Source organism: Cupressus sempervirens, chromosome 3 (genome assembly GCF_028749045.1).
Source record: "Cupressus sempervirens isolate cs-2001-9-10 chromosome 3, ASM2874904v1, whole genome shotgun sequence".
NCBI lineage: Eukaryota > Viridiplantae > Streptophyta > Pinopsida > Cupressales > Cupressaceae > Cupressus > Cupressus sempervirens.
The window spans coordinates 774,458,054-774,530,142 of NC_143120.1; the positions used below are offsets into that span (position 1 = coordinate 774,458,054).

Consider the following 72,089-nt stretch of genomic DNA (forward strand, 5'->3'; position numbering starts at 1 on the left):
CTCTGATCTAATATTTGTTTAACCTCTTCAATCTACTTATGAGGATAATCATCTGGTGCAACAAATTCATCATTTGACTCGTGATACTTATACAAATCAACAATATTGAATATAGGAGATATATCCATGTCATTAGGTAACTCAGCTTCATAAGCATTACCACTATCAAACCTCCTCAAGATCTTCCAAGGTCCATAGTTCTTCATTTTCACCTTACTATATGTACCAATAGGAAATTAACCTTCACCTCATCTCCAACATCCAAAACATGATGTCTTTAAGACTTTTCTTCATTCTCCTTATACTTCTGATTACTTTGTTCCAACCTCAACTTCACTTCATCATGCAAAGACCTCATAAAATCAACACCTACTTCCCATTCAGAGTCAGTTTCATACAAATCCTTTATCTCATCAAAGCCAATAAATTCAATCTTCATCCTAGTCAATAAAGAATATCTTCCTCTTAATACATCTTCAACTCAGTTAGGTACTTCACTTTTATGCTTTGTCACAAATGTGAAACTCTACAAGTACTTAAACCACTTCATATGTCTCTGATTCAACTTATGTTCACTTCCCAAATACTATAAAGCTTTATGGTTACTATACAATACAAAATCTTTACGAATCAAATATTGTCTCCACTTCTTCAAGGCTTGAACCATAGTATAGAACTCTTGATCATACACATATTACTTCTTTTTAGTATCATTCAATTTTTCAATAAAGAAAGCAACATGTTTACCTTCTTGACTCAACATAGCTCCTATAGTTCTACCACTTGCATCACATTCAACTTGAAATACCTTATTGAAATTAGGAAATGTCAATATAGGTAACTTGACGATCTTTTCTTTCAAAGTTTCAAAACTCTTATCAACTCCACCTATCCACTTGAAATCCTTTTTATCACCTCTTCATCATCTCAATCATAGCATTCCAAAAAAAACTGAAATTCCTTATAAACTTTCTGTAGAAACTATCCAAACTATGAAATGATCTTACCTCTCCCACATTATAAAGTGTAGGCTATTTTGACATGGCTTTAACCTTATCAAGATATATTCTCAAACCATTAGTTGAAATTACAAATCCCAAATACATAATCTCTTCTTGCACGAATGAACATTCCTTCAAATTAGTCACCAACTTCTCTTTTAGCCCCTGCAACACTTACCCAATAATTTCGAGATGTTCTTCCTTAGCCAACTAAATATTAAAATATAATCCAACTACACAATAACAAACTTACCAAGGATTTTTTTTAAAACCTTATTTATCAATCTCATGAAAGTACTTGGTGCATTAGTCAAACCAAAAGGCATTACCAACCATTTATATAAACCATCTTTTTTCTTGAAAGAAGCCTTCCACTAATTACCTTCTCTAATTCTAGTTTGATGATAACCACTCTTCAAATCAATCTTGGTAAAGTATTTTTATTCACTCAAATAATCCATTATGTCCTCCATCATTGGCATAGAAAACCTATATTTTACTATTATTTTATTAATTTGATCTTGAATTGGTACACCTTCTCCATTCTCCATTTTTTTTAGGTGCTAATAAAATAGGCATGAAACATATGCTCAAGATTTCTTTGATCAAACATTTCTTTAGCAACTCCTACACTTGTCTGTTAAGTTCTTCATTCTATATAGGTGTTAATCTATATGGATCTTTATTCATAAAGCTAGCTCTAGGAATTAGATCTATACAATGCCTTATACTTCTTATTGGTGGTAAACCATCAGGGATAAATTGTACAATGATCTCCTTGTATTCATTGAGAAATTTTTCAATTTCTATTGGCACTCAACCAACACTACCAACTTTTGTTGTAACTCAACCTCTACTATTTTCTATCACTCACCCATTACTATTTTTTGTCACTCAACTATTGCTTTAATAACTTGACCCTCTAGGAATTACATCAAAATAGACTTGGTTATGTGTTGTCCTTAAATTGTTTCCTATTAACTATAATAACTTTAACAATAGTACATTCTACCCCATATGGAACTTCAAACAAAGACAATAATTTTTTCTTCACTCCATTCATCCAAAAAGTATATTGATTCAATCTACCATCATGCAAAACATGTCTATGATACTACCAAGGTCTACCCAATAGAATATGATAACAATTTATTGGCATAATATCACACAAAACTTCATCAAATTAGTTTCCAATCTTGAATTTGACAACACATTGCACAGTTACCAATAACTTATGCTCATCCTTGATCAATGAAACATAATATGGTGTAGGGTATCTCAAACTCCACAAATACAACTTTATAACTATGTCCTCTGATACTGAATTTGTTGAACTACCTCTATCAACGAATACTTTGCAATATTTTCCTGCCATCTTACATTTAGTTTTGAAAAGAATTCTCCTTGGGATAGGTTCTTCATCAACCCTTTCACTATATAAAGTTCTCTTGAGCACCAAGTTTTCTCTAGCCTCATGGCCACTTGGTGAACTCTTGAGATCCCCTTGAATCACATCATTTCATCTATTATTACCTTCATTCCTCCTAGAATTTTTACATTCAAATGTTTGATGTCCTTCTTCACCATTTAAAGAAATAACCACTAAATCCTTCTCTTCTATAAGCACCTCAATTAAAATTATCTCTTCCTTGATAATAACTACCACCTTTCCACTCAGTCTTTCCTTTCTCATTACTATTCCATTCAGATTTGCCTTTATCCAATACTATATTATTAGATCTTCCACTTTCTCCATAAGATCTACTCCACCTCTATGAAATCTACCACCTCTACCTCTATGTCTTTGTTCATTCTTCTTTGTCAAGATCTCCTCACCTTTCAAGGCATATTGATATGCTTCACCACACTATACAATTTCACAAAACTTATTTAATCTTGAATTACATATCTCAATCCATTTAGGTACCTAGAAACTTTCTCAACCTCATCATCCAAATGTCTAGATCCGATGTCCAATATATAGAATTCATCAATGTACTCCTTCACAGTAATGCCCTTTTCTCTTAGATTTTGCATCTTCTTCAACAAATTAACTTGGTAATTAGCAGTAAGGAACTTCTTTTTCACCTAAGTGTTCACCATTTTCAACTAGGTTATGATCTTTTCTTTTCCTCTTCTCTTTTAAGTAGTTTGCAAATGCTCCCACTACAGTGAGGTATGACCTTTCAACCTAGTGAGTGCAATTGTTACCTTCCTATTATTAGGAGTTCTTTCAAACTCAAAGAACATTTCCATATTAAAGATCTAATCCAACACAAAATTTCTATCCAACTTTCCATCATAAGGACCAACTTCCATACCAAGCTTTGAATGTGCCCTAGAAAAAACTCTCAATAGTCTTTCCTTATCTTGATCTTTCTCAATTTCTAGATTATGGTTTGGTGTCATTGCTTCATCATCACTCACATCATTAAAATGTTCTCCTCTCATATGGTGATAAGGCTAAATATTGCCTCTATTTCATGATAGTTTTAAAACACTTTTTTAATACTCTATTTCATTTTCATCAAGACATTTGTGGACCTATGTTTACCTAAACCAATGATTAACCTATGGGTAGATAGTATGTCATCTTTTGCTAATATCATATATATGATACAGTATTTCATATAATTATCAAAATGTGTGTTCTCATATTTGAATTTAATTTGAAAATGCCTATTTGCAATTATCTCTATATTATAACTAACCTGTTATCAATGAAGCTGAAAGATGATTGGAAGAATTCAAAGATGAGTGCCAATAACTTTCAAGGAGAAAAGAATGCTGAGGTGTATCCATGGTGGAGGAAAGTCATAATGATTCCAAAGGATATGGCAGCAAGTATGGAGGATCTATGAAGACTTACTACATTCTCTGCATTTATTTCTATGGTGAGAGGATGTTTATACTTTATTATTATTCCCGCCTTAAGCTATTATCTCTTCTTCTCGCCTTTAGTTATTATTTTCCTTCTTTCTCTCTTGTGGATTTATAGCTAGGTTATTTACTTTTCTGTTTGGGAATATATGTCAATCTCCTATATATAGGAATTAGACCAAGTGTTTTAGTTTAGTTGGAAGAAAAGAGTTTATGAGAATAGACTATTAACTTTTACAGTAAGTTGTGTTTTTACAGTTCTATGTGTTATGTAATGAATTTTTTTAATGTAATGAAATAGTTTTTGGCTTCTATCCTATGTTAGTAGTTTAGTTGAAGTTGACCAAGGGGGGCCCACTTGGAAGGTGGATTGGATTAGGATAGTATAGATTTATTTCCAAGCATTTTTAGTATTGTAAGTAGAAGTTGTAAGTTTCTTCCTGTAGCATCACACTTCATGAATGTTCCTGCAGCATATGTGAGGACAATTATAGTGGATGAACTGAGTTGGAATATTTGTTAGCCTTTCATTGTATTTCTAGTAGTCATAGAGTTAAGTGTGTTAGTTTCCCATAACAATATGTAAGTTATTTTCCTTTCATTTTACTTTCCTGCAACATAAGCTTTGTGACTCATTAAGAGACCTAGTGCATATACTATGCCAACCATTTCAAGTATACGTCCCTAGGTTGAAAAGATTAAATGCACCTCATAGTGGGAAAAATAGTCCTTAGTTTGAATATATTATTCCTAAGTATGGCCCAAAATATGACTATGATACACCTATTGTGAGGTGGACCATTTTTGGTGTTGTTGTTGGGGATGGTGTCAAGCTAGGAGAATTCTTGTCAGAGTTCTTAGATAAAGTTTTTAAAAAAATAAATTAGTTTTGAAGCTTCTTTCACTAGTGTGAAGAGTTTAATTGCATGCATCGAAGAGGAAGATGACGAGATGAATATAGAAGATTTCTTCTATAGGAGTCTATTAATTTGAACAAAGAAATTGAAGAAGAAGAAGTTGAGTTGCCTTTTGAAGATGCAAGCCTTGTTTTTCCCACAACATCATCATCAAGAGTTGAACTAATAGATATAAGTGGTCTTCAACCTTTTACTGAAGTTTTGGCCAATTTTCTTGATAACACTACCCTGAATCCACCAGTTGTTAATCATCTAGTACCCAATGTCCCTTTTCAGTAGCAACCTCATAACCTAATACCTCCAATAATGGAACAACCTACTTTTCCATTTCCTCTCTCAAGACTTATAAATACTAATAATCTCAAGAATATACCTGTAGCTGCTCTTCCAAAGTTCTATGGCCTTGCAACTAAAGACCTTGATACTTTCTTATTTGAGTTTGACATACTTTGTCATAGTTTTTATTACAACACTGATGCCCATAGGCTTAAATTGTTTCCAAGAACATTGAAAGAATCAACTCTAAGATGGTTCATGGGCTTAGGAGCCAATGTAGAAAGAAGTTGGGATGAAATGCAAACTCTATTTTTGGATAAGTACAAAGAGTATTACAAAGCATCTGGTTCAAGAGGAGATGATTTCCTTAGGATATCTCAGAAGGAGGAAGAAACATAGGAAGACTATGTTTCACATTTCTTATATACACTACAAAAGAACCCTTAGCATGTGTTGTCCAAGGATTCACAAAAGCTACTCTTTCTAAGAGGTGTGAATGATAACTATCTAGAAGCACTAGACTTGATGGCTAGTGCTGATGTATATCAAGCTTCCTAGGAAGGCCTCAAGAAGATCTGTCATAACTATTCAAGGCCAACCATGAAGAAAGGCCAAGGAGGTCATTCCATAGTCATTAAAGGAATCAATCAAGGTATTTCAAAGCTTGAGATATCTAACCTAGTGTTAGATTTTAAACAAGACATCATCAATGATGTCACTACACATCTTAACACATTGACTGCAAAGAAGAAGTTTGTAGAAGCTAAGCTACAACTAGTTAAATATTGTTGTCATTGCTGAAAGAAAAAGAAGGATTGCCAATGTAAACTGGTTGCAAGCATGGAGAACCATCATCTTTCAACTAAGTACATCAAGATAGATGGAGATGATGAGCAAGTATTCTTTTTTTCTCAATGTCGACCTTGGGCCCTATTAGAGTAAATAATTAATTAATTGTTAATTATTTATTCTATTACTTAAGCTTACTTAGGTAAATGCATTTATTTAATATTTTGTATTTAATGTGTGTAGTGGTTAGTTGTTGACAACACGAGAGTTTGTTCCCTTCTAGCATGTTCCACCTTTTGTGGATATGTGCTGAGTTGTCATCCTTATCTTCTACCACCTTCCAACTTGTTCTACAAGCTTCCATGAGCTCTTTATATTCGGGCTCCCTCATTGTATTATCACACACATCACTTTTCATTGTATATTGTAAATACATTTTCAATGTGTTTCAATATCTTATGGTCTCTCATGTCCATTTAGAGTTTTTTACCCTTACTCCATGCTCTTCCTCTCCTTGGCTTCTCTTTGATAGGTTTTCGCATGCAGGTGATCTTGGGCATCTTCAGAGTTGGCTTTCATCAACTCCAACATGGTATTAGAGCCTTCCTGCTGCTGCTTCGTTGAAAGATTTTTGAAGCCGTGATTTGAAGTCACAAACCCTTGTGCATTTTTTCTTCAAATCAAGGTATTAGAAAATTTTTGAATCACATTGGGGCCAAACGAACATCACCATTGGATTCGAAAGGCCGTTTGCAGTCACGATTCATATAAAACTTTTCAATTTTGGAGACAGAGCTCCGAGAGGCAATTTTTTTTTGTTCAGAGGGCTTTCCGTACAAATCGTACGGATGCATGGTACTTTAAAAATTAAAAAAAAGGGTGCAAAGTGTGCCGCTGCAACATTTCCCAGCGGCCACCATGGTGCCGCCCGTGCTTCACCTGCACCTCCCCAGTCACTGGTGGCTCTACTGCTGCAACACCCCACTCTGGTTGCGTGCCTCCTTTGTCACAGGCGATGACACCACCATTCATAGCCCCCATTGGTGTCTACTCTCTGCACTCTACCTCTAGTTTTCCTCAGCTCTGCCGACGTTTTCCCACCGATGCACCACCCTTGCTCCTCTGGTCTCTGCTCATCCAATTCAATAGCCGACATCAACGACACCTCTACAACAGTTTATACAGTCAACAAGTCCAAGCTGCATGACACATGGCATGGTTGCCACATGGCACATTGCCACGTGGACCCTGCCACGTCAGCCATCCTCCAGGTGGCATCCATGTGGCACTGCCACCTGGCCTCTTTTTTTGCAGTAACAACCACGTGGCCATCAACTTTTTTGTAGTAATTTTCTGACATCAGCATGACATCAGCATGATGTCATCAGACCTTCTTGCACATCTCCTTCAGGGTCATTTTGGACCTACCTTTGGTTTTTTGGCCATAACTTGAGCATACAGAGGTATTTTTTTGATCCGAAAGAAGTGCCAAAGAGCTAGTTTCGAGACAGAGACATTGGTGCAGCTATTTTTAGGTTTTGATTCTTTTTTTTTTCCTATTTTTTAGTCAAAGTCCAAAGTTGTTTTTTTTACTTTGGCAAGCATATCTCTTTAGGTATTTCTAAAAAGCTGGTTTTGTGTACTTTTCAGAAATGTAGTCATTTTTTTAAAGTTTTTGGCCCATACTCTTTCTATCATAGTTTTGGCATTTTTGCTATATGGTGGATATCTTGAGTGTTTTAGGCCCAAGGATCATTTTCCTAGCATGGTTTCCTTTGTTTTCAGCTGTACTTTCTTTTGTATCAGCTTGTTTTCAATTTTGATCATTGTAGCTATCATTTTGAAGCACTTGTATGTATCAAATTGAGATAAAGTACCACTTTTGCATTTCGGGGGTCATGAACATTGTTTTGAGTCAGTTGTACTTGCACTATTTTCATTAAGCACCATGGGGGGGATAGTTGTTTACTATTTTAGGCCTTCTTTTGTCAAGTGAGTGTCCCTTCCATGATATTAGCCCCATGTAGAGTCAGTTTGACCGTGTCTTTATAGGTGTCTGTACCTCTTTCCCTCTCTCTTCGTTCTTGGTTTGTCTATAGGAGACTTTGGCCCACCTTCTCAATTGCCTGTCATCACACCCCGTCTTCATTAGGAGGGGTTATGTTGTTGTTCTAATGCATTCATGGTTCAATGGTTCGATAGTATGAACTATGTAGTCAGTGGTTGATCCTATATACAAGGTGATTGCAATGGCTTGCTACCTATGCATTTTGGTGAGATGGATCATCTACCATATAGACATGCTTGGTTCGTGCCTTTTTCTTCCATGGAGGTTCTTCAGATCAACAGTTTGGTAGATTTGTGGCTTCTTCATGCTTTAGTGATGCTTCTTCATGTTCACTCCTTGTTCCTGTTTTAGGGGACATTTCCCTAGTTGGTGGCTTCTTCAGTTCTTCACTAGGTTTTTACCTCTTTTTGGGGGAGGGTTTTTCCCACGTGGTTTTCTCTCTTTCCCCATTTTATAGAGGTTGCATTTTCTTGCATTGTACTTGGGTACCTAACATGGTCTTGTTGTTGAAACCCATTTTGCATTTCATCTTAGTTTTGTGAGCTTAAGGCATTTCCCTAAGTTGCACTTAAGGGGGGGTGTTAGAGTAAATAATTACTTAATTGTTAATTATTTATTCTATTACTTAAGCTTACTTAGGTAAATGCATTTATTTAATATTTTGTATTTAATGTGTGTAGTGGTTAGTTGTTGACAACACGAGAGTTTGTTCCCTTCTAGGGTGTTCCACCTTTTGTGGATATGTACTAAGTTGTCATCTTTATCTTCTACCACCTTCCAGCTTGTTCTACAAGCTTCCATGAGCTCTTTATATTCAGGCTCCCTCATTGTATTATCACACACTTCACTTTTCATTGTATATTGTAAATACATTTTCATTGTGTTTCAATATCTTGTGGTCTCTCATGTCCATTTAGGGTTTTTTACCCTTGCTCCATGCTCTTCCTCTCCTTGGCTTCTCTTTGACAGGTTTTCGCATGCAAGTGATCTTGGGCATCTTCGGAGTTGGCTTTCATCAACTCCAATAGGCACAACATCAAGATATGCCTCATTGACCCTTTGCAAAATTCAAATTCATATGGTAATCAATGGAAAAATCATAATTCCTAAGGTCCTCCACAATATTAACCTAATTGGAACAATGCTGGGCAAAAAAACCCACAACAATCCCAATGGCCTTAGAATTCCCAACCACCCTAGCCTAACCAATAGAGTAACCAATGGTAGAACCAACATAACTACTAGCAAACTAGTAGAACCAATGGCGACCACTCCAAGGGAATTGGCAGTCTACGAACCAATGGAGGGGATCTCAACAGTGGCCTAACCAAAATACTAGTACTCCACAATTACCACCTCCAGTTCAACAACCTGCTCTAATGCCACCACCTACAAATCTTGGACCTCAAAAGTAGACACAGTTACCTACACAACCTTAGCCAAACCCAAATAGCCAACAACCACAATAGCCCATGTATAGTGCTAATGCTTAGCAGTATCCTCCTTATGCTTTGGGTGTTGCAGACATACATTTGAGATCTAGGACAACTTTACCAACACCTAAACTACCTCTTATAACTAAAATACTAGACCCTCCTACAACATCAGAACCCTTAGTTACTGAAACAGTTGACCCAACCAATGTTACCATGTCAACCCAAGCTCAACCAGTAGTGGAACCTCCTTTTCCAAAAAAGTTTATGCAAAGTAAACCTATACAAGTAGAGGAACAATCTTTTGATATTGTTGATTAGTTGAAGAACATACATGTCCAAATACCCCTATTTCAAGCCATTAAAGATGTTCTAGTCTATGGAAAAGCCATTAGAGATGCTTGCCTAAAGAAGCCTGTAAGGAAGAAAAAGGACCCCACCACAGTCCATGTCGTGGGACAATTAGTTGACATCAAGTTAGGTAAATTGATCACACCAAAATATTCTGATCTAGGAAGTCCAATAGTGAATGTCAGTATAAATGGTCAGTTTGTTAAAAATTCTTTAATAGATCTTGGAGCTGCTATAAATGTCATGACCAAGGATACTATGAAGAAGTTGAAAATAGAAGGACTAAGGGCTACCCCAACAAATCTGTAACTTGTAGATAGCTCTACTGTCACCCCTGATGGGATGATAGAAAACATAGTTGTAACCTTAGATTCTCTAGAATATCCTATAGATTTCATGATTTTATCCCCCAAAGTTAATCTATCTGGTTACCCTGTCATCCTAGGTCAACCATGGTTAGCCACAACTAATGCAAATATAAGTTGTAGATCACGAAATATGACCATATCAAATGGCCAAGCAATAAAGAAATTTGATTTATATCCTCTAGCACAACCATTACTAGATTTGAGCACATTTGTTTGGCCAGAGCTAGGGGATGAAGAAGAAGAGTTAAATTCTATAGTACAGCTCATGATGTTGCATAGACAATCTTTTCTAAAACCGTAAGAGGAAGATTCAGTACTTTAGAGTATCCTTACTAATAGTTGTGTAGTAGAAAAAGATGTATTTGAAAATTTTGTGTTGGAATTAATCACATATGAAGAATGTGATAAGAATTGTACTTTTCTCAAAGAATTCGACATTCTTCATCCACTCTTACTGTGTGAATTAGAAGCAAGTCCAATCTCTAAAGCTTCTATGACTAGACTCCACCACTACTGTTGAACTGACTAAAGGTCATAATCTCCAGGTTAATCCCAAATTAACACCCACACAGATGGAACAATTAAAAGAGTTGCTTCAAAGGCATGAAAAGGCCTTTGCATGGGACTATAGTGATATGAAAGGGTTGATTCCTACACTGTGCACCCATAGTATATACATCAATAAAGGTTGTCTACCACCCCATCAACACCAGAAAAGGATAAATCCAAGCCTTAGAGAGATAGTGATTCATGCTTACTTTTTTTCCCTTTAAACTTGACTTTTATGTACAACCTTACAACCCTACATAACAGAAATTTGTGATAGAGAAAATCACTTATGAGCACATTTGAAATGGATCTGCGACTTTCGATTTGTTCTATTCACAAAAATTCATCATATGCTTCCCTTAATTTTGAAGACTTATGACATGTTTTCCAGGTAGCTCTTAAAAGCAAAATCCCTCTCACTTTGTTCTTAGAATTTCTTTTACGTTTTTATTTTCTCTACCCGTACTCTACTTTCTTTAGTAAGTAAACAAAGAGAAATGCTCTCTCACATTTTCCAATGTAGTTGTCTCTAAAATGAGCTAAATACTTCTCTATTACATTTCTTTCTAATATTTAAATGTAATGTGGAAAACTTTTCTGTCCATACTACCCTAATTATTCTGCTTGACAGAAATTGTTCTTTCATTTAATAATATGGATTTTCCTTCTACAAATTTTATTCTATTTTCTTTTGATATTCTAAGATTATGTGAAAAACTATTCAATGCCTGGCATTGTATAATTTGTGCACGTATTTAATAATCATTATTATAAAAAATTTAATTTTTCATTTAAAAAATTTGAAGTGTTCTTTTATATATATATATATATATATATAAAGTTCTAGCATTAATCTAATAGGGAGAGTAAAGCCAATCGGTCAAATTTTCAATCTTAAATTTCCTTTTTAATTCAAAACTCTTCCTAGATCAAATTCTAATTTGTAAAATTACAAAATGAGGGTTCTATGAAATTTTAATCTTTACGTATACAAAAGAAATTAACATGCATACCAAAAAATTCAAATTACAATAATGAAATATTCATCACAAAGAAATCTAGATAAACAGTTCATAGTCACGAAGAAGACAGGAATAATTAAAGAATGTAATCTAATGTGTGAATTAAAACACAAGAATCTACCTAGATTCTGATGCAAAATCACAAACACCCAAAACAAATTGTGAGAGAAATTTCTTCTCTCAAAACCTTCACTCTTCAAAAATTCCTTCTTTCAAAATTAGCCGTCCCTAAAAATGAACCCTTAATTGTTGATAAAGAGTTCTCTCCTAAATTCGGGGCACTAATTTTGCGATCACTTGAGAGGACTCCTTGCTCACTAGTCTTTAACTCTTTTTTGTCTTTCTTTTAATGTTTTAATGCACCTTTAATGCAATATAAAATATCTTAATTAAATTCACTTGACTTCTCTTTTTAAATAATTTATTAAATTTTATTCTCATGCATACTTTATGCAATCTTAAAATTCTTTAATAAATTAATATCTTTTCCATGCTTTAATTTATTTTCAAAACATTAATTGATAAAATATTTATTAGCTTAAGTAATAATAATATTTAGCATTTATTTAAAAATGGACTCCTAAATAATTTATTATTAAATTAAATAAATATTATCACGCTCAAAAATTAAACTTATACTTTTATCTTTAAATTTAATTCTTTTTATTTAATTAATTTCTAAATTAATTAAATGTAATTAAATATCATAACAATTTTCTATTAAATTAAATCATTAATTTAATCATTTAATTTGACTTAATTAATAGAAAAATCACCAAAGACTTATAGGACGAAATACAAAAACTCATCATAGAAAAACACATACAAGATCAAACTAAAGGGTTATAATCATGAACTTACTCATACAACGCATTCAAAAGGTAATCAACTCAGATACTTGTCCTAATTTTCTAGGAGAAATAGTTTAAAGGTTAGGATTTGGACTTAAGAATTTATCTCCCCTGTCTTACCATTGAGATAATATGATAGGGTACACTCATCCTAGCAATTCAGGGAAGTTGATATCTAATACCTGCAATCTGTAAAAAATCTATGTATGTACAAACACATATATACTAAGCTAAATAGGCAATGGCAGGAAGTGGTGCATAGTATAGATCTCGAGTAGCAGGTGACTATGACTTCCTTCCTTTACCACATCAGAAATGTCATATATAAAGAAAATAAACACACACACCATACACATGCAGTATGCGGTAAGTATCTATAAGAAAACACATGATAATCCATCTAACTAATCATCATCAATAATTGAAATTACTATAATAATCATTATACATACATAAAGCATAGAGCACCAAGTAAATCTCATCATAAAATCAATTGAATATGAAACAATATCTGATAATCTCAAAACTAATGCTACTAATCATCAAGCATAAAACAAGCCTAAAAGAGTTTGGCAATAATAACAAAAATGTAAACTAGGGGCAGGCACTACAAGCAATGTCTTGTTGATTTCTAGATTGGACAGTATAATGATCAAGTGTTGTGTGATATTGTGGACATGAACAATTGTGATGTGCTTCTTGGTAGACCTTGGCACTATGATTGCAGGGTTGTGCATGACTATGTCAATAATGTGTTTATTGTTGAGAAAGGTAGCAGGAAGTTTTCCTTGATTCCTTTGTAGGATGAAGAGCTCAATAGGAGGAACCTTAGTATTTGCAGCCGAGTTAAGTTGGCAGATTTTGAGAAGGTTAGAGATTAGTGTGAAAAATAGACTTGTAGCACACCTAAGATGGATTTGAAGAAGCATAAGAAGAACAAGGGAAAGAGTTTACAAGTTGAAAATTTGGAGGATATGTATGTGAAGAACTAGTTTGGGTTTTGTGTTGAATCCCAAAAGATGTTCATCTAGTTACTATAACACCTTTTCGAACCTGGGGTATTTGATGCAAGAGCATCCTAGGATTTCTTGCAATCTTGTATGTTGGAGCCAAGTGCCAGTGGTTTCCAATTTTTTGTTGCTACTAAACTAGTTAGTGTATGTTGAGTTATCATAGCTTTAGTGGATGTCGAGTTATTATAGCTCCTAGTGGATGCTGAGTTATTGTAGCTCCTAGTGGATGTCAAGTTACTGTACCACCTAGTGGGTGTCGAGTGTTCTTGTATGTGCCAAGAGCCAATATTGGTCTTGGTTCTATTCGTGTCAAATTGTCTGCGAAGTCAACTTTTGGCATTTAATTTATGTATGGGTATTTAATTTAGTGTTGTAGCCAACTTGTTGCTCGACCTATATTTAATGTAAGGGATTTAATTTAGTTTGTAATGAGCTAGGTCAACTTGTGGCTTAGTTGGGTATAAATAAGGGGTTTTGTGGAGTCTTAGGTAGTGGAACTTGTTCATTCCAACTTGGAGAAGGGGATGAAGTGTAGATGCAAATTTTGAAGAGCTAGGGTTGCGAGTTAGAAACCAAAGGATTTCTTGGTCGACCTAAGGATACAAGCACAAATTCTTCTTAGTGTTCTTATCTAGTTGTATATTTGGACTAGTTGAGATTGGGTTTGTAAGTTGGATCTTGTAGAACTAATTTTGTAATTGCTATTTGTATTTGGCCCTAACCTAGAAGGCCTTATAGCTGGGCATATTGGATGTAATTAGTTATCTATGAATAAATAATATTGAATTGGTATAAGTTCTTGCATTATTGTTGTATTTTCACAGTGTGGCTGTGACTAAGGGTTTGGACATCTCCTTTGGGGATTCTCCTACCTTGCACTATGTTAGTAATACTGATCGAGTTCTCTCTAATGGCCAAGATCTTGCTTTTGTCAAGTCCTATAGTTGTCGAGATCCCCCATGTACCAAGTGATCTCACTGATTTGTTGGTTCTTCATTTTTCCTTTGACTAAGTTTGCATGTGTCAGTTCTTAGCGAGAGTAGACTCATTCATTTATTTCAAGCTTTGAATTTAATGTAAGGATCATTCATTGGGATGTGTACAGACCGTTATGAGGTCAACCACTATTGTAAAAATCTAGAATATTTTGTAACTCATTTGGGCAAGTATAAGTGGCGAGTCTAGTTTAGGTTAAAGAGAGGGAGATCAAGGAGAAGGTTTGTAGAAGTTAGCAAGAACGATTTTGGATATTTGATCATAGTCCTATCATGTTGGGCGTGTTTTAATGTATATCTGATCTTGTATTGGTCATAATCTAGAAGGCCTCATAACTAGGCATATTTTCTAATAGTATGATAAATCAATAAAGTTATTGTTATTTTTTCTCTCCTTGGTATTGTTCTCTGTTATTTACTTCCATTTGTGTCCACTCAGCAAGGTGTCTGGATAGTTGGGTGTGCCTTTGGCCCTAATTTTCCAACCATCCTTATGCCAGATTCAAACTCTGGACTATAAAGGGATTCTTTATAGGTGTAAAAAGTGCTTTAAAATAGGTCAGTAGCTCAATGTGGTCTATAGAAATCTTAGAGTAAGAAGTTTTCCTCTTGGTGGAAGGGTGCTTTATTTGAAAATTGAATTATTTATAAGAAAAACACAAGTTTCTAATAAGGTTAATAGGCCTGCCCCTAAACTTGATTCTATCATTCCTAATTCTGAACCTATCAAGGCTACAGAAGCTACTCCTAGTATTACTGCTACTGGAGTCTCTACTAGTATTTTTGTTGGCCACCCTGCTACCTTGTATTTTGGTGGAATTGGCTCTGCTCTTGTAGTAGTTTTTGGTCATTCTGGACTCAAGATTTTGAATTTTGGCTCTACCCAATCCTCTAGTTATTCTAGAATAATGGCTCTATTGTTGGTTATGCTGCTAAAGGTTCTACTACTAGATATGTTGTTGGTTTTTTTGATATAGGCTCTACTACTACACACTCTTTTACTAGCTCTACTTCTGTTGTTGAAGATTGTATTGTTATTCTGATTGAATTTGGATCTATTGTTCATTTTCATGCTATTGCTACAGTTGGATTTGTTATTGATGCTATTAGAGTTGTTACTAGGTCTACCACTATTGCTAGTAGTTCTATTATTGGCACTATCATTGTTGTTGGCTCTAAGATAGCTAGTTCTACATCTATTGCCTTGGTCACTCAAGACTTGGTTTTCAAATATTGGCAAGATAAGGCCTCTATGGATGATGGGTGAACTCATGTTATTGGAAAACATAAGAAAATGTCGCCTCTTCTATTTGATATCAATTTGTGCTCCCAAAAAAAAAGAGGGAAAAGGAAAAGACTAATATTTTAATGCAATTCTCTTAGGGTGTGGGAGAGAATGTGATTCATTTGTTTTATTTTTCTTGCTTCTAAATTTTATGGCATTTCAGGTTCTTCAAATCCTGTTGTTTGTGGGAGATTTGTTTTGGTTGGCTTCCCCTTTTTGCTATTGTCCTTCCTTGTCTTGGTTTTGTTTCTTTTGGTAGAACTTATTAAATATCTTGCGATGTAGATTTCAAGTCCCTTTGTATAAAACCTTCTATGTTATGGATTTAAGACTCCCTTCAAAATCTATTTTTCTAATAAAAAAATAGAAAAATAAGAAAAATTTCACATTATTTGATACTTTAATTGAATGAGAAAAATTAACTATACCTACCATATCTTCCCCGGCTGAATTTGAATGAGAAAAATTAACTATACCCACCCTATCTTCCCCTACGCTAATCAAAATATGAAATGAGTGTGATGTTGTGTAAATCAAACGAGACCTAAGGAAACGCCCGGGAGTGAACATGCCTAGAGAGATCAAAGTAAAACATCCAATGAAAGGAGTCGGTATTTATTAATGTTGACTGGCTTTGTTTCTAAGCAAGCAGCCCATGTAATGTCTTAAATGTGATGTCGATGTGCTTATCCTCGTCCTTTGACTACCCAACTTTTTATGCGATGCCAATCAGTCATTTCTTAGCTACCCTATATGTCCCCACACTTTCCCTCCTATACTCCACTTCAGCTCAGAGTGGTCCACAGGAGAATTCAATTATGCAATATGAGACTGGTCAGGGAAGGACATGCGTACAAAGTAGTTGTCCATGTACAATGTAGACGCAGAAAGAGCAATGGATGCCTCGTCTGATATTTTTATTACCTTGGCTTTTTGATCATTCATTTTCGTCTTCACAACTTAGACCTTGTGGAGAGCCATGAGTTGAACGAAAAGCTGAGACCCAGTCCTTCAGCACCTGCGATATGCGGACAAATCCGGTATTTTGCGTTGCCTCTGATTCTCATTCATTTCATAATTAAGCTTTCTACTTCGCTTCTTTTAGATGCTTTCACGTTTATATCAGGATGAGTTAAAACTGGCAGAGATTTCAGCTCTACAATATGTGGTTGCTTAAAATACCAATGTGCTTATGTTTATATTGCAGCTGACAGATCCACTTTCTTTCCCTTTCTCTCTTTCGTTTTCTCTTACAGGAAAGCGTTTTAACCTACTGCAATTTATTTTCTAGCTTTCAGAAGAAATAAAGCGCTTGCTCTGGATTTAATTTTTTTTATGTATAGCAAATTGATTTGTATAATTTTGTTTTATTGAATAAAAAGCTAGGTAAAGTCTATACATTTAGTCTTATTTTAGGGCATTCTCATTTTTTGTTGCTACAATAGGAATAAAAAATTTGGAATACCTTTTCTATTTTCTTCGTTCATCAATTAGAATAGGGAATAGGAATACATATTCCCATTCTGCCTCTAAAATGACCTTATACCCATTCCAAAAACTAGCTGTTATTGGAATAGCCATTCCTATTCCCAGTATGCATTCCTATTCTCCATTCCTATGCATGCAACCAAAAGGGTTAAGTGTAATTGTTTAAAAAGGTGTAAAAATTTATTGAAACCATACAAGACTAACAACAGAAGATACAAAGAGCTCTAATGAGCTTTATCTTGAGCCACAAGTTGGTCCAGCTCATGGAATAAGTCAGGAGAGAGAATCTTCTGTTCAACAATATTCCAAACCTGCATATTCTTGGAAGCCCATTTGGCTAAGCAGTCGGCCACACCGCCCTTACAACATTGTTCCACGGAAACCAAGATAGCCAGAGCATCTATGAAATTATTTGTATGATAACTCTAAATGAAATCGCCAGTGACAATTGATATATTTTATATTCATAAGTGGGAGATAATTTCCACAGCAAGTCAAATTGTGATATTGCTATCAGGGGGATTTAACTCTGTGATTTTGACTCAAACTCATTGACCCATGTTTCATGAGTAGTGATTCAACATGAATCCATCTCTCATAAGAATAAATAGAACACTTAACATTCATTGGATCTAAATGATGCTCACAGAATGAACTTCCCCTGAAATTGCCCATCCCAATACTACTTTATATTTATTTTGTCAGTCCCGCTGTTGAGATAATAGACTGGGTTATTTTGTTAGATGAAGAGTTTTCAGCAGATTATTCAATCTCTTATCAAAAGACGTGTTGGTTACCAACTCTTATATTTAACATAAATGTTCTGCGGGCTACAAACTATCATGAATGTGTTATCTCCCATCAGTGGTTCGTGAGTTGGCTGAGAAGAGAATGCTCTCGTAGAGGATCGTGATAATGGGATATTCCCAAAATGGCCTTACGAATGATCTTTTCAAATTCTTAGAATTAACAAAATACTCTCAAACCCTACCAACCAAGTTACATGGGAGTTACAGACCAGTAGCCTCCGGGGGTCTAATGATATCGTTACAGATTTTTTAATTAATATTTTTAAAATGTCTGCAAAATGATAACATGTGTACTAATAGCTGATAATTTTGTAATCTAAGACTTCTACTGAGATAGTGTTTTCATTTTTTATGAGCCTGATGTCAAAACTTTTTATATTATTATAAAATTATATAAGCCCTGTGGCTGTTTGGTTAAAAAAATAAATTTAAAAAAAACACTTCTAGCAAGAGCTACATAAATGTAAAAGCATCTAAATCTTAGGCTTAAGCTCTTTATTCACCTAACAGGCTGAGTCTCTTTCCCGAAATAAAATTTATTGGAAGATTCTTGTAATAAATTACTAATAATGTACAAAAATAAAAATAAAAACTGAATATTATTGAATTCAAATTTACTTTGTACACTCTACATCATTTATATTTTGGTTTGATAGATTCTTAAAATAATCACACTATTAAAAAGTGTAAGTTAAATAATAAGATGATGAAATTTGGTTGTAGAAATATTGGTACAATTTTAAGTTTTTTAATTATTTATTTTTAACATATATAATGAAAATCAATAATATTAGAAATAATAGAAATAAATGTGTATTATGTTTATTTCTAAATAGATCAAATTTAACATAGAGAAAATTAAATAATTAGTTTAACTTTATGCTATTATAAAAATTTGTATCATAAAAAAAATAGTAATTACTAGATTAAGAGCGAGATTTTGCCTTATATGTGTGTGTGTGTGTACACACACACATATATAATTCATTTATAAATATAATTTAGCTTGGATTTATAAACCCTAATATTTGACAAAATTTTAGATTCACACTTGTGTAGAATAGATTAACTCAATAATAGTATGGTGGTAAGCTTCAAGTAATTGTTGTTGACTCAATTTTCATTACAATTCTTCAAAAGAATGAATAAGGCATTTGAGAAAGCTCAAATGAATCATGTTTATTTTGTGACATTTCATATTAGATTCACACTCATGTGGAGAATAGATTAATTCAAGAATAGTAAGGTGGTACTTTTCAAGTAACTCATATTGAAACAAATGATTAAGGCAATTGTAAAAGCTCATAGGAATTTTGTCTTTGTTGTGCCTATGTATGTAAAAGGATGTTTAATTGTGCATAGAGATCACATGTTGAATTTTATGTTCCCTAACTTTATATATCATTGCATGTGGGATTTACACTGGTCTGAAATATATTAATTTTAGATTAATATATTCATTATATTACAATTATCTACATGTCTATATTTTAATAAGGTATTAATATGCATGTTTCTTAATTTTTATCAATAATCATTTTATTAAGTAAAAAAGATTTACTTTTACTCTAAATATAGTTTGAATTTATCTACTTTATTGTTAAATTAATAGCTTTTTAAAAAGAATTATATGTATTCAATGATTTGGTTTGTTTAAGAATTTTATTAAAATTAAAATTTATTACTTAGTCAAAAAAAATGAGAGGAAATAACTAAACTATATTTGAACTTTATGAAAGTCAAAGATTTAATTATAGATATATTTTTACCATCAATTTTATTTTATCATACTTTGTTTTATATATATATATATATATATATATATATATATATTAGTTGATGCAACTTAATCAAACATTATAATTTTTAGGTAATAGTTCAAAGAATAATATTAAATATAAAAGAAAAAAAATTTATGATTTTAAAATATCATTAGAATAAGAATAGGACAAAATCAGCCTCATTTCTTATGATGTCCGAGTCCCTCAGCAAATTTGATGGCTAATGAGTTCTTTGTGAAGCATTAAACTTTATATAACTTTAGATATTATCTGATTGGGAGGGATGGTAGTGCTTTTGAAAACTTTATATAACTTTATATATTATCTGAGCTTATTTGATTACTTCAATTAGATTTCCTTGAAACCATTAATTGCAGTTGCTCTTCATATATATTATCTAAGCTTATTTGATTACTTCAATTAGATTTCCTTGAGAGCATTAGTTGCAATTGCTCTTCATATATATTATCTAAGCTTATTTGATTACTTCAATTAGATTTCTTTGAGAGCATTAATTGCAGTTGCTCTTCATTAATTTTTAGTAATGGGTAATGGGCTGAAGGGTAGATTAATTATTATTATTTGTAGGCTCTTACCTTCAATTGCACATTTACTTATTTTCAATTCCATAGCCAATTTTCCCAAAAGCAGTTTTGGCACATAAATTTGTTTTTACACAGTAACTAAATGTCATCATACAATAACAAAATATCATCATAGTTTTGCTACATTTTTAGCAAGACTTTCAGGAAAAACACCAAAGTTATTTTGCGAGGAATATCATCTAAGATGATTTATACTAAGGCAACATTATTTAATTAGATCAACCTCTATTTTCTCTTATCTTAGGAAACTCCATTTTGTAGTGAAACTGATGAACCATCTACATGGATGTTAGTTCTATTTGTCTATCAATGTGAATGAGATTAACAATATTCCAGATGCTGCTATCCTTCTTACAAATTGCACTATCGACTAAATTTTTTTTTTTTTAAAAACACAATGAATTTTTTTGAAATTTTTACCATTTGATATCAAAAACAACAAAATTTTTGAAAAAATATTGCTATATTTTCTTGAATCTAAAAAAGACTCTGTTTGATTTTTTTTATCTTTAGTACATTTTATCTAGAGATTAACTAGTGCCAACAATATAGGATCTGAGCAACTTTCTTCACTTAAAGCTCCACAAATCTTAGGGGTATATTTCCAACTTACAGATTTGCTCATCGGAAAAACTCATATAGAATATAGACCTTATGATGGTGGATGGTTCGCAGATGTCGAACTTATGGGTATTTATTTTCACTATCCTAGTTGCATAAAAAAATCTTAGAGAAAGATCAAATTTAACCTACCCCTATTGAATTCAGAAGATGAAAAATGTACAAAAACTTATTCTATGTATTTCACTCTTTTTTTGAAACATGTCCATGAAGAAATATTATTTATAAATATCTCAAAATACAAACTCAAACGTGCTGCATATATCACACTTTTATGACTCTACATACATAATATGAAACGATTTCATGCCAAGCACAATGACTGCTTGAAAATTAAACTATAACAAATTTTATTTATTGACAATATTTTGTTTTAATACTTTATAAATATCAATCATCTTTCAACTATACTGGATGGCATAAACAACATACACCAAGACTTCATTCTTATGGTAAAAGTATTAAATAGTCAAAATGTGCCCACTTATGAGCATATTCACCCTTCCCACTTTTAACATTCAAATTTAATTGATTTTTTTTGGCATGCATATTTTGTGGTTTGAATTTCAATTTTGCAAATATTCTAATAGTTCCGTCTACTGCAATATTTTAATCTTTTAGAGACACCATTCTTGTGTATCTATCATTTGTAGTATTTCTATAATTAAAAATAACCGAAGACGCATGCTGCATGAAAAGTCCCAAAAGCAACTCTGGTAAATAATGATTGTATGAGACATTCTTTAATCACCAAAGTTACATTTGGGAGACGTTACGCATACCCGATATTAAAATATGAGGAATAGCCAACAACAAAATTTATGGAGAACAAGGTGAAGGTTACTAAAGGACTTGGAGATATTGTGGATAAGTGATGTTGTCTTGATATAGCTCTTAAAAACGAGGTGACTTTACTGAATATTTTAATTAGCTTTATTTTATTTTATTTTATTTTCATTTAAAAAAAGATTAGATGCATACATCTGTGATGTTGTCTTGATATAGCTCTTGAAAACAAAGTGACTTTACTGAATATTTTAATTAGCTTTATTTTATTTTATTTTCATTTTCAAAAAGATTAGATGCATATATCTATTTTTAGTGAATAACTTTATTCTGATTATTAATTGTTTTTCTTAAGGCTGTGAATGTGTTATATTCAGGTCTTTGTATTTCATTGTGAGAGTAACAAGATATGTATTCTTTTATTTTATCTATTTTTATTTTTTATTTTCTTTAGGATTGAGTTTATTGTGTGACTATCAGTATGAGGTTTCATCTTTAATCTATAATGGACATCACTTGTTTCAAGTTTTTATAATTGAAAACACTTTGCCAATTTAAGAATATAATGGCATTGATTATCAATATTGGGTGAAATGAAGACCTTTTTGACAGCAAAAAAACATTTTGGATATTGCTGAACAATGGTATGAGGTGGGAGATAATTGGGGATGATATTCAAGCTAAAAGAAGAAGAATTAAGAAGGAATCTGAAAAGAAAAATATTATGCTCACTAAGGTAATGATCGAATTAAGGTTGTGAATCTACAAATCTTGAAGGAGTTTGAGACTTTAAAAATGAATGAAATTGAGATTGTGAGAGAGATTTGTGTAGGAGTCAAGGAAGTGGTTAGTACAATGGTCATTTTAGGTGAAAGTGTGAGCAACAAACTTGTGATATAGAAAGTGTTGAAATCTTTAACTCTAAGAGGGAACAATGAATTCATAAAGAGATAAGATTTTTCTAGATGATTAAATCTCTTATATCACATGAATGATCGCTCTACCAAAAACTCTAACACCACTAGAGGCCAAGGAAGGGGTCGAAATTGGAATTATTCAAGAGGAAACATAGAGGGATAGGTAGAGGCATATCTAAATTTGATAAAAGGAACATTTAGTTAGATTGTTGCAAGAGGTATGGATTTTTTTGATGAATAGACCTTTTCCATTAATTAAAATTTAAAGATAGATATTCACAAAAAAAGGGGTTGGGGGATACAAGATCGCCTCACGAGTTTAAATGGCATAGGGCTAGAGAAACAACTATTCATCAAAAATCATATAAAGCAATAAACAGAAAGCCCTTATGCTACAAGTGCAATGCTAGCCAAAGGAGGTTCTTTATTATTGAAATTCCAAAAATCCTAAGGGTTAGTGGTTGGCTTAGGGGGAGCCCAACCATTAGCATCAATATATTTATCTCCCTCTAACCTAGACAGAAAGATGGCTAAGTCTAGTCAAGGGAAAGCCCACTTGGGGTCATGAGGAGCAGATGACCAACTTGCGTCAGGGGTAGTAGGAGGAGCCATAGGGATGAGCTTGAACCCAACCTCCATGGAGGTGAGGCCGAGTGACGAAAACCACCAAAACTACTACTGGGACTAGGGTGTGTGCAAATGGTGAGAAAATCAACTCCAGCCTCTCCAGTGACCATTAGGAGTCACTGGATAAAGCATCCAAAGGCACACAAGCAATCATGCAAGGGGCATTTCCCTAATGAGCTAATAACTCCTACAGGTGAGCCACCTCTAGCATGACCTTTTTAGTTTGTACTTGAATCTACAACATGCCATTATTATAGGTACATGCTTTAGAGTACATAGCAACATGAATATCTTAAAAGTTGTGAAAGAATAAAACAACATTGTTGTCCTTCCATATAGAAAACAAAATTGCCATTTTGAAAGCATGCCAAATTTGGGCATATCTAAAAGGAAGTCTAGGTGAATCTCCCATAACAAGCATGTGCCAAGTAAAAGCCTCTAGATGCAAAGGCTTGAAGAAATCATGAATGTAGAGCCAATAATTCTATGCTCTCCTGCAAAACCAAAAAATATGCAGGAAGCTTTCGGGCTGACCATAAAAAGGGCATCTCTAGATGCTGAAGCTAAGGGCCCAAAGAGAAACCCTGGAAAAGGAGACACCAAGAAAAGTGAGGAATCTTGAGCTTCATAATGGTATGCCATATAGTACCAAATTTAAGGACCCAAGTCTTATGAGAGAAATTAAAATGTCAATGCTAATTGAGAGTATCAACCATTAGAAGATGGGGTACCAGCAATTGATACCCCAACTTGGGTTTGTAGCTAGTCATAGGACTGGTAAGATACCACTTGCAATTCTTCCACCATGGGCAAGATGAATGAATGCCAAGCTTGCATAACAAATTAGGAGGCACTATAGAAACTAGAAGATCTATTATCTGTCGATTTGGATGGATAAGCTTGAACTACACTTGTAGGTCCTTCCATGACTTAAGGCTCATAGTGACTTGGCAGAACAAATCTTTGGGACTCTTTTTATCCCTTTGAAATAAGCACAGAGCACTAGCTCCTTGAATCTTAGCTAAGGGAACACCTTGAATAGAAAACAAGGGAGACCACCAAAAGTTTTGTTGGTTCATTGGGAGCCCATCTCTAAATCCATTACCAGCAAACAAAGTTCCCTAAATCTAAACAAGCTTAGGAGTCACAAGAAGTGTTTGAAAGCCAATCTGCTTCTAGGTCAACGGCTAATTGGAAAACCTAAAGAAATAAAATGCTATAACAAAATTTTCCAGGCCTCATTGCCATTGAGCACTGGAATGACCCATTTGGCACATAGAGAAATCCCCTTTTTACAGGTGGAAAGAAGCCCAAGCACACTAAAGTCTTTAGGAAGACAAAAAAACTCCCAAGAAACTCTATGAAAGTTGTGATGCATAGCATCAGAGGCCTAGAGAAAGTCCTGGAAGAGATGCTTGAGCTTGAGGTAAGAGGTTTTGGAATGGGCCCAATGGGAAGAATAGTAAATATGCATAGCAACAAGCACTTTAGAACAGATTTGAAATTTCTTGCAAGGGAGATGGGCTTGGTGATCCAATACTCTATCTTGTTCTCAATTTGTGCGAGAACAACATTCCAAAAATCCATGGGGGAGGATTGAAAATCAAAAGGAATGCCCAAGAATTAAAAAATTTCTCCATGCCAATTTTCACCCATACTACTACAACCACTAAGGCATTGACAAGAAGGATTGTTTGTAACAAAGGGTTTTGTGTCATTGAATAGCCAACTGAGAGGCAAGGAAAAAAGTATTCAACCATGGCAAGGTATTAACAATGTTATCCTCATCTTCCAAATAGACTAAGGAAGGAATCATCTGCAAAATGACTATTAAAAAGTTGCGTGGTGGATTTTGGAACCATGCACCAAACCCTAGGAGATGGTTTTGGCAAGAAGATAACCAAAACCTTCAACTGCCAACACATGGAGAGAAGGTGCAAGAGGGAAGCCTTGACAAATAGATTAGTAGAGCCTAAAAGCTTTAGACTGTCACCCATTAATGGTGATGCAAGCAGTGGTATCACCAAAAAGCATTTGCATTGACTGTAGAAAGACTAGACCGAAACCCAGAGCTTGGAGCATAGCCAAAATGAAGGGCCATTTAATCTGGTCATAAGCTTTGGAAAATCAATCTTGAGAAATAGTGCCCATTGCTTGGATTTCTGCATCCATTCCATAGCTTCCTAAACAACAATAATGTTGTCCAAGATATATCTAGACTTGATAAAACCAATTTGTTCAGGATGAACAATTTGAGGGAGACAATACTAAATTTTAAGAGAGAGGAGTTTGGCAATGATATTGTAGGAGACATTCAATAAAGTGGTGGTTCTCCAGTTGTAGATTTCCTCAAGATCACCAACTTTAGGTATGAATTTAATATTACCCTTGTTAATGATGTTTCCTAGAGATTTAGAATTGTAAGTTCATGATACACCTTATGCAAATTAGGGCTGATATCATCCCAAATGATCTTATAAAATTCACATAGGAAGCCATCTCAACTAGGAGCCTTGTCATTGGCCATGGAAAGAACAACTTCCTTCAAGTCCGCAAGCATAAGCTTTTTCTCACAGAAGGCATGTTGCTTAGGAGCAAGCCTATTGGGAGTAATTAAAAGGTAGGTTCACAAGGCTTGGTCATGCATTATAGTGGACCCCTGAGCCATGAAGACTTGCACATCATGTCACACAAAGGTTTGAAGAATTCTAGGTAGATCATAAAGAACATGTTTCTCTTCTTTGATGTGTTTGATGACCACCATAGAATGGCATGACCACACTACATTAAAAAATTCTTTCGAAGCCTAATCGTGAACCTCCAACCGATGGAGATGAGCTTTGATCTAAGCTCCCTGAGCCACATAATTTTCTACAACTTATTTTTGATGCCAAAGATTGGCAAGCCAAACTTGGAGATCCGTATCAAATGGATTCATGGTGAGGACATAAGAGGCTATACACAAATATTTAGTTGTGGCTTCATAAGATCTTCTATGGTACATAGCCAATTGTCTACCATAAATGCAAAGAAATCTCATAGTACAAAGAATATTATCATTCCATCGTTGAATCCATTCACCTTGGGTGTGAGGCCTAGGCTCAAGATTCTAGACTTGAAGAATGTTAGCAATAGTCAGAGGATGGGATAGAAAGGAAGTATTGAGATAAAAATAGGTTTTGCAAGGATAGGGTTGAGCTAATTGCTAGGTGATAGAAAAGAGAATGGGGGAATGATCATATAAAGTCACATCTGGAAAAGGAATGACAGGTAGGGAATACTTGTGTGAAAAAGGAAAAAAGGACTATGTAGAAATCATAGCCCTATCAAGTCTCTTTAAGACTCTGCTAGACGGAGCTCAAAAATTGGACCAAGCATACCAAACCCCAACAGGTTGTCAACAACTAGCATTGGGATCAAAAAGACCTAGCTTTTTTGGCATGTAAAACTAGGCTCCCCTTTTGCCAGGTGCCCACTGAAAAGGAAAAAGTCCTTCCTTGTCAGTGGCCAGCTCAACCATGTCGAAATCCCCACAAAAAACCAAGGTCATCGGTGGCAAATGATCCACCAACCAATGCCATAGGTGTGAATGTTCAACAACATTTTTAAGGGAATAAATGTTAACAATACCAAAATAATGATTCTAAAAAGACAACAAAATCCAAACCATCCTATGCAAAGATTTAGAGCCATGCAAAATAACAGAAGAAAGTAAATGAGGTGAGAGAAAAGTAACAACACCACCTCATTCAACCTCATGCTGGAAACCAAAATAGGAATTGTGTATCCAAATCACATGACAAGCTGAGGTGAGAAGAAACCCAACAATTTTAACTTGTGAAAAAAAAAAAGCATATCTAGATTATCAAGCCAACACTTGGTGTCACTAACATAATATTTTTTAGGGAGGTTTGTTAACCCCTACACATTCCATGAGAGGCAATTCATTGAAAACCAGCTTGCATGTCATCCTCCTCCCCATGATAGGATAAGTTGTTGTGCAAAAAATGTGGGACCATCAAATGAGGAGTTATCAAGAGATATGACTCTCTAAATCTTCTCCCTATTGTCATGAAACTCATCATGGCCATTTGGGTGAAAGACTGATGGAGGCTTTTCTATGTAATTATCAATGTCACTTATAGTGCTCAAGTCCATAAAGGAAAAGGATTGGGGGTATGCATGCTCAGTGTCCCCTAAACTTCAGGGTTTGAAATAGTAGGCAATGGAGCAATGGGACTGTAGACTCAGCTAGTATCATACTTGAGCTAGGTTTATTATTATCCATAGGCAAAGAGGTTGCCTTGGCCATAGCTGAACCCTTACCTTTTGTCATCACCATAGTCCATTCATCTTTCTGGGTGGTCGTACCTAGCTTGTTTTGTAGAATAGGTGGCAGTTGCGGTCCAATAGAGGACAATCCCTAATCTTGTGCACAACAAATTGGCACTAACAAAAAGTATTCAAAAGGTTTAGGTAAAGCACCTTGTAACGGAAGAAGATACTAGCAATCTGGATATCCATAGCCTTTGAGGTCACTAGATAGGTTGACCTCAAAACATACCCTAGGCTAGGGCCAAGTGTTGAAAAACTTGTCTAGTTCAAGGCAAACAACCTTGCTGACGATTTGCACAGTTGTTGACAAGAAGGACCAGCATGGGATAGGTAGTCTAGTGAACTCCACCCAAATAAACACCTTAAGCATGTTATGATTAGAAATAGAAAAATTGTGTGGCCAACATTGAAAAACCAAGAGGGAGGACCTAACAGTCTAGGGACCTTGAACAAACACACGTTCATCTTAGCCCGGGGTGCCAAAGTGAAAAAGGGAAAAACTTTTGGTAAGGATTTGAACACTTTCAAGGAGAATACCTTGAGGTGTCCAAACCTTGGAAACCCATTCCCACAACATGCTTTCAGAAGGAGTGTGACCTAGAAACTACCCAATTAGGGTTTGTTGTTCTAACCAAGTGCATGTACTATCAAACTCCTTGATATTCAAAACAATATCATGATAGAAATTACCTCATGGAACACCTTGGGAATGAACTTGTGTGGTCATTTTTTTAATGGCACCATTCTCTCCAACAACAAAAATTCGAACACCAACATCAACTATTGAGCCAAAGAAGGCTGATGCCATTATAAATGAAAACTATTACCATAGTAAATGCAGTATGACAAGTAGAAAACAAGAAAGGGCTCAAACAGAAGCTATACAAACCCTAGCAGAGCACATTTCCCATATAATCCTCCTTTTCATCTTTCATGTATGGATATTTTGAGAAACAATGTAGATTGAAATTAGGCAGTAATAATAACACCAATTGTGCTCAATAGAATGAAGATCCTTCCTCAACTTAATTGTACAATTTATGAAGTGTTGGGTAGTTATGTGAGAAGAATTATAGACCGACCTATTTGAAAATATGAAATGCACTATAGTGATTTCATTTGTTCCTATAATGAAGAATAGAATGTTCCCTAATAATTTTTGTTGAAATAGCCATTAGCTTGTAAATATGGCTTATGCGGATAAAATAAAGTTGTGGCATCTTGGGTATGGTCATTTGAATTTAATAGTTTGAAGCATATTACATCAATTCTTTTTTCTTGGATTGCCTAAGGTTTAAGAGCATAAAAGTGTTTGTGATAGATGTGCAAAGGGAAGTATGAAAGGGAATCATTTGCAAAGGGAAATTCATGGAGAGGTGATCACCAACTTTAGCTTATTCATTTAGATATATGTAGTCTTATGCAAACAATTTTTTTGTGTATGTCATCATATTTTTTCAGATTTATTGTGATAACTTACAAATTTGCTGGATGTATCTTATGAAGATTGTTAATGAAACCCTTGATACTTTTAAGAGGATTAAAGACCATGTTTGTCATGACCCCCTTGTCATGACTCCAATTTTGTAAGTGGACCATGACTGGTGTGTATAATTTGAGTCCAACTCTAGGTGGATATGGTGTTTGACTTAGACTTTCATTAATATTGTGTTCTACTATGCAACCATGTTTTTGTCTTCATGAGTCTCTTAAAGTTAGACAACTTAATCGATGTGATCTTGACTTTTGTGTCGTGATTCTAAATGTTATAATTTTTTATCTTAGTATATTTTATATTTTGATCCTAGTCTATTTTATATTTTGATCCATTCAACTATGCAGCCATGTTTATTTTATTTCCTTCATATGCCATTAATACATGATGATCTTATACTTATTGATGCCTTAGGAGGTTATTATAATTTAATGTTGATCACTCTGAATTTATGCACAATAATTATTATATATTGTGTGAATACTCTGACTATGTTATATATTGTTATTGTTGTGAGGATCTAACTTTATATGATTTCGTTGATCATGGTTGATCTATTTTCTATTGTTGTGAGTATGACTGGATGGTTGCAGGTCCAAGGACAGAATGTAGTTGAGATAGAAGAAGCTACCTACCCAGCAGTGATGAGTATGAATGATCTCATATGAGTGAGTGGGTGTTATGGGTGAGTTTCTCCTATATAAAACCAGTGCTAGAATTTGGAGTTTGTCAGGTAGCAATTTTGTCATCTACGTGAGGAGACAAAGGTAGGACCACTATTTTTGAATGTTGGTATTTTGAATGATTTGAAGCTAATCCTTAAAATGTGTATGACTATTTCAAACCTGTAACTATCCTTGCACTTTCATTGAATGATTTATGGTTATGCGTGGTTGTCAAATGATGTCGTTTTCTAATTAATTAGAAAATGATTTTCTGAAGACTTTAGCTCATACAGAATCCTTAAAAGAGTGGCCAATTAGTCATTGCTTGGAAATAATGAGCTGTGACTTTACAAAATGAGAGATTATTTATTTCAAGAAATTTGGAACAATCGGTTGACATAGAAAAGCCTTAGCCACTCTTGTATTACATTTTACAAAGGATGGGCTGTAAAATAAGTTCTATATCAGGTACCTTTAATACTGTCAACTCAGTAGTATTTTATTCTGTTTATTTTTAATTTTTCTTAATGTTATCACGAGAGTTTTTGTTTAATCTATAATACGTCTCTCTTAATTCAGGCGGTCGTTGGTGAGAAATGAGTAAATATTAAAATAAATTACTAATAGTTTCAAAAGAGATTCTAGAACTTAGGTACCATTCATGTTTCTGTGGTGGAAGGTTAAATATTTTGTAACGTAGAGGAAATGTGAGCATTGTTTATGGATTTAGATCCATAAATTATAAACCAATAATCTGCTATAGTCATGCAAACCTTCCAGCGCAAACACAGAGCCCAAACTTTAGCAATTTTGCAAAACCTTGAGTCTAGTCTTCTTCGCCAATTCTCATTGTAGCATCTATGAGTCTCAAATATGTGTGTTCTTTCTAAAACTTTGCACTTGTGTTTTCCTTTCTATTAACCGCCTACATGTAAAGACTGCCTCTACAAAACCAATGCCACATTAACAATCTCTATAAAATGCGGAAAATTCAACGAGAGTCAAAGGCTTTTGAATATTGATCAGTCATCAAAATTAGTTGATTAACTATCATTAACTTTAACAAAAATGATACATATACATATATGCTCAAATTTAAAAGAAACCATAATTTCATTACTAGAATACCGAGATGTACTGATTATGTCGACCATGTTGATAGAAGCTCAAGGGCAAGAATATTGTAGGAGTGCTTTACCACCTTACCATGAAGCTATTAAGCTTCCTCGAAATCTTTCCTAACATGAAAGATACCCAACCCGACATTGAGGAAATTCTAAACAAGTAAAACTATGAGAAGAGTAATCGAATGTGTGGCAATAAGTGTTAGATTGCACAAGTGTCAGAAAACATACTTTGAAAATATAACATGAATATATTTTCCTTAGTTATTATCCTCTCTTCATGTTCAAGCACTTAAAAATATACATGACTTATTCAAATGAGGAGTTTCATGATATTATGTATGCATACCCATTACCATATAATGGATAAGAAACCTAATAATTGTTAACTTACATCAATCAGTCAAATCATTTAACTAGAACTCCTTTACATCTAGCATCGTTCTAATATCAACATGAAAACCCACTCATGCAATGGAAGAAACAAAAGAATGTATTTTCAGTAGACAATATTCTATGTGAACTAATAAGCACGAAAACATCAGCTATTTCCATGTTCTCAAGGAGTCTCATTATTCATAAGGAGATAGGAACACAACCATAATACACATTTCTTCTATGCAAATAAAATTTGATATCCATTTAAACATAGGATTGACTTCAAACACTCCACTATATAGTTGTTTTTGGCAACACTTAGGACACACCTTATTGCATTCCATGAAATTCCTATCCATATGACTTGTTGGTCAATATGAGATACTAGAGTCAGGATTAATAACAAGACAAAATACATACTCTGTTGGTCACAAGATACTCCTATAGAATGAAAGATGTACATGATGTAGTAGGATAATTAAAAGAAATTTAATTTACATTTCAAGATACCTTTCTGTTCTTCTCTGATTTGATACACCCATTATCCTTAGGTAAGTGTGACCATTCATTAAACAAATTGATAGATTCTAAATTAACATGAAGTCAATTCTTTTCTTATACAACTTGAAGTATAAATGTAACATTGATATTGGTAAGTATAATAACAATGTAATTCCCTCCCAAATTCACAACCTTCTCATAATAACTAACACAAAATAAAAGTCAATTATTTGAAAGTTTCAATGATAATTCCTCATCTCATTATTTTAAAAAAAAAATCATTATTTCTTACTGTTTACTAAATGGCTATTCTCTAACTAGGTCAAGGTCATAGCCATGATGGTGCTGACCTAAAAACTAGATAGATTCCCAATTAAGACCTTGGTTGATAGCTAAACATTGGTTTACTGGTTTAGAACTATATGTTATAAAAGTATTTAATAGAAAATTGGGAACATGACACTATCAAGGCTGGGATTTGGAAACGTAGGTAGAATAAGAACACCAAATCTTAAAAAAAATAAAATGTATCAGTCTAGTCTATTAAGCCAACAATAACAATATCATTTCCATGGCCACTTTAAGTCAACCATTATGAATTCATAACAAGATGTTCTTTTCAGCAAGCATATGTAGTTGGTTTTTCTAACCGTCCAAGTTGATAATACTTGCACTATGTACCCAACTCCTAATCCCCCACTGGCTCAAGTATGCATTTTATTCTGAAGCTAATAGCTATCAAAAAAATGTCACTTAGTTATGGTTCATAAAAATAGCATAGTGGACTTTTAAATTTGCAAATTTGGCTGACTGATTATAGTAAAATCTCCTCTAAGCTAACACAACCAAGTGAAAAAAAAGTCTTGAATCATCTATTTAAGAGCTCAATACACAATTTCTTTACCCTATAGAAGCAACGACATAGCCATGATCCCTTTAGGCACATTTCATAGATTACTTCTACATGTCCACAAAATTTACAGTCATAAAAAAAATCTATACACATGGTTACGCAAAGCTGCAAAATGGAGAAAGAACCTGGGTGTATAAAAGCTCCATCTAGTTCAGATATGTTGCGCTTCTTTCCAGCCACCTCCAATTCACTTGAGTGAAGAAGCAAGATGCTGGTAGTAATATTCGTAGCTTTTGACATATGGAAATCATCCGGAGAGAAGATGAGAGCAACATGTGGGTGTGGAGAAATCTCCACCTCCTTGACATAATGGAACACTTGGCAACATCTTTTATTGGAATTTTTGTCAGTGTGAAAGAGAGAAGGCAATTAGAAAGCATGTAGAATGCATCCTGAGAAGGCATGATTGTGCAGGGCATGAGGGGGAAATAAAATTTTCCATATAACCGATTTTGGCAGTTGAGAGTCCATCGATGATCCTCCAGTTCAAACGCAAGTTCAACAATCTAGTCTACGCTTATCCGTTTAAAGAAATTTGTAATAACCAGAGGGAATTGTAAAAAATGGTGAGCAAAATGACCTATTTCAAGATTAGCGCTCGCAAAAGCTGAAAATAATGGATTGAGTCAGGCGACTTGATAGATATTGTAGGTTTTTTTTAAGGGAATTTATCTCATTTGCTTTGTAATGCTGGAAACGAAGAACCAAGGAGAAATCATCACTCATCTTTCTCAAAAATGTGCACTGCATGCATTTATTCTGTAAAGCATTAGACTTAAAGGAAATCCAGAATTTCAGCTTCTCCCTGAGACATGGTAGGCAAACAATGATATCTTTCCCCCAACAAATATGTAACAAATGCATTTAAATCAAAATTATTTGAGGAAAAACCCCGTGAAGAGTCTAAGCATTCCCTTTGAAAATGTCTTTCGCTTCTACCTGTTTAGAGGTAGGGGAGTGCAAAGCGGTGAACATGAAGGGCTCATTCATTTTTTAGTTCCTGCCCAGGCAGGAAACTATTGCCAAGGGTTCAAAATAATCACTGATTAATCTTATGTTTCAGGACCAATCAGATTGCTTTCTTGTCCTTCACCGATAACTACTTTCAATTTTTTTTCTTTTTAAATAAAAAAGATGTTTGAATGTTAAGGGCAGACTGTCCAATGTACATGCTGGCTCATTTCTTATCCCAAGATTAATGCATTTACGATAATCAAGGCGAGAGAAGAGGCGAAGATCGAGGAAACTATGCTGGATTTACCGTTGTATTTGGGGAAACATTGTATTTTTAGTTTTGTATGGATAGCTGACATCTTTTGGCATGATGGGACCAAATACACAAAGCGGCCATTAAGCTTCTTCCCTTCCATGCACGTGAGACGCGTGGCTAATATATTATGCACTTGAGACGCGTTTCCCATGTATTAAGCTCTGTGTCCTCTCTGCTTTACTCGTTAGTACTAATCTACCCAAGCAGGCTGAAACCGCTTCCCAGAGCAATGTCCCTGAAAGAACGTTGCTACCTACAGCAAGCTATCTAATCTCAGCAAGACCTCCTATGCTATGCTACCATCAACCTCACTACGCAAACAGTTGCCTCTCAAGTCTAAGACTCTAAGCTTATCAAGCCCCCAGATTTTCCTCGGAATGCTACCAACTAGAACATTATTAGTAAGATTCAAAAATTCCTGAGGCCTTAAGATTCCCAAGCTCTGAAGAACGAGAGAGATGACAATGCCACCCTTGCACCTCACACCAGTCAAGTCACAAGCAGATAAACTCTCCAGTCTGCAAGTCCATCGGAGTTTTCGAGAGCTCCCCTGAATACCATCACATTCAACACACAGGTGATCATGGCAAACGATAACAGCTTGGAAGTTGCCATGGCTCTAAACCTTGTGCAAAAGTGTTGCTAGGTAAAACTGATTTCGAAAGCATGAACACAATTTTCTACATAAGTTCTTTATATAACCACCATGGACTCCAAAAACACCATGTTGTGGACTTCAAAATCAAACAAAATTCAAATTTCAATGCACCCACGGAAGAAGCAGTATATGGACTGAAGAATGGTCGAAGAATTGGTATAGACACACTAGTTATATAGATAGAAAAACATCGAGCGGCCCAGGCAAGGATAGAAGATGATTAAGCTAGTCTAAATGATTTCAGGCATGGCAATGTTGATAATCATTCCATCAATATCCAGCCCAGCTCGTGCAAAAATTGGTCGACCAGAGAGATTAGTACCAAAGAAGAGAGGTATATCTCGACCACCAAGATTATTTTAAAGAAGAGATGTATTTACACAAACCTATCTTTGATGGTACCGAGAGCATACAGTTTACCCACATACAAAACGCATCAGATTTGTGATGCCGAGAGGTATGATCTTTACTTTTATGTTGTCGCCTGAGTTTCTTTTCCTAGTTTTGTAACTTTGACGAGGCTTTCCTCTCCGGGCACTGTACAACTCTTGCCTCCTGCTACCCTAAATAAAAATCCGTTGTTGTCATTTATGTAACAGAAATAACTTACTTTTTTGGTGACAACGATTTTTTTTTATCAGATGTTGTTTACGGATGCACTATAGTTTACACAAAATAGGGTTCTTCTTTTGGTGCGGATATCCAATCCTCGAAACTTACGGCAAGAGGCAAGGTGAGAAGGAGATTCTCTGTACTAAAACATGAAAGTGGCATTGCATGGAATGCTACCATTGTTTTCAGAGTTATAGCACGCTTTCAACCATTGCGAGATGAGGTAATGTTACTAGTGTCAACATCTTGATTTTGGTAGTCAGTTGCAAAAGTTGCAGATCCTCATATGTATTTGGGGCTTTGGGGTTTCACTCTCTTTCCATGATCTAACCTTTTAAATGCTCTCCAAGCTCAAATGCTCACAATTCTTATCTGCTCTTACGATTCTGAAAATTTTGTGTTCTGGTTCAAAAATCTAAAATGCAAAATGCATTTTTAGATTATACCACAAACTGCCTATATGACAACCATGAGCCACAACTCTTTAACAAGTACTATATATAGAAATAATAAACTATTCATGTCCATTATCCAACAGCCATTTCATCATGTGTCTGTAAATATTGGCTTTTCCATGCAGTTGTGGCTTTCGTAAGAGCGCAAAATCTCTGGCCTATTCTTTCACCTAATATCACGTTGCTTTCAGATGCCATGATTCTAGTAAAAGTTGGGCTATTGGGATTTTCTTAGACTACATCGTGACTGGTGCCTTCTCTTTAATTTTACTATTTTGCTTTGCTACTTGATTGAGTGTTCATCCTTTTTTTCATTGATGTCACTTTGTATATTTTGAACAAAGAGATGGGTATTTCTAATGTTGAAGCCATTGACTTTGCTTAACAAACACCAACTTATACTTGAAATGCTGTGCTGTTACCTTCTTTTAATAATTTTTGCGAAAGAGGGCCTTTACATTGAGGATTTTTTTTTTATTTGGTTGAATCTTGTCTACTTTTTATGCACTACTTGTGGATTCCCTCTAAATTCAGATTAGATTAGAATGATTCAAATTTTTGGTTGGTTAGCAATTAAAATTTGATTGATAAGTTTGATCAGACTTTAATGATCTTTAGATTTATTAAAGCTTAAATTTCTAAGGAGGTGGAGATAACAACAAAAAATAGTCTAGAATCAAAGGTAGCTCGATACTACCCTTCCCATCAATTTCTAATCATGGAATTTTAGTTCCAACTAATCTCAAACTCTTTAATAGTTTATTTTCATTTTAAAAGTTGTGATTTATGAATTTGTTTGCTTTCCTACACATATTGGATCCATGAAATTCCATTGGAAAGCACCTTTATGAATTCATTTTTGATTGTATGTCTAAGCTCTTAGCATGAAACTTGGACTTATTCTTACATCCGACACAACAAAATCTCTCTTAGCCTCAACATAGAACAGTAAGTGACATTTGTAGATTCAGTCTCCATTTGCTTCTTTCTATCTCCATTTTCTGTGATCATGTTTATATGACTATGAACTGAGAAACTTTGTTATTATTTGTGTGATTTATCTGAAGAGTTTAGTTGAAATGCACTATATTAGGAGGGCCCAACTACAAGTAGAATAATGTGTTTTTTTCTTCATTGTACAAACTTTTGGATTGGGCCTATGAATGTGTACTCTGCTGGGCTATCATTTCTTTGTGATTACATCGATAGGATCAACATGACTCCATTAATATCTCATTAGAATAAATCCATTTACAAATATCTTCAGCCTGATTCATGTTACAATACAAGTACCTTTCTTATTTTTAACTTGAAGTTAGGTCCTCATTATTCTAATCTCTAAATCAACCTATCTTGACTAGTCTAGGCAGGAACTATGCTGCCTTGTAGCTCTTGTTTTTTATGAGTCAAGTGATACCCCAAACATATGTTGATGTGTGAGTCCATTAAAGCGCAAAAATATGCCATCTTGAGTTAGTTATAACAACCAACTAATTTTTGAATTCAAAACATTGTAGATCTTACCAATTCTCTAAAACCTTGTTAAATTACTAACAACTATTACTCTTAACAGAACCAATAATAGAATGATTTCATTTCAGTTTAATAAAAGATAATTTTTTTAAAAAAATAATTCCAAGTGGCAATAACAATAGTGATTTATTAGGTTAAAAGGAAATGGGTTATGACACTACATGAGTGTATCTATGATGGTGTTCATTCACCAACTCTTTCTCTACTAGTCAATCTAAAATGTATGTCATAATGGTCACCTTATTAGCATCTCAAAGAACTCTATAGGAGATTTTCTTGAAGATTGTGGAGAGCTTAGAAGCAAAAACCAAACATAAGATACAAAAAGTAATGCTTCCAAAATCAAATATATTTTCATTCAAATAGGGTAGAGTGGTGGATACGGATGTAGAGAGATTACTCTATATCCAACCACTCAGCGGAACACAAATTAAATGGAAACAATAACAATTTTCGAGTATGTAAAAGATTATATTGCTTTATATGTGATTTAGAAATTAACTACTACAAATGGTAAACATCTACAACAAAAATTCCTAAGTCTGCTATTTACAAAACAAAACACTACAACACTATTGAGCTGTATACAACGTTTTTATGCTTGGAGCAATCACAAACTTAAGACTAAAATCTTTGGGCTGAAATAGAGTACAAGATAGACCAATTCAAGCTGCAGGTACAATCTGATATTTTCTTATTTTAGCATGCTCTATTATGAGATTTGTCTTAGATGCGTATGGAAAACATCCCTTCCTATTTATAAATTAGAAAACTTAGTACCTAAGTAAACTTAACCTTCTTCAAAAAAATCTGTGCTATGAAACTAGCATAAAATAATATTTCTAAATAATCATAAAGTTTCACCTACTGACATCAGTTGCTCAAGCTCCTCAACCTCCTAGAAGGTAAGTAAACTGCTTTGAAAGGGAAAAATCTCATTTATAAAATCAATTAATTTCAACAATCCCCCTTTCTCTTGAAACATCAAAAAAAATAATACAAAACATCATGTTTCATCCAAATAAACTATGTCTAATTCTTTCTTAATCGATAAAAAATTCAATGCTTAAAAGTTTGGTGAAAAATTTCTGCTAACTGTTACTCAAACCTACAGAACTCCATATGTATTTCACCATTTTCAATGTGATCTTGAATAAAATGGTAACTAATTTCTATATGTTTTCTTCTAGCATGAAAAACATGATGTTTTTTAAGGCAAGGGAAGAAATATTATCACAAAATATGATGGTTATTCTTCCTTCAAATCAACCAAGATCCTTTTTAGCCAAATTGTCTGACACATTGCTACATTTGTTATTATATACTCAACCTCAGTCATAGATTGGGAAACTATGGGTTGCTTCTTGGAATCCCAAGAAATCACACCAGAATCCATATGAAAAACATAACCAAAAGTAGTATTTCTATCATCTAGACTTCGAGCCCAATCATTATCTATTTAACTAACCAAACTAGAATCATTTTTAGAAGAATATAAAACAACATACCATTTGGTACCTTTCACATACCTTAGGATTCTGTTAACTACTTGCCAATGACTGTCTTTTGTAGTTTCCATAAACTTGGAAATCAAACTCACTGCATGCATAAGAATAGGCCTAGTTGTTGTTAATATACTAAACTTCCAACCGAACTCTTAAACATAATTGGATTCACATTATTGTTGCAATCTTTTTTACTCAATTTCAGACCTACCACTATTTTTGTTGGGGCTTCCTTTCTTTTCAACATTTGAAACCTTTCTAAAATCTTATTTGCATACTTTTCTTGAGAAATAAATATACCATCATTCATTTGTTTAACTTCTATGCCTAGAAAGTACCTCAAGATTCCTAAAATCTGTCATTTCAAAATCATCATTGATAGCTTATTTGAAATAAATAATAAGACAATCAACATCCCTAGTAAAAAAAATTAGACCATCAACATATAAAAAAACAATTAAAATCTTAATGTAAAGAGTAGGCTCACCATCTCTTTTGCTGAAATCATTAATCAACAAATGGGTGTGTGTAAGATCATGGTGTGCCCAAAAAGTGGCAGTCTCAAAAATATGTAGTTCTGAAATGCCCTAAAGCATTTCAAAATCTATTCCAACTTTTTTCCACCTATTTTGATACTAAACGAAAACAATTATTACCTTTATAATGCCTACTATATCTTTTGATACCAACCATATATGGTTAACTTTAAAAACGTCTTGAAAATGTATTTTTGACCTATGCATGTGTGCTTTTTACTTCAAACATGTAGCTGATGACTTTTTGTTCCCCAAAATTTGATGAAATGAAAATTTCTTTTTTAAGAATGTTCTTAGCTTTCCACAAATGTAAGGTTTGTCAAATTATAAGTTTAGTAAGTAATTATTACTTATTTTATAATGGGGTCACATATAAAGTGTTGATTGCCATATTGCTTGAAAAATAACTATAACTTTCAAATGGTACAACATTTTTGAAATCCAAAAGATCCATCACATTCTATGCTTTTTCTAGTAAATTTAAATTTTGTAGACTTTTAAATTAGTTAAGGTGGTCAGACATGAGAGTTTTTTATTGCAAAAATACTAAAGTAGAAAATTAATAATTAATAATTTATTTAGAAAAAAAATATTCAAAAATATGTGTCACATTCAGGCATGAGTTTACTTCTATCTAAAATATTACTTAAAAATATTATCATTTGATTTTGATTAAGGTGGTCAGACATATGTCTACTTATTTTTGTCTTGAAATTTTTGTACTATTGAATTCAAATTCAAAATTTTGATGAATCAATTTTTATTTTTTTCAAGATAAGGCCTAGTAGTTGAGAAACTAATTTCAATTTCATACAGATTCTTTTCTCTAAAATTCATGATATCAAGTTTATAATAAATAGAAAATTGCACGTCAAGTTGACATAACTTCGATTTTCTAAATTTTTATTGTCACTTAAGAGCAGAGTTTGGTTGATTGTGATCCTACACATGCCCAAATATGAATCAATCTAGTTATACCATGCTCTCAGCAGTTGTTTTAACCAATAAAGAGCTCTATTCATCCTATATACTTTATCTTCACACAAAACTTCATAACTAGGTGGGTGATCCATAAACTTCTTTCAACACATTGTTAAGGATGATAGACTTCACATCGATTTGAATTTTTATACGTTCCAATTGTCCTACGCTATAATTGCTATGACAATACACATTGTTTACCTCCTTACAATAGGTGCATTGGTTTCATCTCAGTCTCTACCAAATTGTTGTTTGTATACTTTGACCACCAAATGTGCCTTATGCTTATCTATTTTCCCTTTCACATTACGATTGGTCTTATATACCCATTTCCCACCAATAACTTGCTTGTTGGGAGGAAAAATAGTTAATTCAAAAGTTTCATTTCTTTCTATAGCATCTATTCCCTCATCCATGACCTCACATTATTTTTCTTCTTTCACAATTTTTTCAAAGTAAATTGGCTCACTATGAGAAAATAATGTAAAATTAACCTTCTCATAAAAATCATTATACATTTCATCTTGGTATATCTCCTTTAGATTGGTAGAAGGGAGGCGAGATAGGAACATAACTCTCACTCTTACTATTCTTTTGTGTAGGTTGAATACGAAACTGTCTAGAACTATTCAAAGCATCAAAATTTCTTTGATTACATTCCTTTATGCTTGTTTCTATGAAAAATAATTCAGAGCTCTCTAGTGCCATCAATTTATAGTATTATTTCATCTTGTTGATCATCTAACTCATCATCTTCATTAATAATAGGCACTTTACTTGAAGTTTTAGATGATGCATCCAACATGCTATCTCATGACTTGTTTTCTAAAATCTCAACATCTCTTAAAATGTTGATCTTCTTGGTGACAGGTTTATACAATCTATATGCCTTAGATTCTCAACTATAACCCATGAAAACACACTTCTCACCTTTATCATCAAAATTTTATCATATCTCCTTTAGTGCATGTGCATATGCTACATATCCAAACATTCTCAAGTGTTCAACTATCAATCTATGCCTTGCCTACACCTCAAGAGGTATTTTATCATGGAATACCTTTGCAAGACTTCTATTAATCAAGTAAACTTCTCTTATTAGAGCCTCTCCCCAATATTCAATTCAAAGACCTTTTTCTTTTATCATATTTTTTCCTATCTCAACTATAGTTTTATTCTTTCTTTCAGCCACTCCATTTTGTTGTGGATTATAACTAACTGTTAGCTCCTTCCTTCAACCATTTTGTCTACAAAAAATTACAAAACTATTGGAGGTATTGTATTATCTTAAAACTGGGAGCACTTCCATGTTAAGAGCATTTAACCCTCTAAATAAGTGGTTTGGGGTCATGTCAAGCACCTTGATTAGGTCTTTTCATGGATTTGTCTGTTTTCCACCTGTTCATCTTTTCTCCCTCAGTGTACAGTTCCTTTTCCACTTTCTTTCTGCATTTTTCTAGCATTCTAGACTGAAATCTTGAGATGTGTGACCTCGGGTTCAAGGACAAGCTTTTAGGTCAAGGTCGACCTTGACGCTGACCTAGGTCAGGGAAAACATCGACCCTAATCTAGGTTATAATTGACCTTGACTTCACCCCTAACCTAAGGTCCAAATTTCAAGGTTCCGTGATTTTCAAATGTTGGGTTTTGGTAAGAATTGTTTTCTCGCTTCTAGTTTGATTGTTTTGGTTTCCAAAATGGTAAACTCTTAAATTGCATTTAATTGGTCTATTTCTAGGGGTTAAGATTAATTGAGATTTAATTCTCCAATGTCTACCTCTCTATAAATTTGTGCCCTAGATCACTATATAAGGAAGCCTCCTCTCATTTTCTACAACACGATATGTCAAACAATCTACTATTATGATACTGCTATCAAGATTTAACTGTGTGATTTTTGAGTCAAACTGATTGACCCATATTTCGTGAGTAGTGATTCAACATGAATCCATCTCTCATGAGAATAAATAAAACACTTAGCACTCATTGGATCTAGGTGATGCTCACAGGGGTGAAGCACTGAGACTTCCTGGGAGGACACCCATCCCAGTACTACTCTAGCCTAAGTGCACTTAACTACATAGTTTCCGTCATAGTTAAACCCAAAGCTTGCAACCCCATTTGAAAAACCTTCACCAAGTGTTGTGCCATACTAACCATTCATTAGAAAGCCCCTTAATCTCATCAATTGGTAAGTAGGAGGTAATTTCCACAGCAAGTCAAATTATGATATTGCTATCAGGATTTAACTGTGTGATTTTTGAGTCAAACTCACTGACCCATATTTCATGAGTAGTGATTCAACATGAATCCATCTGTCATTAGAATAAATGGAACACTTAGCACTCATTGGATCTAGGTGATGCTCACAGGGGTGAAGCACTAGGACTTCCCGGGAGGTCACCCATCCCAGTACTACTCCAGCCTGAGCACGCTTAACTACAAAGTTTCCTCCATAGTTAAACCCAAAGCTTGCAACCCCATTTGCAAAACCTTCACCAAGTGTTGTGCCTTATGAACCATTCATTAGAAAGCCCCTTAAGCTCATCAATTGATAAGTAGGAGATAATTTCCATAGCAAGTCAAATTATGATATTGCTACCAGGATTTAACTGTGTGATTTTTGAGTCAAACTCATTGACCCATATTTCAGAGTAGTGATTCAACATGAATCCATCTCTCATGAGAATAAATGGAACACTTAGCACTCATTGGATCTAGGTGATGCTCACTAGGGCTTTCTAATGAATGGTTCATAAGGTACAACACTTGGTGAAGGTTTTGCAAATGGGGTTGCAAGCTTTGGGTTTAACTATGGAGGAAACTCTGTAGTTAAGTGCACTCAGGTTGGAGTAGTATTGGGATGGGTGACCTCCTAGGAAGTCCCAGTGTTATCTCCTACTTATCAATTGATGAGCTTAAGGGGCTTTCTAATGAATGGTTCATAAGGCACAACACTTGGTGAAGGTTTTGCAAATGGGGACCTTGCAAGCTTTGGGTTTAACTATGGAGGAAACTCTGTAGCTGGAGTAGTACTGGGATGGGTGACCTCTCAAGAAGTCCCAGTGATAAATTTCCAACAATTAAAACATTTATCTTCCTTAAACAAACTTAATCATTCAACCAAAGTAAAAAGCAACGATAATAAGATGCACAAAGACAACTACACTAGATATATTAACTAGGCAAACCCTTGATTAGAGGGAAAACCCTCGTGGGAATGATGCCCACAAGATGATGTACTAATATAAATATTCCTTGTTAGAGGATGGACCCTATTAGGAGCCTATTACAACATTTAGTACATACGGTCCCTATTAGGAGACTTTGAACTCCTATTAGGAGATTCCAACCCTATTAGGAGTTGTAGCACAATGTATGCAAGAAGAGCCCACTACCCAAACATACTATTTCAACTACAAGAAGAGTTTGCTGCTCAAACATGCAATTTACTATTATGTTATTCTTTCTTTTAATTTGTCAAGCAAACCAAACATTGTCAGACCTTATAGATTAGGTCATGACCCTCAGTTCCAAATATTGAACCTCAGATCACTTACCAAAACCTCGGCAATCAAGCTTCCTTCACTTCTACTTTTCTCTACTCAACTTCTCATTCCACTCTTGTGTTGCTTACAAATATCATCCACATCCATCCATATCCATGTCATGATAAAGGAAAATGTCCTTCCTTTATACAGAGTCCATAAACTAATTCCCTAATTTGATTATTAGACCTTCTGAATTGAGCATTATAGGACCACATTAAAAACATGTTACACTTAGCGACACCATCAATCTTTCGTCTTGAAACTTGAATAAATTTTTGTACATAAAATATTATGATGAGCATCCTTAGCCACGTAGCAAGACTTCTTTCCTTTATATTCGTAATCTTTTATGTCCTCATCTCTTTTACTTTTGTATTTGTCTCTACTTCTATCATTTTTCTTCTCAGCACATTTAGTAGCAATATAACCAACCTGATTGCAATTAAAGCATGTGATGGGTAACTTACCTTTGAATTGTCCTTTGTCTCTGTGAAATCTCCTTGCCACCAATGCTTCAAGCTATTCTACAACCTTCTGAACTGTATCACTATCACTAGAAATATATTTGACCTTTTTCTTCTTCTCTTTAGGTTCTTTTGATGACAATTTAGCTTTTAAAGAAGATTAAAAATTCTCAGATTTGAAGTTATCAAAATTAGAGAGTTCAAGGGTAATGAGTCTACCTATCAATCCTTCAAGGGATAGATCATTACTAGGTGTGCACCTTAGGTCTTGTATGGTAGAGACTTTAATAGAAAAGATAGGCAACATGATTCTGAGTACTTTGCTAATCACAGTCTCATCTTCAATCTTACTAGTTGCTCCTCTAATAGCATTAACTTCTTCTTTTTCTTTGGCACAATATTGAGCTATATTCTCACCTTCTTTCATTCTCATATCATCCAACTTACCTCTGAGTCTTTTAGATTTGGCTCTTAGCACATTTTTTTCTCCTCCATAGATCTTTTTTATAGCATCCCACATATTCTTACCAATATCACTTTCCTTGATGCCATCAAACTTAGTGTAGCTTAGAGGTATGTGCAAGATCATGGTCAACCAAACTATACCCTTAAGTGGCAATGGAAAAACAACAAATCAGGGTTATGTCAACTTGACATGCAATTTTCAACATGTTATGAACTTTCTATCAAAAAGTTAATTGAAAAGAATCTTTAGGAAATTGAAATTAGTTTCTAAACTACTAGGCCTTATCTGAAAAAAGAAAAAAGAATGATTGGTCAAATTTTTAATTTTAATGCAATAGTACAAAAATTTTAGGACAAAAATAACAAGTGAGTGTATGTTTGACCAACTTAAGAAAAATCAAATGATAATATCTTTTAATAAAATTCTATATATAAGAATTAGACTCATTCATAGATTGGAGACATATTTTTTGGTAATTTTTACTCTAAATAAATTAATAATTATTAATTTTCTGCTATAGTATTTTTTGAATAAAAGAACTCTTGTGTCTAACCACCTTAATTGATTCAAAACTTTGCAAAATTTAAATTTTTTTTTTCTTTTTCCTTATAGTAGAGGAAGTATGGAATGTGGTACAACTTTTAGAGTTTAAAAATGTTGTACCATTTGAAAGTTATAGTTGTTTTAAATAAGTGTCTCAATTAACACTTTATATGTAACTCCATTAGAAAATAAGTAATAATTACTTACTAGACTCATAATTTGACAAACATTATATTTATGGAAAGCTAAGGACATTCTTAATAAATCCTTTTCATTTCATCAAATTTGGGTGAAAAAAAAAGTTGTTAGCTACATGTTTGAAATAAAAAAATATAGAAGAATAGGCCAAAAACATGTTTTTAGAATTTTTTTTTAGTTGGCCATGTAGGGTTTCTATCCAAAAATATAAAAGGCCTTATAAGGTATTAGTTTTTGGGTTTGGTATCAAGATGGGTGGGGAAAGTGTTGGAATAGTTTTTGAAATATGTTGAGGCATTTTAGAACTACATAATTTTATGGTTGTCATTTTCTGGCACACCATGATCTTGCACATACCTTTAGGGAAAAAAAAAATCTCTAACATAGCCTGGTTGTGTGTTGGAATACTTTAAAATAACTTGGGGGGGGGGGGGGAGCGAGGGGCTGAATTTGTTATCCAAGGTCTAGATGTATAAATAATGTTTTGCAAAACTTAGTGAACTTATAAAACATTTATACTCATGCATGCATCTATAAGATTATGCAATCACTAAAAACTTGTAGGTTACTATTAAATCAACTTGTAGAAATGTAAAGCATGAAAAATAATAGATTCATCAACACAATTGACATAATGATTTACATGGAAACCCAATTTGGGGAAAACCACTAGTAACATGCTACTCTTTTCACTCTTTTGAAATGATGTCCTGTGAAAGGCCAACTGTATTAAAGGTTACAATACACAATCTTAAATGCGACCTTGTTAAAGGATTTCAATCACCCTATTAGAAGTGAGCCTTAATAGAGGACATTAGACCATTCACTTGGAATGTCACCTAGTTAAAGGATTTACAAATGATTGTTAGGTCAACCTTAATCCAAAGGATTAAACCTAGAGTAATACAATTGTTAGAGAGTAACAATAAGGCTTTGTTAGAGAGTAACAATAAGGCTTTGATCTGATAGGTTGTTCTTTTTCGAGGTTTGTTTCATGTTGTTCTGTGCTGCTTTTCTCTGATGTTTACTTCTCTTGGTTATCTCTAGACTTTTGTTATATTGTAAAGGTTTCAGGTCCTTTAAAACCTATTTTTACTTAATCAAAACATTAATAATGAATCCGTTATAAGCTATGATAAGAGTTTTGAAAAGAAAATAGTTGCAAATTTTGTTGGAAAGAACTCTAAAACTGATATGTCTATTGGTCTTCACACTCGAGAGGGAGGAGATGTAGCAACATGGGCTTGGTAGTTTTTCTCTCTCATTGTAGAAGGTTGGTGAGGAGAATCTACACAAAATTGGAAGGAAAGAAAATGGAATCATGGGTATCCACAGTTGTGATGGTGAGAGTGGCATTAGTGACATTGGGCTTCATTATACTCATCACCCTTCTCTACATGATTATCATAGACGGTTCTCCATTTTGTAAAAACCTCCTCACACCATGGATGAATGCAACACTAATTTATTTCTACCTAAAGGTTTCCACTATAGCAAGGGAGGGAAAATATGAAGAATGATGGCTAGAATGAGGAAGCTTTTGGAAGGGAAAGTAGAGAAAGGTTTAGCAACCACAACATCTTCTTAGGTTCCTCTATTTTCATAGCATTATTTTCTTTCAGATGAATTCTTGAACTCAAAAACATAAAACCAGTTGTTTACTTTTGTTTCCTTGTGAGCTTGGTTGAATACTTAAGATACTATAAAAGCATATGTTCATCTACATAGTAAGAACTTACTGAGCTAAACAATTTACATCAAAAAAAACTCTTTACCTATTACTATGTGAATGATACAATGGTTTATCATGATAGCTTTCTAAATGGGTCTAAACTAATGATGATAATAAGAAACCCTAAGTTATCAGACATGGTATTATCAATCAACTATATTGTCTTCAATAATTATGCCTTAATCCTCACCTTGCTATGTGGGTGGTTGGATTCATGTAATAAATCTTGGCTTATGGGCTAGTTACATGCCATTTCTTGTGGTGATAATCTCTTAAACACTTTAAATCCCTCCTATATTAATGTATAAATAGTGAATGATTCATTACCAAACTTGTCACTCGAAAACATAGTTCCTGATATGCATGCTAGTCTCCTAGTATCCATTCTTTTTTGTATCATTTTCCAATCAAACTGCACTCCTTACTAGAGAAAATAATGGATTCATTCTACAAATGTAATTCTAATATTAAAAGGTCAAGATGGGTTATGAATAAGATGAGTTACACTTTTCTATTTTTTTAGGCAAAAGCACTTGAAGAATCATACCTGTAGCAGTATTACCCAAGATAGATATGGTAGTTAAGGCAAGAATCTCATCTTGAAGATGCTAGTAGAGCATAACATCACTATAATGTTCCCTTTTTAAACATAGACTTGGCATTTTTCTCTCACCAATGAATAGCTTGTGCAAATAAATTAGGTCAAAGAGAATGTATTTCTTCTTGTTATATTAAAGGATAATGTATTTTTTTGTGTGGTTGTAGTGAATATTATTATACAGAGTTCTCAACTTCCTATATAGAAGTTGTAGATTCCCTATATTTACTAGATGTTCATAAATACACTAGATTAGTGCTCTTACTGTAGATTCACTATTATAATTACTATATGTCAAATCTCTACAATCATTGATGCAACTTGTGGACTGTGCATCAATTCCCATATTGTGATTTCATTACATCTTCTTTAACCACATCTTAGTAAATATTTGGGTGGTCTATACAATCCTACCTAACAATCATCCATCTTATTGAAACCTTTATCCTATCGTGGCGCCTTTGTGCTCTTAAAATGGCATTGGTGGGAATAAGAAGTCATCGAATTAAGCTAAAGATGTATATGATTTATTGAAATAAATAATCCTTGAAAGATTAAATAAATTAGTTGAACCGTGACCAATAGAATGAATGATAGGAAACTAGATACCAATAAAGGATTGTTTGTCAACATAGAAATCAAACTCTCCTTATCAAACATAGGGATGATGTACTTTTAATAAATTCATAAGATTATGAGTGGGTATGATTGGACATATTACATGGGATCCCTTCATATTTTCACTTAGAACCTAAATATGAATAGAATGTATTTAAATACTCATTCTTTCCTCTTTGAATTGAATGACAATGACTAATTCTTATGTATATACTTTGATGGAAGTGGTTGTACAATGATAATTGAATGTATTTATTACTTAAGGCCATGAGTGAAAGAGTAGTATAAGCTAAAGCTATGTTGAAGGATTTTCTTTCCTATATAGATGAATAGTATTGAACTCTTGGATATGATGCAATGATTCATAGTGGTATTTATTGGAAACAACTAGATAAGAAATCTTAAAAGGAGATGTAGATTCTCTTTCATAGATATAAGAATTTCTTTATGTAAATGATGAACATACTACACAAAAAATTTAGTCTTGTAAAGATTCTTGATAGTGTGGTCATCATTTAGGTCTATTGTGACATAATTACATTGATTTGAACTATGAGTCATTCTGAGAGTGAATGAACTACTTGATGAGGTTTGGATATTTGAATGAATTTTTCTAAATCTATGAATAGAATTTTCCTATTATATTATAGAAAATGTGTACACAATTCCATTAATCATCTAAGTTTTACTTGTTTAGACTTTCTTGATGTCAGGCTAGGTATCTGTCATGTTAGGAAAGATTTTAGGGAAGCTTAAAAACTTTGTAGTAGGGTGGTAAAACACTCCTACAACATTCTCACCCTTGTGTTATTAGATAAGGTCAAGAGCTTCTACCAAAATGGTTGACATAATTGGTACATCTTGGTATCTTGGTAACAGAATTATGGCTTGTTTTAGATTTGAGAATATATGTATATTTATGATTTTTGATAAAGTTAATGATAATTAATCAACTAATTTTTACTGGTCAATATTCAAATGACTTTAACCTTGATTGAAGTTTCCATATATTATGGAGATTGTTGATGTGGCATTGATTTTGCAGGGGCACTCTTTACATATGGTATCAGAGCTCTTGGTTCCATACTCGAGCCTTGAGTTCACTATGCTAGACACACAATTGTAAGTCAACTAGTTTAGTTTATGTTGTATGAGTTGATGATATGGGTTGCATGTTATGTCTCTCAACTATGATTAGTTTTGACATAGAAGGATATGACTCTCATTATGCATGTCACCATTTCGAGTTTAAATTGCATTCCTTTAAAGATTGTCAAAATGGAAAGTTTATGGAATGATTGGTAAATTGAGTACCTCATATGTTTATGATTATATTTGATTTAAATTATTTGATGGTATAATTTGCATATTGGTATACTAAACTTGAACTATTGAGATAGTCAAAGGATGGTTGACTTTTGCACTAGGCTATGAGAGGCTACCAAATGAAGACATGGCTTGTGATAGAGAAGAACAATGCCTTTAATTCTATAAATAGCATGTGATGCACATGTGGTGCAAGAATTATGTTTATGCCTGATTTATGCTATTCATTGAGTAACCTGGTATGATAAATAGGAAGAACATGGATTTCATTTGAAAAAGTATTGCATGTTTCTTTTGTGCATTTAGAAATATTTTATTATCAAGATAAATTCCATGTGATGCATGTGAAGTTTGGTTATGTTCTTAATGACCCTTGGATACAAGGTGTCATTAAACATCTACTCCCTCTTGGTGACTAGTGAGAGTCATTGTGATTAATGTGAATTGGGTTTTCATTTTATTATGTTCAGTTTTCATGAACTTTGATTTGATGAGGAGCTAGCTTGAAATTCTTTTCTTGTGACCACCTACCCACTAATTTCTTATGTGATCTATCTTCTATGACTCTTATTCACTTTTATTTTATTAGTTTTGTTCTTCCTTCTTGGACTTTGATTTGAGAATTGGGAATCTTGATTTCAAGATTTCTTTGACCGTGAGGTGGCTAGGGTGTGTACTTTTATGATGTTAGTCTTGTATTTTGATGTAATGTCATCTATCATGTTCAATGTGGGGCAATGGTAGGATGTATAAGGGTGTAGATTGTGAAGAACATGCCATTCTTCCTTTTGTATTATTATTTTATTTATTTTATTCTAGAAAGTTTACCTTCTGATGTGGTTTCCAAATACATGTAGATAGGGAGGGGTAGAAGTGATGCTTTCATTTTCCACTCTACTTGCGAGTGTAATACTGGCACTACAAAATTATTTAGCCAAAACTATGTTGCCCTTGTTTCATCTCCTTGCCACATCCATGTTTATGACTAGGGTTAGACATATGTGTGAGGTAGTATGTTTCATGGCTACACTAGATACCTCTCATCTTTTGTACTGTATGTGCATTCCATAGTTGGGAATTCTACGTTTTAAGTAGGATTTGAAGAAAGTACCCTTTTGTATTACTAGGGACTTTTTGGGTTGGGTAATTTTATGAGTTAGGTAGGATCCCAAGGAAATGCTTATTGGTAATATTTGGGCATTACAGGTTTGAGTATTCTATGAGTTAGGTAGGATCCCAAGGAAGTGTAAGGCTTCATGGTTGGGTAGGAAAGCACCTGAACCATATTTTATGTAATGATTGAATGGTGTGAAGACCATATATCACAATTGTGCTTATATGTTGGTTAAGAACACCATGGTGATGAGATGGGCTTGAGGGCCTAAGGTCATTACTGATCCTTGCAGATGATTGGTTAGCATACCTAGATGATTTACAGATGATTTACTTAATGGTGAAGACCATATGGTAGATGACATTGCACTTATATGATGTGCTTGTTGTTCCATGTTTGATGTGTAGGTCGACATTTTCTATGATTCCCACAGAGGTATGATAGCTTTAATTATACTTCATGTATTTATTAAAACATGCATTTTTATGGATGGATGACATATAGGTCGACATCCCTAGATAATTTCATGTGTTACCTTCTTAAATGGATAATTATTTTCTACCTTTTGATTATGGAGAATGAAATAGTTGTTGACTATTCCATTGGATTTTGCTTGCACATTTCTGTATTCTTGCAATTGATGATGTAGAAATTGCTTAGTAGGACATGGTTCTTACATATAATGAAATAAAGTTTGACATGTTAGTCAACTTCTTGAGTATATTCATTTATGGCATATTCATGTGATGATATGTTTTGTTCAACAATTTGTTCAATAATTGGCTTATGAAATGCGATTATTAATGTATCTATCATTTCAACATGTAAGTTAAAAACTAGAATGAAGTTGCGTAATTAATTGGAAGATATATTATCTACCTATTGATTCAACTATGTTTAGCTGACTTTTGACTAACATGACTTGTTTTTTTGGCCTATGTGGCAAGTGTTTGAAAATTTGATCTTCCTATAAGAATGTAAAAGGGTATGTATAAATCCCTCTTTTATCTACTTTTGATAATATTTTTGCATTGGTGTTATTTATATGTGATGATCCACCATGCATGTGAATTTTCTACTTTATAGAAATTTGTTGACTCATTTTATTTAGTCAACTTGGTATATGAATGGTAGTCAACGATTTTGTCATCTTGAGTTATCTGTTTGGCTCCTAGTTGATATGTTGTTTGACATAGACTTAGCTATTATGCACCCAACTTAGACCCTTTAGTCAACATGTGTGTTTGAGATTTGGCTGAATTATCTATTGATGCAGAACTTGCATCAATGTTACTTAATACATTTGGTTGTGTGACTTTCTATTATACTGGTGAAATATATGCTATTAATTTTGAACTAAATGATGTAATTTGATGTAAAATTGTAAATTTTGCAAGCATGTAGATACATAATGAGGATTAAATGTTAATGAGTATATTGATGATGTTATATGCATGTGCCATTATATCTCATGATGAATCAAAGGATCATGAAATAAGTTTTTTTTGGATATTGACCTATTGATGTGGACACTTACTCACTTAGTGAGAACCACATGTTAGATGGTACGTATGGTTGATTATTTTTGTTACTAATAATCAAGGTGTGATTAGTGATGAGTTTAAAGGAAAACATTTACTGTTGATATTTATATTGAATAATTATCTTTTTGAGCTATTGACATTAGAAATGAGCTAAAAGGTATTATGAGTGTATGTGTATATGTATGGAAGGATATGGATATGAAGTACTTCCTAGTGGGGTCAAATCCATGTAATGCCAAGATATGATAAGTAAGCATAGGTATGTATCTGATATCATGTGATTTTAAGGTAACATGTTACTTAATTTTGAGAATCATTCAGATAATAAAGCATTTTATTTGATATTTCATAGGAAAATCGATTTGATCTATGATATATGATAGATTAACATTTGGTGTTGTTCTTGTAATGTAACAGAGGTAACCGCACATATAAGAATGGGGGAATATTGTCAGAGAGAGGTAAGTCTACCCTTGTAAAATTGAAGGATGGTAATGGAAATCACACACTCACACATAGAATATGTTTTTGAAATTATTATGTACATATATGTGTTTATATACTTGATGTATGTTATTTCTTTGGAATGTGTTTACTTCAAATATGTCTTATCATTGAAGAAGATTGGTTCCATGAGAGTGTGCAATGATCCTCTTAAATGGACTACACTTTGAGATTTGGCCTTATTTAAGAAACTACATTGACCTTGTTATGTAGATGGAAGTCAATATTGTTGATAGAATTTAACCTAATCATATGCCTTATTGTGAGAAACAAAAGTTATATTTTGATCTTGTAATTTTATTGAATGTTATGGATATAATTGTAAGTTTGAACATTTATGCATCAGGACGATGCATTATTTAGTGGGGAGGATGTCACAACCCACTTAATGAGACACTGAATAGTTTGGTATTAAAATGTTTCATAGATTAAGGTGTAATAAATTAATTTCTTATATTATAATGGAACAAAATTAATAATGAATTCATTATAAGGAATGATGAGAGTTTTAAAATGAAAATAGGTACAAATTTTGTTGGAAGGAACTCTAAAACTAACATATCTGATTGGTATTTGCACTAAAGAGGGAGGAGATGTAGTGACATGGGTTTGGTAGTTTTTGTCTCTCATTGTAGAAGGTTAGTGAGGAGAATCTAGGCAGAATTGGAAGGGAAGAAAATGGAATCATGGGTATTCGCAGTTGTGATGATGAGAATGGTGGTAGCAACACTAGGCTTCGTTATGCTCATTACCCTTCTCTACATGATTATCATAGATGGTTCTCCATTTTGTTAACACCTACTCACACCATGGATGAATGCAAGACTGATTTATTTCTACCTGAATGTTGCCAGTATAGCGAGGGAGGAAAAAGTTGAAAAATGATGGCTGAAAGGAGGAAGCTTCTGGAAGGGTGAGCGGAGAAAGGTTTAGCAACCACAACATCATATTAGGTTCCTCTATTTTGATAGCATTAATTCCTTCTAGATGAATTCTTGAACTAAAAACATAAAACCATTTGTTTACTTTTGTTTTCTTGTGGTCTTGGTTGAATACTTAGGATACTATAAAAGCATATGTACATCTATGTATTAAGAAGAACTTGCTGAGCTAAAAAATTTACATCAAAAAAAACTATTCACCTATTACTATGTGAATGATATGATGGTTTATCATTCCACTATTTATAAATATCATGGGAAATGGCTCTAAACTAAAGATGATAAGAAGAATCCCTTAGTTATTAGATATGGCATTATTAATCAATTGTTTGTCTTCAATAGTGACACCTTAATCTTCACCTTGCTATGTGGGCGACTGGATTCATGTAATAAATCTTGGCTTATGGGCTAGTGACATGCCTTTTCTTGTGGTGATAAACTCTTAAACACTTTAAATCACTCCCATATTAATGCAAGAATAGTGATGATTCATTGCCAAACTTGGCAGTCAAGAACATAGTTCCTGATATGCATGCTAATCTCCCAATATGATTGCTTTTCTATGTTATTTTCTAGTCAAATTATACTCCTTACTAGAGAAAAGAATGGTATCATTCTACAAATGTAATTCTGATATTAAAAGGTTAAGATGGTTTATGAATAAGACGAGTTACTTTTTTCTTTTTTTTAGGAAAAAATACTTAAGGAATCACTCCTGTAGCTAGTATTAACCAATGTAGATATGGTAGTTAAGGCACGAATCTCATCTTAATGACATTAATAGTACATAACATCACTAGAATGTTCCCTTTTTAAACATAGACTTGGCATGTTTCTCTCACTAACAACTAGCTTGTGCGAATCAATTAGTTTGCAATGAATGTATTTGTTCTTGTTATATTAAAGGAGAATGTATTTTTTCAATTAGTTCACAAAGAATGTATTTGTTCTTGTTATATTAAAGGACAATGTATTTTTTCATGTGGTTGTAGTTAATATTACTATACATAGTTCTTAATTGCTTGTATAGAAGTTGTAGATTCCCTATATTTACTCGATGTTCATAAATACACTAGATTAGTATTCTTACTGTAGATTCACTATTATAATTACTGTATGTCAAATCTCTAAAATCATTGATGTAACTTGTGGAGTGTGCATCAATTCCCATATTATGATTTCATTACATCTTCTTTAACCACCTCTTAGTAATTATTTGAGTGATCTAAACAATCCTAGAAAACAATCATCCATCTTATTGAAACCTTTATCTTATCATGACGTCTTTGTGCTATAAAAATGATAGTGGTGGGAATAGGAAGTCATTGAATTAAGCTAAAGATGTGTATGATTTCTTGAAATGAATAAGCCTTGAAAGCTTAAATAATTTAGTTGAGCCATGACCATTAGAATGAATGATGCAAAATTATATAGCAATAAATGACTGTTCATCAACATAGAAATGGAACTCTGCATTTGAAACATAGGAGTGATGTACTTTTAATAAAGTCATAATATTATGAGTGGGTATGACTAAATGTATTGCATAGGTGCAAGAAGTTGGGTCTCTCTTTGGGCAAAAAGTGGAAGTGTTTTTCCTATTTTTGAATTTTCTTGTTAATTGATGTTAAAATTTGATTCATTTAAAGATTGAATATTCAAAAACTTCAAGAATAAAAGTTGTAGTGTTCATAATCTAATTTTTGAATATGTAATTTATTTGTGTACCCATATGATATTTTGTTTTGGTATGGATCTTTAAAAACCACTTTTTCAAAATTCTTGTTTCAAGACCATACCATAGTCATGTACGAACACCATAATTTGACAAAAATAAATGATTTTTTGTAAATCATTTGAAACAAAGTTACCTAATATACCAAATATTGATGAGACTATTTTTCTTTAATTTTTTATTGAATAATTTATTATTATTAAATTTTAACTAGCTATAAAGAGAAATTTAAAACCCTCTCGTGTACGGACACCATAATTTGATCAAGATTTCACTTTTTAAAAAAAATAATTAAAAAAAAAATTTAAACTTCAAAAGAGTTGAATGTAGATTGATGACATAAATTAATTTAAGAAAAATCATAAATTAAAAAAGTTATTAAAGTTTTAGTGAATATTACTATTTTACATTTAGGTACCAATTTTGATTAAAATAATAATAGAAAAATAGAAAGTAAAATCATAACACTATAAAATATTTATTTATGAAATAAGGATAGTGAGAGTTTTAATGGGTTTTTATTCGATAAAAAAAATTGATCAGGAAGACCCTCTATAATTTATGACAAGGCATGAATTTATTAGTTCAATGCCTTAGCGGAATCTTGAGAGGTCAAGGCATAGGTTTGGTCTCGCCAAGCCTATCCTAAACCAAAATCCATGGTAGGAAAAAATAAATCTTCCTCCATTTTTTAAGAAACAAGCACCTATTATTTGAAATTTAAAAAATAGGTAACCATTATGAAAAATTAAAAGCGGAATTAAAAATCCCCCCAAAAATTTAAAAAATTGAAATTTTTAAGAACCAATGTTTTAGTTTTAAAAAATTTAGATTTCTTATTTTTTCAAACATGGGTACCTATTTTTTGAAAAAAAAATGGGTACCCAATTTTTAAAAAAATGGGTACCCAATTTTAATAAAAATAGGTGCCCATTTTTTAAATTTACGATTGGGTACCAAAGCCGAATACAGATGCCCTTTTTTAAAAATTGGGTACCCATTTCTAAAGAGGTCTCATTCTATAGAATTGACTTTGTGGAATTGTGTCACAACTTTGTACATTTACCCTATTACCTAGGACCCCTTTAGATTTTTGCTTAGAACCTGAATATGACTAGAATGTATTAAAATACTCATTATTTCCTCTTCTTTTAATCGAATGATAATGACTAATTCTTGTGTATATACTCCAATGGAAGTGGTTATACAATGATAATTGAATGTATTTATTACTTAAGGCCATGAGTGAAATAGTAGTATAAGCTAAGCTATGTTGAAGGCTTTTCTTTCCTATATAGATGAATGGTATTGAACTCTTGGATATGATGCAATGATTCATAGTGGTATTTATTGGAAACAACTAGATAAGAAATTGTAAAAGGAGATGTAGATTCTCTTTCATAGATATAAGACCTTCTTTATGTAAATGATGAACATATTGCATACAAAATTTAGTCTTGTAAAGCTTCTTGATAGTGTGGTCATCATTTAGCTCTATTGTGACATAATTAGATATATTTGAACTATGAGTCATTGTGAGAGTGAATGAACTACCTGATGAAGTTCTTATAATGGAATGAGTTTTTCTAATCCTTTCGTATGTTTCCTGATGGACATATGAGAAGGAAATTATTGAGTAAAAAATTCTTTGCTTATGTAAACGATTGATTTTGTTAACTTGCATTGGTTTTAAAAGGTTTTGTTAGTTGTCATGCTAATCTCTTAATGGAAATTTTTTGATTATATTATATACTAGCTTATATATATTATATATATATAAAATAAGCTGAGAGATATCCTTCTCGAGGCATCTATTTTCATAATCTCAAAATTTTCATCATCACATATTTCTGTGAGTCTAAGAGGCATGACGAAATGATGAATGAGACTACATCTTTTTAACTTCCATTTCCTCTTTGTAATTTTCATGATTTTAATTATAATTATATTTAGTTTATTTCTATTTTGTTTTTTGACATGTAAATGAACGTCAAATTTTTTTCAAAATAGCAAATGTTTACATTAAAGATTGCTACCACTGTAGAAAGCCTCTCGGCTTAAAAATATGCACACAATTCCATTACTCCTCGAAGTTTTACTTTTTTAGACTTCCTTGATGTCAGGCTGGGTATCTTTTATGTCAGGAAAGATTTTGGAGAAGCTTAACAACTTCTTGGTAGGGTGGTAAAAAACTCTTACAATATCTCACCCTTTTGTTCTTAGACAAGTTCTGGAGCTTTTGCCAAAATGGTTGACATAATTGGTACATCTTGGTATCTTGGTAACAAAAATATAATTTCTTTTATATTTGAGCATATATTTATATACATATACTTTTTGTTAAAGTTAATGATAGTTAATCAGCTAATGTTAACTGGTCAACATTAAAATGACTTTGACCCTTGTTGAATATTTTGTATTTAATGGAGATTCCTAATGTGGCATTGGTTTTGCAGGGGCAATCTTTACATGTGCAAAAAGGGTATCAATACACCCTACATACCAAGCACTATCATTGACAAATCTCTCTTCCCTTCCTATGTAATTGGTGAATGGGATCCAAATAGAACCATGTGGGTGTTGAACATCTATACACAAACTAATTTGATGTATTGAAAAATAACATCACATACCATGAAATTGAGCAATACGACTAGTTGGCTACTGACCACTTTGTAGGAACACTTTGAAAGAAGGAACCTATAACAAAAAAAGACCATTCTATTTGTACAAGTACTAATGTGCCTCTAGTGAATTAAGAAAACCATAATGTTAACATAGTTATTTTATTGAAGAATCAAGGAATTCTCTTAAAAGGAAGTGTGCATGAATTATATTATGTCACTAAGTCTATTAAAATATGTGATAAAATGTATTTTTCAACTAACGAATGAGGGGACAAAAAAGCTAATATTTAGGGATCGAGGAGGTCTACTAGGGAAAGATGACTTTGAAAAAATATTCCAATTATGAATTATTTTATTCTAAGGAGGTAGAGCCTCAGATTCTAATCTCTGATCAAATTGAACCTATTAGTTTTAAAGACACTTGTAGAAGTGTTGACAAGAATCAGTGGATGATTGAAATAGAAAAGAAGAGATGAAACTTTGTATTTGGTATCACTTCAACCCAATTGTTGAGCTCCTAAAAACTATTATGTGTGAAAATTGAAATGGGGTGGATGGAGGAAGGTAGAGGCATTGTGCTCCTTGTTGGATACAATTGGTTAATTGAGTGTTGTCTTTGATGTTACACAAATGTCATATCAGTCATCACACAGAGTCTACCGAGCTCAGAAGGTAAGCATAGTAGTTTCCAAAGTCTACCGAGCGTTGCTGTATATTACACTGTAAAGATAGCTTCTACTGAGCTAACTTGGTTAACGAAGGAAGTTGAGTACTTATCGAGCTCACTCGGTGATCGAAGGAAACTGTGACAGAGTATTTACCGAGTTGGGAAGGTAAGCGAAGAAAAGTTAGTGTTTACCGAGCTGGGAAGGTAAGCGAAGAAAAGTTAGTGTTTACCAGGCTGGGAAGGTAAGCAAAGGAAAGTCAGTGTTTACCGAGTTCATTCAGTGTCCAAAGAATTTTTGCACAATTCGCAGTACTTACCAAGCCTCACTTGGTTAACACTAAAGATCATTATGGTACAGTGTTTACCGAGCTGGGTTGGTTAGCGAAGGATTTTTGAAAAGTATGGAATTAAGGCTAAAATTGATTTATGTGATGAATGTAGCTGACTCACGGTATAATTATTAATAATTTTAACTTGTATTTAAGGTTGACTTGATAATTAGAAAGGTATATATGAAGGATCAAGTTGCAAATTCAAGTGTGCATGTGTGGATAAGATGTATGTGCGAATTGTGAAGGTGCAAGCAAATTTTTGAAGGATCAGATATCCTTGTGAAGCTACAAAGCTTTTATGTGATCAGAGAGGATCTAGTGAAGCAGAACAGAGATCTGTATCAGCAAAGATAAGTTGCATTATATTCAGATAATTCATTGTTACTTTCTAACAATTGTAGCCGTGATTTCAAATCTCTTAATAGAGTGGGTTTAACAGCCTTATTGTAAATCCTCTAACAAGGTGACAGTTCAGTTGAATTGTTCTAAAGACCTCTAGCAAGACCACTCCTAATAGGGTGATTAAATCCTCTAACAGGGTCACACCTAACAGTGTGTTTTGTAACCTTTAACAGGGTTGGCTCCTAATAGGGCTCACTTCAGAAGAGTGAAAAACAGTAACTAGTTACATTGGTGGTTTTTCCCATATTGGGTTTTCACGTTAAATCTGGTGTCTCTAGTGTTCATGATTGCTGAATTGTTTTGGTTATCAGTTCTTAATAATTATTAGTATTTGTTGCTTTATCAAGTTTCAGTAATCTGTAACTAAGATCAAGATTTTAGACATCTAAGGGACTGTGAAATGTTTTTGTGGTAACTGATTCACCCCCTCCCCCTCTCAGTTACTCTATTCTCATTTCCAACAATTGGTATCAGAGCTTTTTGGTGCTTGCAGGAAAGGATTTCAAGGTTCTAAGCCAAAGATCAAGATGTCTTACAAAAGAGAAATTCCAAAACTTAACAGAGATAACTTCTCAGCATGGCAAGAATTGATGAAACTTCATCTGGCTATTGTTGGTGATACAGGACTGAAATACCCTTAAGAAAAATATGAAGAACCTTCTGGAACATTGTCAGTTAATGATATTTCTGAAAAGAAGACTCACAACAATATGATGATAGACATAGCATCTGCTCTCAGCTATGAAGAATTTGATGACATTAAGGACTGCAAAACTACCTTTGACATGTGGAACAAGCTAAAGGAGATCTATAGAGGGGATGATAATGTGAGAAGAGAAAAAGTAGAAAGTCTAAGAGGACAATTTGATCAAATGAGGATGAGAGAGGATGAAAACATTGCAAAGTATGTTGAAAGAGTTAAAGCATGTGTAAGTGCAATCAGTACAGCTGGAGGTGACATCAAAGGAGAAATAGTTGTAAGAAAAGTTCTCATAACCTTGCTTCCCGTTTATGCAATTAGAGTCTCTGCAATATAGGAACGAAGGTGTGAAGCAAATCATAAGATAAATCTTGAGGCCATAGTCAGAAGACTAACTGCATTTGAACTAGATAACTTTGACAACTATGTTCCAGCCTCCAAAAACATTGAATCAACATTTCAAGCCAAGCTCTCACTCAAAGAGAAAAGAAAAAAGAAGATAGAATCACAGTCAGAAAGTGAAAATGAATCAAGCCAAAGTTCAGACAGTGATCTCGAAGTGATTGAAGCTCTACTAGCTAGGAAATATTCTAGAGACAAAGGAAAATACAAAGGTAAAGTTCCTCTAATATATTTTTCTTGTGATGAAATTGGTCATATTGCAACAAGGTGCCTAAACAAGCAAAACAATGATGAAAAGAAAGATCACAAATGGAATGGCAAGAAAGACTTTAAATCATCCAAGAACAAAGGTAAGAAATCATGTTTCATGGCTGAAAATTCTAAGGATTCTGATAATAGTGAGGATGAAATTGTTTATATTGCTGTTAAAGATGACTCTGATAGTGATGACGAAGATAAAATGGCTCTTATCTCTCATGTAAGTAAGAATGATACATGGATTATAGACAGCGATTGCTCACATCATATGACTGGTGATAAAACTAAGTTTGATCAGTTTGAAGACTATGATGGTGGCAGTGTGAGGTTTGGTAATAATGAACCTCATTTCATAAAAGGAAGAGGAAGAATCTATCTATCCAAAGAACTTATATGTAATAATGCCTACTGGGTTGAAGGTCTCAAACATAATTTGCTAAGTGTTGCACAGTTACTAAATACTGGATTCAAGGTAGAATTCATGCATGAAAAGGCGAGACTGTTGAATGAGCAAGGGAAACTGATAGGATTTGGCACCCAAACTAAAGGTAACTTGTTCTATCTAGAACTTGGTGAATGCTCATGTTTTATTGCTCAAATTGAAGAGAGTTGGTTATGGCATAAAAGGTTGTGTCATGTCAATTTTGATAATTTGGTAAAAATAAGAAAATTCAAGAAAGTAAGAGGCATTCCTAACATTAAAAAACCTGAGGTTGGTCTATGCAAGAATTGTCAGATTGTTAAAATGGGAAAAAATAGTTTTAAAAGTAAAAACTATCAGTCTGAAGATATATTAGAAATTGTGCATACTGATTTATGTGGACCCATTGGAATAGAAAGCTATACTGGAGAAAAGTTTTTCATTCTTTTTGTTGATGACTATTCAAGAATGATGATTTTCATGTATCTAAGGAATAAATCAGAAGCATTTGAGAAATTCAAATGGTATTTGGCAAGAGTTGAAAAAGAAACAGGGAAAAGGCTGAAATGTTTAAGGTCAGACAGAGGTGATGAATTCATTTCACATGAATTCAATAACTTCTGCATTGAAAGAGGTATTAAAAGACAAGTTTCAGCACCAGGAACTCCAGAACAAAATGGAATAGCTGAAAGAAGAAACAGATCCATTATGGATTGTGCAAGAACCCTGATGATAGAAAAGAACATTGCTATCAAATACTGGAAAGAAGCCATCAGCACTGCAGTTCATACCTTAAATCGAGTACAGTTGAAGAAGGACTCATTCAAGACTCCCTATGAATTATGGTATGGCTACAAACCCAATGTAAGTTATCTGAAAGTATTTGGAAGCAAATGTTATATTTTGAAAGAATCCAGAAAAGAAAAATTTGATGTAAAAGGTGATGAAGGAATATTTTTGGGTTATTCTTGCAAAAGCAAAGCATATAGATGTTTAAATCTATCCACTCACAAAGTCATAGAAAGTGCACATGTGAAAGTTGATGAGTTTGTAGACAAATCAGAAGAAGAAAGCAAAAAGATACCTGAAGACTACAAGAGATATGTTTACATTGAACTTGATACTATACCAAGTATACCATTCACTCAAGAATCCTCAACTCCTGAGTCTTCAGTAACCGAGTTGCAAATAGTTCAAACCAAGCCACAACAACATTCAGACACTATCGAGCAAGTGTCTACCGTGTTTGAAGCAACCAAGCCAGAACAACCTGAATATGAAATTGAAGCACAAGAAGATATCAATGAAACTCATTCAAGAGGTAAAGAACCTGTATTAGCTAAATATGTCAGAAGACATCATACACCAGATCAGATCATTGGAGACAAATATGAAGGAACCCTGACAAGAAGTAAGTTGAAAAATACTTGTTTACTTGCTGATTTTGAACGTAGAAGTATTAAAGATGCATTGGCAACTGATATTTGGATTGAGGCAATGAATGAGGAAATAGAACAGATAGAGAAGAACAAGACATGGACTCTTGTACCCAGGCCTAAAGATAAGAATATAATAGGAACCAAGTGGGTATTCAAAAACAAGTTGACTGAAGATGGTAAGGTATCCAGAAATAAAGCTAGATTGGTATGCAAAGGATACTCTCAAGAAGAAGGCATAGATTATGGGGAAACTTTTGCTCCTGTTGCAAGATTGGAAGGAGTCCGAACCTTACTTGCATATGCTGCTCACAAAGGATTCAAAGTTTATCAGATGGATGTCAACTCAACATTCCTCAATGGAATACTAGATGAAGAGGTTTACATTGAACAACCTGAAGGTTTTGTTGATCCAGATAAAAGGAACATGTTCTGCAAATTACAAAAGGCACTGTATGGTCTGAAACAAGCCCCTAGAGCATGGTATGAAAGATTGCATAACTATCTTATTCAGATTGGTTTTCAAAGAACTAATGATAATAGTAGCTTGTATCTAAAGGAAGGACCAAATAATAAGATTGTTTTGGTAGAAATATTTGTAGATGATATTGTTTTCATAGGGAATGATGATATTTGCAAAGAATTTTCAGAACAAATGAACAAAGAATTTGAAATGTCTATGTTTGGTGAAATAAAATTCTTTGTTGGTCTTGAAATTCAACAAAATAAGAATGGCATCTTCATTACTCAATCAAAATACATCAAGGAGATATTGAAAAAGTTTGGTATGGAGGACTGCAAACCTGTTAGAACTCCTATGTGTACTGGATTGAAACTTACCAAAGATGATGAATCCAAAGAAGTAGACGAAACATTGTATAGATCTATGATTGGAAAGTTGCAGTATGTAGTTCATACCAGGCCAGGTATTGCTCTTGCAGTTGGTATTGTTGCAAGATTTTCAGCAAAACCAAGAGAAACTCACCTAATGGCAATTAAAAGAATAATGAGATATTTGAAAGGAACTAAAGATTATGGACTATGGTACAAATTTGGAGGTAATTTGGATCTGAAAGTTTTTACTGATGCTGATTGGGCAGGGAATCTTGATGACAGAAAAAGCACAAGTGGAGGAGCATTCTTTCTTGGAAAGATATTGGTTTCTTGGACAAGCAAAAAGCAGAATTGTACATCCCAATCTACAGCAGAGGCAGAGTATGTTGCTGCAGCAGTAAACTATTCCAACATTGTTTGGTTTAAGTAGTTATTACAAGGAATGAAGATGGAAATCAAAGAACCAGTTGTTATGTTCTGTGACAATACTAGTGCAATCAATATATCTAAGAATCCAGTGATGCATTCCAAAACCAAGCACATAGCAATAAAATATCATTTTGTCAGAGAATTGGTGCAGAACAAGCAGATCAGACTGGAATATGTGCATACAAAGGAACAAATTGTTGACATATTCACAAAGCCATTACCTAAGGATACATTCTTGTATCTCAGAGGTAAGTTAGGGGTCACTCCCCTATTTGAAGTTCACTAAAATAAAGTTTTAAGTGATGCATCAACCTATGACAAGTTGAAAATCTATCAAGTTGATGCAATAGAGTATTGAAGTCATTGCATATGAATCTTTACATAAGGTACATTGTAATCTAGTTGAGAGTACTTTTGGCATACGAGAAGAGCTTTTACTGTGTTGTATTGTCTTTGGCATGTGTTGTCAAAGAGGGAGAGTAAAACTGTAATATCTATTCTGAAATTTGTAAGCATTTGTAAAGGGAGAATAAAACTGTCATATCGTTTTGTTATACAATTCCTTCACAGATGGAGATTACTAAAACAGGGAGAAGTTTCTATCTAAGAGGGAGAAGTATTATGTTGACATATTGTGTTGCACTATAAGAGAAAGACTTATTTTCAAATTTCATTCTGCTATGACATGTTGTGTTGCCATCAATGCCAAAGAGGGAGATTGTTGGATACAATTGGTTAATTGAGTGTTGTCTTTGATGTTACACAAATGTCATATCAGTCATCACACAGAGTCTATCGAGCTTAGAAGGTAAGCATAGTAGTTTACAAAGTCTACCGAGCGTTGTTGTATATTACACTATAAAGATAGCTTCTATCGAGCTAACTTGGTTAACGAAGGAAGTTGAGTACTTACCGAGCTCACTCGGTGATCAAAGGAAACTGTGACAGTTTATTTACCGAGTTGGGAAGGTAAGCGAAGAAAAGTTAGTGTTTACCGAGCTGGGAAGGTAAGCGAAGAAAAGTTAGTGTTTACCGGGCTGGGAAGGTAAAGTGAAGGAAATTCAGTGTTTACCGAGTTCACTCGGTGTCCAAAGGATTTTTGCACAGTTCGCAGTACTTACCAAGCCTCACTTGGTTAACACTAAAGATCATTATGGTACAGTATTTACCGAGCTGGGTTGGTTAGTGAAGGATTTTTGAAAAGTGTGGAATTAAGGCTAAAATTAATTTATGTGATGAATGTAGCTGACTCACGGTATAATTATTAATAATTTTAACTTGTATTTAAGGCCGACTTGATAATCAGAAAGGTATATATGAAGGATCAAGTTGCAAATTCAAGTGTGCATGTGTGGATAAGATGTATGTGCGAATTGTGAAGGTGCAAGCGAATTTTTGAAGGATCAGATATCCTTGTGAAGCTACAAAGCTTTTATGTGATCAGAGAGGATCTAGTGAAGCAGAACAGAGATCTATATCAGCAAAGATAAGTTGCATTATATTCAGATCATTCATTGTTACTTTCTAACAATTGTAGCCATGATTTCAAATCTCTTAACAGAGTGGGTTTAATAGCCTTATTGTAAATCCTCTAACAAGGTGACAGTTCAGTTGAATTGTTCTAAAGACCTCTAGCAAGGCCACTCCTAATAGGGTGATTAAATCCTCTAACAGGGTCACACCTAACAGTGTGTTTTGTAACCTTTAACAGGGTTGGCTCCTAACAGGGCTCACTTCAGAAGAGTGAAAAATAGTAACTAGTTACATTGGTGGTTTTTCCCATATTGGGTTTCCACGTTAAATCTGGTGTCTCTAGTGTTCATGATTGCTAAATTGTTTTGGTTATTAGTTCTTAATAATTATTAGTATTTGTTGCTTTATCAAGTTTTAGTAATCTGTAACTAAGATCAAGATTTTAGACATCTAAGGGACTATGAAATGTTTTTGTGGTAACTGATTCACCCCCTCCCCCTCTCAGTTACTCTATTCTCATTTCCAACACTCCTTTGGTTGTAAAAGGATATTCTCAACAAATGGGACTAGATTTTGATTTTAAATTTTATCACTAGTTATGTGAACTACAACAATCCAAGTTGCATTGGGATTAGTAGACATTTGGGAACTAGAATTAGACCAACTCTATTGCACTATAATCTTTCAACATGCTGACATCAATGAAGAATTATACATGGAACAACTTGAATGATTTCTTAACAAAATAAAGGAATGTCTCTATGATCAGTTGAAGCATTGACTGTATGGATTTAAGAAAGTCCCAAGACCATGGTACATTTAATTAGATAATTTCATGGCTAAACATAACTTCACTCTATGTGAATCAGACCCTTGCATCTATTATAAGAAGCTTCCCAGTAGCAAGTTTTCTATTCTTACACTTTATGTCAATGATACATTGGTTGATAGTTCTTCTCCACGAATAGTTGGCAACTTGGAGAAAGAATTAGTTGCTCAATTTGATATGAAAAATTTAGGGGGTTGCAAGAATATTCTTGCAATGAGTATCAATAAAGATAGAAAAAATAAGGTGCTTACACTATCGAAAAAATTATACATTGAACAAGTTCTAGAGAGGTTTGCTATAGCTAATGAAAAACTTGTCTCCATTCCTCTTGCTCCTCATTTTTGTTGAACTTTTGATTTGTGTCCTAAAACAAAAGAGGAAATTGAATTTATCTATATAATTCCTTATAAATCTGTAGTTGCTAGCATAATATATGTCATGGTTTTCACTCTTTGTAATATTGCACATGTGGTGGGAGTTTTGAGTAGGTTCATTGGAAATCCTAGATAGCCTCATTGAGGACTAATTAAATGAATGTTGAGGTTTCTCAAGGTTACTTTTGATTATGGATTATGTATTCATTGTCATCTCCAAGGTAATCATGATTTTGAATAACTAAGAGGGGTGTGGGGGGTGGATCAATTGTCCTCAAGTCTAGATGTACCAATCTACCTTTTAAACATTTCAACCAATTTAGATCTAATCATTAAGTAGCTTGATCTCTATAGCTATAAATCAACAACACAAAACTTGCACTCCACTATCCCAATAATAAAAATACAAATCACAAATAGGTTCAACAACTAACTTGTTGAATGACCTCCATTATCATATCCATCACCAATTCACTTGGCAACCCTTCAAGAATTCACTCTCCACCTCAACACTTCACCATTCAGCCTTCTACTAAAGTTTTCCAATCAGTAGAATAAACAATTGCTCCATCCTTTTTAGGTCTATCAACTTTTGCCAACCCTTTAGATCAGACCTTATATCTCCTTAAATATATAGCTTGATATTTTTCCACTTAAACATTATTGTTGATTGTAGGATTAGGTTAGAGTCATCAAATCTTTCCATCTTTTAATTTCCTCCTTGTTATAGAAAATTCTCAAAACTTCTCTTTGAGTCCATGTATAGAAATATTCAAACAAGGTTTCCCTTGAATGAATATTTCTAGATCATCAATTCTTATCTTCAACATGATTTCCATATTTCAAGAATTCAAATATGCTGGCCAAGAATTGAGATTCCTTCACAAATTGTAAAATATTGTCACCTGACTAACACTATGTTCCTTGGCCTCAGTCGTTACTAGATAACTCAGTCAATACTATCTTCTCTCACTCAACCCATTTTACTCATGCTTAGTCCCACTTCTTTGTTACTCTATCTTTTATTGACACTCGATGGACGCTAAATTTTCTTGTCTTCTACTGTTCACTCTATCAACACTAGCATAGCTCAAACTCTACTATAATTTCCTTAATATCCTTCTTTGAAGCTCGATTAAGCCTAAGCATTTTTTCTTAATTAATCATCTCATCTAAGCTTTAACACAACTATCTTCTCCACTTAGTGTTATGATTAAAAATCATATTATCTTGCCAAAATCTAACTAATCAAGTGCCCATTGTAATTCCACATAACTCGACCTTTTCATTTAGTTCTCTTCTTATCTCTTCTTATCAAATCCTCTTCATCATTCATCTTGATATGACACACTACTTAGGTAGAAACCATCTCATCGATAAAATTTGATATTAATGACAACATAACAATTGTTCCAATTATACTTCCAACAATCTCCCTCTTTGGCATTGATAGCAGCACCTCTAATTTCTATGCAATCCAAAGATATGTACTTTCTTCAAGTAGAATCCTTTACGTTTAGTATTAGATATTCATTAATATTCTTAGTTTCATTCTTATTCTCATCTCTGTGTCCAACTATCTCCTTTTCCAGTTTCATTTTGATTCTCATCTATGCATCTCTGATATGCAAAACCTCTAGTTATAATAGCTTAAAGACTCCCTCTAATATTAGAATATAAATAGATATCTTCTGAACTTTTCCACTATCTCTAAATGGAAACACCTCTTAATGATTGCTCTATCTTTTCTTATAACTTCCTACACAACTATTGCATGATCTCCTTCTTTGCACTATATGGATGGTACTTTGCATAAACTTATCCATCTTTACTCTTGTTTCCACTATAACTATTTTGATGGTAGTTGTTCTCATATCTCCCTCTTTGACAATAATGCCAAAAAACCTTCCATACTGAAGTATCAACAATATACTTCAACATGTTGTACTTATCATTTCATAGCTTTAGGAAAGTACTAAATTATGACCTTTTGCATCAACTTGTAAGATATTCTAATCAAATATTTGATGCAAAGCACCATCTCAGCTTTAGTAGCTATATATAATAATGTGCATCATTAGCTAATTTTTTTGTGAATATATCATCTATCTATTCCTTTGTACTCATATACTCTAATTTAGCTTCCTTCTCTTGCACCAACTCTCTCAAGTAATGATACTTGATAGATGTATACTTTGTCTTAGTATACATCACAAGTTTTTAAAATATGTTTATAGAAATTGTGTTATCATAGAATATAACAACAACATTAGTGATCTATTCCTTCATTCCTTTCAAAAATTTCTTTATGCATAGTACTATCTTAGAACAATTAATTATTACAGCTACATATTCAGTTTCATCTATAGATTGGGAAATGTAATTTTTCTTCTTTCTTATCCATGAAACTAGTCTCTTTTCTAGAAAGAAAGCTCCACCTCTTGTGCTCTTTATGTCATCATATCTCTGTCTAAGATGAGATTATTGATGAAATGGTTAATAATCTAGAGCTCCAACTTGTGAGAATATTCCACCTGTTTAGACTTTATGTTGAAGAGATAAGGAGTTGGGGAACATCTTAATGTTCTTTAAAAGGTAGCTTTAAAATTAATGTCATAATAAATAATTTTTTTGTGTTCTTCTGTGTCCACAAAGATGACCTCTCAAATTTTCTTATTAATGGACCTTGGTCATTGGGATGAAACTGAAGAAATATCCTTAACATTTGTAAGTGCAAGCCTAAGTTTGATCTAGTAGTTTAATTGGGTTGTCAAATTCCTACCTAGGTTAGGCTACCTAAGTTACCTTTTGAGTTTAGGAATAATGAAATATTGAAGGGTATTGCTTACTCTTTTGGCTCTCTATTGTCTATTGATAAGGTCACCCAAACAAAATACCTCCTCTTGTTTGGAAGGATTTGTGTCACTGTGATATTGAATAAATTTATCTCAATGGAGGTTACTTTAGATTTCAAACTGGGGTCATATGTTCAACCTTTGTACTATGAAAAATAAGACCTATTCTATATTAGACATAAAAAGTTTCGGCATGTGGAGTTGCCTTTTTCTCTCCCTTTGATTAAGAAAGTGGCTCTTAATAATGTCCTAGAGAACATGGATGTGAATCAAGATATGATCTCTATGAAATAGGCAAAGTCCCCAAGTGATAGTCCTTTGGTGGAAGAATAGATTGAAATTTCTAAGGCCCTGGCTTCCAAGGGTTAGGTGATTTTTCTTCCCTCCTTAAAGTCACCAAGTCACTCTAATAGTGAGACAAGGGTTACTAAGATTTAGGGAAATCCCAAGATATTTATAAGTCCTCCAAATGGAGGTAGTGAATCTTTGTTGACCCTTACTCAACAAAAAATTCTTGATGAGTCAGTTGGTGCTTCCTATTCTTCCTCTTATAGATGTGTAGGGGTTATTATCCTGTCATCCCTAAATCAAATACATGGAGAAAACTTGTGTATTTATGTGGTTATTCCTAAGCTAACTTCTTCTCTTGGTGGACCCACTAAGGGACTTGGTCTATTGAAACCATATGCTAGTAGGTTTCCTCCCCCTTATTTAGGCTTGGGGTTAGTGGGGGATTCTGATTTTGATTTGTTCAAAGAGGTTGAATGGATGGTGGTAGACAAGAAAATTAAAATAGACTCTAGGAGGGACATAAAAGTGGCAAAACCCTTAGGGGTTTCATGAGGATATAAGGAAAAGGGGGGCCCTTAAAAGATTTTGGAAAGTGTCGGTGGATGACTACGATAGTAGTCTAGTTCCCCTCATTAAGGTTCATAGTATTGACTAAAACTAGAGAAGTTTCCCTTCCTTTTATTATGGTTAGAATTCTCTCTTGGAACGTTAGAAGCGTTAATAGTCTCCTCAAGAAACATATGCTAAAATATAAATTACTTCAATCTAAACTTAATATGGAACTCATTCAAGAAACCCAGATGCGTAAAGAAATTTTTGACGAGTCGATGACCCACATTTGGCTGGGTTCCTCATGGGTTTCATAGGGGTTCCATGGTGCTTCTTGAGAGCTGGCCATTGTGTGGAATGTGAGTAAAATAATAGGTACTCTTGTATATTATAATCAGAACTCTAATTTTAGCTTGTCATGATATTATTATTGGATAGTACTAGAATGTGGTGAATGTTTATGATTTGAACTCTAGATGGAAAAGGAAACAAAAACAAGACTGACTAGAGAATATTATGGGTAATTCCTAGAATGTTAGATTGATCATAGCTAGACATTTCAATACCCTCTCCATCCTTTAGAGAAATAATGGGGTAATGAAGATTTCTCAAATAGTATTGTGGACCTGGGTGAATGCTTTATGTTTATTGGTTTGATTGACCTAGAACTTCAAGGGGTGTGATTTACTTTGTCCAATAGAAAACAATGAAAAAGCCTCATCCAAGTTTGACTGGATACTACTTATTGTTTGAACTCTTAATTGGAAACCAAGATACTAAGAGGGGGAGGGTGAATCAAGATCTTTAACACTTTTTCTTTTCACAGTACTATAATGTATTCACCACATTTACCATCTCATATCTAATGCATGCATAACTTATAAAATCAAACTATTGTAGATCTAATCTATCACATGCATGAAATGTAATCACATAACACAAAGATTCGGTTCCCTAGAAACCCTCCAAAGTGAAGGTAAAATAGGGTGGGATGACACCTACAAATATTCACTACTACAATAATAAAGTAAACCTATTAGGGTTACAATATTTGATCATATCTAATGATATGCTCTATGAGTGGTCTACCATGTCAAAGGTGTTTGAGATTGTTTGGTCTTACTTTGTGAAAGGATTTTACACTTACAAAAAAGTAAGGACTTGGTTAAAATATTTACAAACATCTATTAAGACCAATCTGGTAAGAGATTATCCCTGACTCTTGATCTATTAAAATAGATTCAATACCCGATCCTTCGTTTGCTTTGATAAGATGATTTTTGACCTCCTGTCTTCAATCTAATTTGATCTCTTATCAGATATAGCTTTGCTATCCTTCACTACATAGAAAAGGTTGCTTTCTCTACAATAAAGAAACTTAAAATCTTTTGCCTTCTTTACAATGTTTAGACATTCACAATTGAGTTTCTCTATGATCACACAAATAACTTTTTCACTCCTTCACATCACATTATGGTGATGC

At 33.6% G+C, this 72,089-nt stretch overlaps 1 protein-coding gene and 1 long non-coding RNA gene across 2 annotated transcripts; both read left to right on the forward strand.

Annotated features, from left to right (window-relative positions):
* The first annotated feature begins 16,657 nt into the window (after positions 1–16,657).
* On the forward strand, positions 16,658–30,148 carry LOC149569087 (uncharacterized). The gene is made up of 2 exons (XR_016361717.1): positions 16,658–16,838; positions 29,856–30,148. It is a non-coding gene; the product is annotated as an uncharacterized LOC149569087 (long non-coding RNA).
* A 16,780-nt stretch (positions 30,149–46,928) lies between these two features.
* LOC149569088 (uncharacterized) lies at positions 46,929–55,031 on the forward strand. The gene is made up of 4 exons (XM_089816831.1): positions 46,929–47,040; positions 53,848–53,900; positions 54,863–54,904; positions 55,023–55,031. The coding sequence occupies exons 1-4, from the start codon at positions 46,929–46,931 to the stop codon at positions 55,029–55,031; spliced, it is 216 nt and encodes a 71-aa protein (XP_089672957.1).
* The last annotated feature ends 17,058 nt before the right edge of the window (positions 55,032–72,089 follow it).

What these genes read in the sequence shown, in the direction of transcription:
- LOC149569088 (XM_089816831.1), top strand. Translation starts at nt 46,929, where the DNA reads ATGGAATCATGGGTATCCACAGTTGTGATGGTGAGAGTGGCATTAGTG. An exon ending in CATAGACGGTTCTCCATTTT is followed by an intron (nt 47,041 to 53,847) that starts GTAAAAACCTCC and finishes CATTTTGTTAAC; the next exon opens with ACCTACTCACACCATGGATG. An exon ending in TTTATTTCTACCTGAATGTT is followed by an intron (nt 53,901 to 54,862) that starts GCCAGTATAGCG and finishes CGAATCAATTAG; the next exon opens with TTTGCAATGAATGTATTTGT.